The 71,730-nt window shown below is 41.7% G+C and overlaps 4 protein-coding genes and 1 long non-coding RNA gene across 5 annotated transcripts in view; 4 read left to right on the top strand and 1 right to left on the bottom strand.

The window, feature by feature from the left end:
- Positions 1-11,969: 11,969 nt before the first annotated feature.
- HIGD1A (HIG1 hypoxia inducible domain family member 1A) lies at positions 11,970-21,237 on the top strand. The gene is made up of 4 exons (XM_072413004.1): positions 11,970-12,145; positions 18,987-19,094; positions 19,535-19,669; positions 20,617-21,237. The coding sequence occupies exons 2-4, from the start codon at positions 18,992-18,994 to the stop codon at positions 20,664-20,666; spliced, it is 288 nt and encodes a 95-aa protein (XP_072269105.1). The 5' UTR covers positions 11,970-12,145; positions 18,987-18,991; the 3' UTR covers positions 20,667-21,237.
- Positions 21,238-24,486: 3,249 nt separating this feature from the next.
- Positions 24,487-48,083, top strand: CCDC13 (coiled-coil domain containing 13). Its single transcript, XM_072413003.1, has 15 exons — positions 24,487-24,543; positions 25,890-26,110; positions 29,387-29,535; positions 30,575-30,717; positions 32,908-32,997; positions 33,537-33,653; positions 34,608-34,712; positions 34,858-35,016; positions 36,760-36,936; positions 38,762-38,962; positions 41,347-41,483; positions 42,865-42,948; positions 44,144-44,400; positions 45,520-45,622; positions 47,300-48,083. The coding sequence occupies exons 2-15, from the start codon at positions 25,896-25,898 to the stop codon at positions 47,445-47,447; spliced, it is 2,085 nt and encodes a 694-aa protein (XP_072269104.1). The 5' UTR covers positions 24,487-24,543; positions 25,890-25,895; the 3' UTR covers positions 47,448-48,083.
- Positions 42,677-45,126, bottom strand: LOC140331738 (uncharacterized). Its single transcript, XR_011920967.1, has 3 exons — positions 45,065-45,126; positions 43,055-43,172; positions 42,677-42,941 (listed from the first exon to the last, which is right to left on the bottom strand). It is a non-coding gene; the product is annotated as an uncharacterized lncRNA (long non-coding RNA).
- A 4,844-nt stretch (positions 48,084-52,927) lies between the features above and the next one.
- On the top strand, positions 52,928-64,568 carry HHATL (hedgehog acyltransferase like). Its single transcript, XM_072413002.1, has 12 exons — positions 52,928-53,106; positions 55,638-55,773; positions 57,298-57,365; positions 57,449-57,562; positions 57,747-57,941; positions 59,730-59,939; positions 60,032-60,203; positions 60,440-60,584; positions 61,769-61,804; positions 63,151-63,352; positions 63,608-63,749; positions 64,302-64,568. Exons 2-12 carry the CDS (start codon positions 55,668-55,670, stop codon positions 64,421-64,423), a joined length of 1,512 nt encoding a protein of 503 aa, XP_072269103.1. The 5' UTR covers positions 52,928-53,106; positions 55,638-55,667; the 3' UTR covers positions 64,424-64,568.
- Positions 64,569-71,634: 7,066 nt separating this feature from the next.
- KLHL40 (kelch like family member 40) overlaps positions 71,635-71,730 on the top strand; it is a 12,041-nt gene continuing 11,945 nt past the window's right edge. Inside the window, exon 1 of the mRNA XM_072413000.1 lies at positions 71,635-71,730. This exon is cut by the window's right edge and continues 1,168 nt beyond it. The gene's annotated coding sequence lies outside the window, so the exon portion shown is untranslated.

Below are 71,730 nucleotides of genomic sequence, written 5' to 3'. Positions count from 1 at the left end.
GAGAGGGTGGTTAGGGGTACATTTATGTATGAGATCAGAAATTTAGTCGGGGCATCCAATGTATGAGCTTCAGAGTTCATGGTAAATGTTACCAGTAATGAAAATAATGGGTAGTGTCACACTTACTTCATCCTCACTAAAGCACAGCCGCTCCTCTCCTGCGCATGAACAGTTCTGACTCTGGGTGTGCCTGCTCTTCCAAGTTTATCAGTTTTGCCCATCCTGTCGCCCAATCAAGAAATACCCTTTTAATCATCCCTTGATATTTAGCTGGCACAGACACAGCATTCAGCATTCAGCATTCTTACAATGTGTCTCCATTAGTGCCCAGCATTTCCTCTACTTCTTCTGTTTAATTCAGTGCTTTCCCTGTCCAGCTCCTGTTTAAACCCCTTGTTGCCCAGTCTGGTGTTTCCCTGCCTGTTCCCTGTGCTGTTCCAGTGTTCCTCTCTGTCTGTGGTTATCCCCATGTCACCTGTGCCTCCTGTTGCTTCCAGTGTTCCCTGTGTTCCCTGTGTCCGTAGTGGCCTCTTTGTCACTAGTGTCTATTTCCTGGATCCCTGGTATTTGACCCCTGGATTCAGACCTGACCTCTCTAGCTTGCTGCCTGTCTTGACCCCGGCCTTCCTTGTCAATTCTTTTGCTTAGTAATTTAGTACCGTGTATCCTCCTGCCCACCTTGGTGTCCCCGAGGACTGCAACCTGGCAGTAAGCAGCAGTGCAACATTCTCACCACTAGAGGCTCTGGAGAAGACCTGGTTGCTGCTTAGACTCTGTGCTTCTGTGCAGGCTGTAGCGCCCCCCTAGTGGTCCCATCTCCCCAAGTGTGACAGGTAGACCCACAATTTTGAGATGCTACCAATACAGGAATAGAATTATACCTTAATACAATAAAATCAGATCACCCCAGCACACCAAAAAATATTTGGAAAGGTTCGGAATCAGCCAGCAAGCATCCTGTTTAATCTTCCCTCTGAGAAAATCCTCAAATGCATCTGACATTTATTTATTAATTGTCATCAATGGAATGCATCCACTGTAACACCCTAAATAATTCAGAGTTCCAGCGGCACTTCCTCCTACTCCATTGTGAAGTCCCTGATCCACTCTCCATGAAAGCTGTGTAATATTAGTTGAGACATTTTCAAGGAAAGAAACAGAGCTTTGAAATGCAATTGAATTTTGTAATTAGTTTCATCATGTGACAATGTATACTTACCATAATGTTTGCATTAACAAATATGTGTATGACACTGACTGTTATGCAGCTTGTAGTGAACTTTATAACCTTTTCCTCCTCAGTTGTCCCTTTTTGGGTGGGCATATGCACCTCTTTAAAATGTATTACCTAACTATTACAAAGTCATATTATACTAAACCTCCAACTCTGAATACCTTCATGTGTAATTTTAAAGGAAACCAATCTGTTTTATGGTCCCAAAGTTGTGCACATGGTGGATCAGGTGGATCATCTTGTATTGTCTAGTAGTATAATTAATGAAATATTTTTTATTAATATATTGTGATCTGTGGGAATTAGTAAAAAAAAAGCAGGTTGTTTTTCATAAATCAAAAGGAAAATATGGAAAGTAAAAGTCAAAGCGAAAGTATCTGCATACATAGAGGGGGAACTGCAAAGTCACTCAGTCAATTTATCATAGTTGCCAATACCCTGATGGAGCAACCCCTTTAATTACAGCTATTGTTAATGCACCAAATTCTTTATCTTCCTCTTTTTCTCCTCTGAATCCCAGCAAAGCTCTGCAAATTGGCTATAAGGTGTCACCGAAATTATTTGATCACAGGTACTTGGTGCAGGGGGGTGAGGTTGATCAGGCTCATGCACAGCCATTTCTCCTTTCAGATATTGAAGAAGATAGTACCAACCCGTATCATGGCCAGTGGTGTATATATAGAGGGGGACTCAAGGTAGCAATTGCAACTGGACCTCTTCTTTATAGGGCCCACAGGGAAAGTTCTATCCTGACACTGATGCAGTTATAGTCAGAGTAGCTCCTGCAGTGCACTATTTAGGTATCGGGTGGTGCTGTAGTCACACGGTAAGGTCTCTAACTTTCTAGGTGGACTGGGAACCAGCTGGTGTGGTCAACCAAATGGAAAGTGGCCCCGGTGAAGAGCAACTATACATGTTTAGTACGACAGCAAAGAGCCCCAAAGTTTGCTACAAATGAAAAGACATAGTGCCCTTACCTGCAGTGGTAAACCAGGCAGCAAAATGCTGTAGGCCTGGGAATGGCAAAATGCACCACCATTGCATGTGGCTGCAATCCATTTCTAGCAAAAGCAACTGTACAGCCAAAAGCAACTTGTCTGTCTCTTGAACCATGCTGAGATCTGATTCAGTTGCATGCAAAAAAATGGTTCAGGCTGGTCCCAAGAAGACCTAGTTTGGACCTGTGGACACCGTGGCTTACTGTAAGTCTGTAATGTCCTGTTCTTATCACATCCATGGGGGTACTGATAGTCTACTGTAGGACTATAGGACCCAGCATACCCGTCTAGTAATCACATGGGGTCAGTTGTGGGGGTTTAATGTCCTCTAGTCTGCTGCAAGAATTTAAGGCTTAAAATACCTATCAGTCTGTGTTGGAACAAGGGTCATCAACCTGACAATTACAGCTAGGACCTCTGCTACAGAGGGTCAGAAGGGTATTAGGGGGTCTCTTTGTGACCACAGTGCTGCCTAGGAAAAATCATTGCTAGGCTTTACTGGTAGGGCTGTGTCTTTTTGAAACCTTTAAACTGAGTCCCCTAGGCCTGTATGTACACCATGACCACAGAGAGGGATGAAGGTTCAGCCACACAACAGTCAGGGGGTATCTGAAGGATAAGAATAAGTGTTGGTGGTGCACAAGCAGCTGGAGATACCTGCAAAATGGAGGTAGCAGACCATGCATAGGTGTCATGGTAAGTCTTTTTCTGCTGCCCATGCATGCATACTACAGCCCTATTGACTTCTATGGGCCCGTATAAGTTAATGAGTCTGTACTGCACAGACCTGGACAACAGAAAAACATTTACAGCAAGGAAGTTAAATCAAACACTGACCAGTGGCCCCTCGGATCTTGGTAAGTATGGCTCTAAGGAGTGGCAAGTTGCGATAGGATAATGTAGGGGGAGAAGGATAAGTGCACAAGGTGGAAATGTTCAAATATCATTTAGCAAACTGTTAAATAAACTCACACAATGGGGCTGATTTACCAAAGGACCTGGGAGATGTTCACCTACCAAGGTGTATTATGACCTTGCAATGGATAACTGAACTATGCGGTGATAGTTCACCCAGTATAGTATACCCAGTCACATGCAAGGACAGAATTTCTTTGCACATGATTAGATGATTGAAGTCAGCAGGGCATCATATAAAACAAAGTGAAATATCCCTTGCAAGGTCACTTTGCAGCCAAAATTCCTTTATTTATTATCCCCATTAAGTCCATCCAGTCCCGGCACATTTTACCCCAAATATTTCAATGCTCCCTCACACACAAAGTGAGACCTTCACGTTTCCTCGTCAGCCAGGTGTGGTGTGAATGGTTTTTAGATGACAAAGCCTGCAGCTCTCTATGTACAGAATGTGAGCGTAAAAGATGCAAAGTCATGATGAGTCGGCAGTACTACGGCATCTGTGTAAATAGCACGTAGTCCAGAAAAGGGGGCCCTGCTATTTTGGGAAGTCACATGACTGAGACAATGACAGCCAGATCTGCTTCTAGTCTGCATTCCAGGCTTACCCATTAAACACAGGAACATTCTGTGCATGGAAAAATGCTGTCTGTATTGCAGCAACAACAAAAATTGGAAGGCGAGCGCTGCATGGGCAATATTCAAAAATTAAAAGGAATGGTGCTTATGGACATACAAATCCATTTGGGTGATGCATGACTTTAATTAAGGTGTGCGAATCCAAACCTTTTTTTGGATTAACCCAGGACAGGTATAAAACAGTAATGTGCAAATTTTGTGCAGATCTGTTGTCTGAGCACTGGCAGGGAAGAAGCCGGGTACACAGAAACATTGGACATATTTCTATTTATGGGTGGGAAGCATCCAAAGTTTTTTTTTTTTTTATTGGGAAGAGGGAATCCAAAGTTTTGCTGGGAAGGCACAGATCTAGTTGTGCTTCTTGTATGCAATGTGCATAGACAACCAACAGACAAATGTTACAATAATACCAGAACTGTCAAATATTGCAACATGGAAGACAAACTGGTAAATTGTTGGAGCAATTATTACAGATAATGCAATGATATAAAAATAAAAGGCTCTATGCAAATTCCTACACACTTTTTTGACATTTAAAAAAAAATGCCCATTGTTAAAAAATAGATAATGTTTGCTACCTGATGTAAATAAAGAGGCATCAAAATTTCACTGACCACCATATTTTATCACTGGCATGTTAAGGGTTACTCTTCGTGTTGGCATGTTCAGGGTTACTCCAATTTTAAATAAAAGTAAGCATTCATACTTCACTTTATTTTAACAAGTAAGCATTCATAAAAATCAATTCACAATTTATTCAACATACTATAAAAATAATGTCATATATCATTATTACGGTCATTTTGGGAAGCCAATTATTCTAACTGCAAGCTTTTGGAATGTGGGAGGAAATCAGAGTACCCGGAGGAAACCCACGCACACACATAGGGAGAACCTGTAAACTCCATGCAGATAGTGTTCAGGCTGAGATTCAACCTGGGACCTCGGAACCACTGTGCTGCCATTTCACTACAATATACTGTATTTACGCTTCTGGAGTATTCACCTAGACTTTAATGATGTGAATATAAGTTTGTAGTTGTGAATGTGCACAATGTATGACATTACGCACGCTCATACGTTCACTCGCAAGACAGCCAGTGCATTTTTTTTTTTATTATATTATAATATACAATTACAGCCAATTGCAGTGCATTAAACTAATTATTAATTTGTAGGAGATTCACTCATAATCATCAATAATTAAATGATTTTTGGAATTTTATTACAATGCATATTGTTCTCCAAGTCAAATACCTTCTTTTTATCTTTTGAATAGATAAAGGAAAGGTTGCAATGCCCGGCATCTTACCTGTAGCTGACTACACCTTTACGTCTTGGAGAATAAAAATGAAGAATCCACTTGCAACGGCTTCATTCACATTTTTTAGAATAAAACAGTTTTATAAAATAAAATGTATCACTTTATAACCTCTTTATTTCTATTGCACATAATTCATTTTTATTTTTTTTATTATTATTTCAATTTATTTTTAATTAATTTTCTTTTGTTTAGTGTTGTATGAAAAAAACATAGAAAATATCTAGCAGCAGTAAGTCACATTCGACAGAACTTGTTTTTGTAATGCCGACGTTGTTTCGCAGCTTTCCAAGCTTCTTGAAAGACTATGAAACATCATCAGGAACCAGCGCAGATGAATATGACTATAATACATGATATAACACTACTAGATATATAATGACTCGGATTAATGAGAACATCCACACATGGGAAAAATGTTTTAAAAAGCTTTGTTTTTTACTTTTTAACTTTTGATTTGTATCAGAAACATCAAAGTTTCACGGGAACTGAAATGGCTAAATTCACGCAATGATTACTTCCAGTTCTGGCATGTTTCACCCTATTTAGGACAATGGACCATCAAATACAAAACATTACATGTCCTTGTCTGTGTCCCATCAATAGAGTACAGGGTATAGGGTGTCATATCCTGCAGCTACATGTATAGAATGTTTGTGGAAGATGCAGAGTCATTGGGATTCAGCAATATTGCAGAATCTGTGTAAACATCACGTACGCCTGGCTTAGACCTATACTGTAAAACTGTGTAAAGGTTTTTATTGCATTTTGTTTTTTATGTGGCATAGTTATAAAAAAAAGGCCTAAAGATTTAACATTTTCATGCAGGATTTTCTTTATGCAAATTTTGCCCAAAAGAGGGGCTGCAAGCAATACCCCAGATTCTCAGGGGTTGGAGGGGGGATAACCCCCTGAAATCCAGGGTAGTGCTTTCATAAAAGATTACTCAATATCTAAATCCTGTCCAAAGCACCCCATGCGGCTGATATTCTCATAGTAGTGGGATGGGGTATTGCAGCCACTCTTTCTAGGATAATACCAGGCCATGTGTCTTGCGTGGATTAATATTCTCTACATGGGGAGGGGAAGGCATTAAAGAAAAAATAATAATAAAAACAGGTTAAAAAACAAAGGTTCAGTGCTTTCCATAAACTGATATTTCCATGGGAATCCTTTGTATTTTTTGCACATAAGTCAATAGGTAAATATGAGGAGTGATTCCCCCGAGTTATAAATAGGATCAATAATAGTACAGGACGGCAGTTGAAGAACACATGTTGGGTGATATTTTTGCACGGGCAGAAATTGCCTTTCTTAAGCCTATTTTGCTTGTAAAAGGGTCAAAACCATTACTTAAAAAAGGGTGCAAATCATTGGGGTGTGGAGTTGGGGGAAAATATTGACTTTGGCCACACTGGTCAGTAAAAGATTTGTAAATAGCCCCCCAAGTGTTTCATGAGTGTTAATTATTCACCTTTTTCTTGTTTCCTTATAGCCCTTTGTGCTTTATTTTTATTATCAAAAATATTCAGATTAGCCAGCCAGGCGGCACTGGGGTTTAGGTCACAACTCCTGACCTTCTCATATTCCAACAACAGCAGCAATCAAGCATGGCGTCAGGAGCTGAAATAAAGTAATGTTTGATGTCTGCTCACCTTTCAGTGATGTCATATTCCTCCAAGGTGCAATATACATTTACAGCATAGTCATTAGGATTCAAGTCATGGCAGATCTATAAAAAGTTATACCCAAGAAGGCCCCTCAGCATTATTAGCAATAATCATCTGTATCTATAGGGCTGCATTCATCATTACTGACCCATAGAGATCAATGGTCAGCCAATAGGAGGGGGGATATGGAATGGGGGGTGAGTAGTGAGGGTTTAGGAGACAGAAGAAGACAAGTAAGAAAGTTTGAAAAAATGGGTTTTAACGGGTTGAGCAGAAAGTAGAAGCAAGCTGAATAGGACAAGGAAGACCATTCCGGAATGTTGGGGCAGCTCTAGAAAAGTCTTGAATCTGTGCGTGTGATGGGGTTATGAGTAAGGAAGCCATTAGTAGGTCATTGGAGGAGCAAAGAGAGCGGCTGGGGGTACCAATACTTTGAGACTTAGCATGCATGTTCCACTTAAACTTTCTCCCTCTGCTGTCAAAATGTTAAGTGAGGTTTACATTGGAGGGATGCCGGCACCCTAACCCTGGATTGGCTAAATTCATATATTCAAATCAAATGTCTTACCAGTGCAATTCCACTGCCCATAGTTTACAAGTTTTTACTCCCATTTTTATATGGTGCAATAAAAGGTACTGGGTAAGCCATAGACAATTATTGCATGCTAAAGCAGTGGGTGGCATGGGATATCCAGACATATTTCTCTATCATGTCTCATCCCACCTGGCCAGGGATATAGACCAATGTCATCACATATACTACAAACAATAGTAATGTAATTCCTTATTTCTTATGGCACACCATATCCCACGTGAACTTGAGTCGTGCTATACAGTCAGATCTATGCGGTGTATTTGAAATAAATACCTGTCTGTCCAAATCTCTCACCAGGACCTATTCAGGGAAAAGTTTCCTACAGTCCCTGAAAGTATTTAAATCAATTGGTCTGATTTATTAAAGCTCCTCAAGGCTGGAAAGGATTCACTTTCATCAGTAAAGCTAGGTGATCCAGCAAACCTGGAATGGATTTCTTCAAATCATTTAATATTTTCTAGCAAATATTTTGAATCCTGGGCCAGATCCATTTCAGGTTTGTTGGATCATCCAGCTTCACTGATGAAAGTTTATCCTCTCCAGCCTTGGAGAGATTTAATAAATCAGGGCCAATGAGTCACATGGTCTCTCCCCGAACTTTTTCTTTTCCTCAGTGTCCCTACACCCCAATCCCAGTCTTTGCTATGTCTTTGGTCACGTTCCTACATTCCTCTTCCACTTTTCTCACTCTCTCCCTCTGTTTCTTGCTGATTCTCTATTTCCCAATTGGCTTTTAAAATTGAAAAACTGTACATAAAAACAGGTGACATCTTGTTTCCATTCTGTATGATCAAATGCCCCAAGCAACAGGATTGGCCCGGACCACACCTAGTGCTTCTGCCAGTTATAGGTTGTGAGGTTATGTGACACCTTTCTGGTTATTGGATAAATACCCCGGGGTGCAGGCACTGGGCTCTAAGGGTTTTATTTTTTTCTTGTTGTATGTCCTGGTGCCATTGTCTACATCCTTTCCTTATCTTAAAAATTAAGAATGCATTAAAAAAAATCTTCTTCACCCAAAAGTATAAAAAAACAAAAAGTTCAGCCATAGATACACATTAACATTGTATTATTTAGCTTTGGAAATGCCTTTTTTTTGTCTGTGAGGAACCTCTAGATCAGACTTTCACAACTTTTTTTTTACCATGGAGGAGCCCTTGAAATAAGTTTCAGGTCTTCAGGGACCCCCTTCTATAATCCCTATATCCACAGCTCACAGTATATTAGTGTGGTGGTCAGTGGGAAGAATTCCTCTTACATTGCTGGCCATTGGGAAGAATGTCACCCTTACAGATAGCCAAAATGGTCATTGTTGTCACCTAAACTGACCTGAGTGATACAAATTGTTTAAGGAACCCAGCAACCCTGGTTTGGGAAACCCCAGCTATATACCCCCATACCCAAACACCAGGAGTTCCCAAATTTCCCTTCTTCTCCAGATGATCATTGGTAATTGCCCCAGATTTTTCTTACGCCATAAAATAGGTGACCCTGCTCAGTGCATAGAGAGACCCAGCAAACAATCTTGCCCATATTGCTGACCCCATTGTTCTGCAGAATAATCATGCAAGGTGTCGGATCCTCTGCAAATCACTTCCTGTCTGTGCTCTGGATAACTTCCATCTACTACACTAAAACTTTCCATGCCAAGAATTATGAGTCAGCAGAATCACCTGTGTATGTAGAATAAAGGTGAATACAGTCACAGATAATCCTCTCTTAATATAGATCTGATAATGAAGAGATTAGGGATATGCAGACAATTTTCACAAAGTTGGCTTTGTTGGCTCAATTTTCAAGAGTGTAAAACTTTTGTAAAAATTAGGCCAATTTTCACAACTTTTGCAGGTAGTATTGCACCACATGCTGGGTCTTAGGGGACCGGTGGGAAATTCTAGTTGGGAAAACTATGCCATCATTTTAGATTGTGAAGCCTCTAAACATGTCACCAAACATGCTTGGGGAGATGGGGTTGGGTGGGTTGGGTTAGTGCTATGTCCAAGGTATCTGTAATAAACTGAAAAGGTTGGCGACTGTATATTTGTATGACATAGCAAATTTTCCAGCTGTTTAGTCTATGGTACAAAAAGAGTGCCAGATCCCTAAAAACAAATATTCAAGAAAGGAACTAGATTATTTTGGACTTTAGGGGCACATGGATAATTGTAAGGCTAAAGTAAGCTTTATTTTTGATAAAACATGTATTGATAGTTATTCTTTTGGGATTCAGTAATAAGATCACCTCCTCACATGCATGGCTCCAAGACTTTTCTAGAGCTGCCCCCACCCTCTGGAATGGTCTCCTCGTCCTATTCGGGTTGCTCCTACTTTCTGCTCATTTAAAAGAGAACTCAAAACCCAATGCTTCAACCTCACCTACCCGTCTTCTGTCTCCTAAACCCTCACTACTTCCCACCACTTCATATCCCCCCTCTTATTGTGTGATACTTCCGCACCTCTTGGATTGTAAGCTCTTCGGGGCAGGGTCCTCTCCCCCTCCTGTGTCACTGTCATTTGCAACTCCTATTTATTGTACAGTGCTGCGTAATATGTTGACACAATATAAATAGTGTTTATTAATGATAATATAATAATAATGTATTGTAATGTAGGTCTCATTTGTGTCCTGAAGAAGTGGACATATAGCTTCCGCGAAACGCGTCGATGTTAATTGAGTCGAAGTATGAACTTTGTATGTCACTGTTTTTTGAGCAATTTGTTTCTAATGAATCATATATATGTATGGTTTTCATTTTTATGTATTGTTGATTATGTAATAATATATATATTTTTTATGTTTTGTAAACTAAATTGTACATTTATCCCAAGTGTGTGCCTCAAAAGTCCCAATTAATCTTTTTGCTTTCTTGATTGTATTTGTAGTTATGTTTCTTGGACTTTTTGCAAAAATACATTTAACATTGTCCATACTACATACAGCCGGTGAGTTGGCCGTTTTCATCAAAGGCTTTCCAAACCGGTATTTATCCTAATAACAGACTCCTTTTAACTTTGAGATATTTGACCTCCTGAAAGGTCTTTCCGCGAGTAGTCCACGCTATGTCCCCAGGTCTGGTATTTTTAGCCCTCAGGCATGCTGTGACACTGCTGGGTTAGGTTCAGTGGAGTCTAAATTTGTATGAAGACTGTATGTCCTGTTTGGGTTTGGCTTGCCCTGCATCTTCCAGCCTAGCAACTGATACCATGACCACAATGGAGACATCGTAGTATTCCTCTAGGACTCAGAAATTCTTACCTTTCTTTGCTATACAAAGAATAAATCTGTAAAAAGTACACAATGGCTTCTATACATAAATCAGGGAAACTGTCATTCTCCCAACCATTCCTTAGTGAGAATATTTCAGGTCCATGTGTTTCAATTGGGCAGCATGATGGCTCAGTGGTTAGCAATCCAGCCTTTGCAGTGTTGGATCCCAGGTTCAAATCTCAGCCAGGACCCTAACTGCCCAGCTCAAGAGGCAGGTGCAGGAAAGAGGTGTGCATGTCAGGGTGCCCATATGTGCTATAATACAAGTGCAAAACCCCAGCCATGTATGCAAGTGTATTAGGAACCCCCCAGGCTGCCCAACCTAGGGGTACAGACCCTGGCCCTTTCTCTCTAATTCCTTAGCCAATCCAGGCAGCAGGTGGAGATGGCAACCCAACAACCTCCCATGCTCCTGGCTTTCATCCAGAGTCTTTTAGCCACTGGCACCCATCTTTGCTATTAGTTGGCAAATGTTTTCAGTCCTGGACTAGATCCATTCCAGGTTTGCTGGATCACTCAGGTTCAGCCATGATAGTTTTCCTTCTTCAGCCTCAACCCCCAACCCCGGCTAACCCTAGCACAAAGCACTTCCCTGGGAGTAAAGTTTTACCCCCCCACCCCAACAAATGAGATCAGAGCCTGGTTTAGTTTAGCCGGAGTCCTATTATTGGAGGTAATTTCCCTTCCCCCAAGGTATTTTGGGTTGGAGAGCGGGTAAGGGGTGGGCATCCACTACATTTTGAGTTTAGGTTGGGTTTGCTGGGGAAGGGCTAACATTTTTGTGGTTTCTGTAGAAATTTGGGAAATTATTTCTCACTTCTTGTGTCACAGCGTCAGGAAATATGCAAATTATTTAAAAGGAGGGGACTTAAAGGCAAAAATAAAACATTTTCTATCCAATAAACTTATGGTCAGGGATAGAGAGGCACTGGGGATGTCACTAGGCCAGGCTTAAAGGGATATGCAGGGCCACAACCATGATTCCTCTGTGTCTGCCAAGTAACACACACTAAACAATTGTGCACATAAAGGGGCGGAGCTTATATTTATTTACGCCCCGTCACACGTAACTACGGGTGACGTCACATTTTTCCGTCACGAACATTCTATATTTGGGACGGCGCCACACGTTTCATTCTGACAGGTTTCTAACTCCGCCCACTTTTACGGCTCCAATCAGAGAATGCTGGTTTCCTGGTGACGTTTTAGCCCTGGGCATCATGGTAAATGTAGTCCTAAAGCTGTAGCGCCTCTAGCGTCCTTGCTGTCAGTGAACGAATCCGGGGAACCCTCTCCCGTGATTCTCGCCGGGCGGGTGGGGAAATCCAGGAACTGTGCGCGCTCCCGTCATGCTCCTGTCCCAGCAAGGTCACTATGGGCGCCGTGTGACGCGAAGCCCCGCCCAGTGACGTCACTTGCCGGCTGAAAGACTTTTTAGGAGCCCGGGCTGTGACTGAGTCAGAGAGAGAAGAGACGGGAACCGGCTGTCACGTGAGCAGAGAGAGGTGAGCGGCGTGCCGAGCCTTATTAATGCCTTTTATTACATTTATAATGTGCTTAATATCCCTCTAGGCCTAATTCCACTACTGTCCCCTTAGCCCTGACTGTGGTTCCTCCAAGCCTCGAATCCGGTGCTCACTTTGCTCCCCCCCCCCATTCCACCAAGCTTGTGCCCCACTTCCTGCCCTCCCCCAATTCCACTAAGCTTGTTCCCCACTGCCCCCCCCATTCCACCAAAAAATTTGTTTTTTGCCCCACTACCAAGCCTTGGCTTCCACTTCTGTCACCTGTGTGGGTCTGCTAACAGAAAATCATTTTATTATTATATTGTTATAAAGCTATGATTTGTCCTGTGCTGCTGCCTGTATATGTTATATATTATAACCCCTGCCTGGTATTATTGCCCCCTCTGTGTCCTAGCCTGGGCCTGCTCAGACATATTGGTGTTTGAATGGGCCTGACATGGAGGTCTGCAGATATATTGACCCCGGCATCACATTCCCCAACTATTTATTCCTATTCAGCTGCAGAGGGGATGATGGGAGTTGTGTTTAGCAAGAGATTGCTGTGAGATTCCTGGAAATGCCATGTTGTATTTCCTCTTCCTCTTCCTGGAATCATAGCAGCCATGTGTTCTGATTCTAATTTAAACTCAATCAGAAATTGCGGTCCGTAACCGTCATAGATCGGTGACCTGGATGTGGTTACATTGTTGCAGTTTGATCTCTATGGAAAAGGAGACTGAGGAAATGCTTCTGCTGCTGGCAGCAGACTGATCTCAGGCCAGGCATTGTCACTGGAGAACAATGATAGTTATTAGGATTCATTATTACAATCCCATTGCTGTATATTGCAACCGGCCATTGGTGTCTATATAGAGGTTTAAAGAGCACCTGTCCTGGGATGACTTACCTGATTGGCTTACTATTGTTTCTGTAGAACATTGCTCTGGGGTCATCCTGAAAGAATTCTGCTCGCTCGGCTCTGTGTTGTGTGGTGCAGCCCCTGTACTGAATAGTCTGATAATTTACCTAGTCCTCTCGATCACCCTGCTTAGGCGTGTCCCAGTGCACGGATTACACATTACCCGGAACCGTCAGCCAATTTCATCACAGTTACGTGATTGGCACAGTTTTATGTTGTCACCTGCTTTGCTGCGTCAGTCTGTACATGGGGGGGGGGGGGTGTGATGTCATTCACAAGGTTACAATCTTGCAGCAATTTAAAGTTTATTTTAACCCTTTTTTGATGTCAGGAGAACAATTCTCCCCACTGGGTGATTTCCTCTATTTCTGGTCTGGTGGCAACTCGTCATTTTGGATTTTCCCTTGCTGGTGACATCATGACGGAGGGTAAATCTCGCTGAGAGATTGAAACTAGACAGATCATTGAATCCCTCACTGCTCTATCCAAATATGTATAAAAAAAATTTATTCATATCTACAATTTGATTGGTTGACAAGCAGTCATTTGATCAATACAGTTCTGCCATGGTTGAGTCCCTTCTTTCTGCAACGGTGAATACCTGTTCCCACCCAGAAGTGGAGAAGCAGTCGGCACAGTTGAGGGTGAATGGGGACTGGTGAGGCTAAATATCTCCCACGCTCGTTACCTGTGCCCACCCGGAAGTGGAGGAGTGGCACAGGTGAGGGCGAATATCTCACACTCAGGGTTTAGTCGCCAATCAGGTTGCAGTGTAAGAACAAACTGAAAGAAGTAACTGTAGTTGGCTGACTAATATTAAACTCCTCAACCTGCTGCTTCTTCTTTCACTTTTCAGTCACAGGATGGGGGTGGGAAGGGCACTTGTATCAAAAAATAAATTGCAACCGATAGAAGTCAAGTCCTTCAACCTCTGCCAGTCATACCAGAGCTGTGTAAAGCTCAGGACTGGCTGGGCAAATACAGATTGGTTAGCAGATGAAAAGACTTTTATATGAATCTCTGATCACCGCAACATTTGTGCTTCCCCCTGCTCTGTGAACAAGTAATGCACATCCATTATCACCCATATTCACATAATATTCATCCAGGTTCTATATATGATGTGATGACGTGCCCTTGCAGGTCATATCTAAGAATAGAATAAGACAAGTGTGAAAGGTCACACAAGAAGCTCTGTGCAAAGCTCAGGCAAATCCTAAAAGAGGGCATAATAAAAAAAAATTGGGGGGCCGTATATGTCTGTCATTTGCAACCCCTATTTAATGTACAGCGCTGAATAATGTGTTGGCGCTATATAAATCCTAATAGACATTTAGTATTTATCTCTAAAGCCCAGCAATCACTTTCATTCTTCACCCTCCATCTATCTGCAGTAATTCTGGGATTTTTGGGCTGCAGCAGGAGATTCCAACACTGAAGCCTTTATTAAAATGTAATAGGAATGGGGTGATGGGGAAGAATGAGATCTGCATAGTGCAGGGTTCGGGGCCTAAACAATAGACGTTTGCCCGGCTTGTATATCCTGAATATTTGTGTCCAGCCCTGGATGTTGTATGGCGTGACCCTGTGTAACCTTGTGTCCCCAGTGCAGAACAGGGAATGGTTCATCTCCAGTGCAGATTGATACTTTGTATTCAGCAACCAGGAAACAATATAGAAACCGACAATAGCTGAGAAGTGCCTATTGGGGTCCGTGTTCTAATAGCAGTGTGATGTTCAGGAATTTGTCTATTAAAGTGTCCATAAACCCTACGCTTTCTTGAGATTCTTCCAAATACATTTGTGTGATTGTGGTAATATGCGGTGACCCTTCTGGTTACTAACACTTCTTTCCAGATGACTATTCTTCCCTGTGTATTGTGCGTATGCTCCTCTTTCACCTATGTGTATTGTGCGTATGCTCCTCTTTCACCTATGTGTATTGTGCCTATGCTCATCTTTCACCTCTGAACAGCTGGACTCGCACACGGCTCATACAAACTCCCTACAGAGCTGATTGGAAACTGAGGACATGTGACTTTAGTGTGAAAGAGTTCAGTAACCCAACTTGGCATTTTGATGCCGAAGTCACCTTGCTTCCATTGTTTATCCAAGTGCAAGTGATCACTTGTGCGGTGATGACCAAACGGATTTGCACACCTGCAATAATTGTTGTTGGAAACGAACGAATAACGACCGATCGTCCAATAATCGTTAACAAAAAAGTGCATAATGATGCAGATGAACAAGGAATGTCGCTGGAAATGAACGACCGCCCCACGGATCTGATTGGGTGACGATCGTTCGCTTTCTATTATGTGTACAGTTTAGTGATTGTGGATTGTTCTGCAGTACACGTTCTCCTGTAAATGTCACTTCCTGCATTGTTCAAACGATCGTATCTAGTGTGTGTACATTATTGGTGGATTATATTTGAACGATGGTATTGTCACAGCATGTTCAGAATCGTGCACTATACAATCGTTCAAAATAATTTGTGAATAATCGTTGATTGGTCGTTAATCGTTTGTTTTCTAACGATAAAATATTGCACATGTGTACCTAGCCAAAGCTGCAGCCCCAGTTGTTCATTTTGCTAAATATCACATTTCGGTTTCCTTTATGATGTCACGTCTGCATTACAACTAAGCGGTTCTGTTTTTGCTCACTTGTGACACTGGGCTGCACCTTCCTTTGTCTTATGTGTAATTGAAGTTGATTCTGATAAGAAAGGAGATTTTATGACATTATAAACCAGCAGCTCCAGTCATCCTAAACTTTCTTGTTGTGCAATTCTTGTCTAACTAGTATTTGTGGGACACGGGTTACTCTAATGGCCGTGTAATTATGGTGCTAAGACTGGGATCTTCCACTTCTGTGTCCTGCTAGTTTATAGGACACTTCTGCAAGGTCATGTACGGACAATCCCCACTGTCCTGGATATGTTGTTCTCCCCAGCCCCCTTTTAGCCGGGCGCACTGGTTACTGTTTACTTTTTGGTTACTGTTTGGTTGGGTCACAATGCAGAGGCTACCACCTTCCTACATTTTTTTTCCCACCCAGCTTAAAACAATTTCTAGGTTGAGCACTGTGTTATGATTGCTTCTTGATGCATGGCTGGAGTCCCTATAGGATTCAGCTATTAGCAGGCTGTCTCCAAAATCCATAATGATGGAGGACTGTAGCAGCTTCATACCTTCAGAGGGCCAAGGTAAGTCCAGCTTCAGGCCCCAGAGATGCCACCTGGCCCTCTATAGTGATACAGGTAGTCCCCAGGTTACATATGAGATAGGGACTAATAGTTTAAGTTGAATTTGTATGTAAGTCTGAACAGGTATAATATTTAAATGCAATTAGGACAGATGTTTGTCTGAACATAATATTAGGCAGCATGGTGTCAGTTACGGTATAAAATCCTCCCTGTGAGTTAATCACAAACAAAGCAAAAAAAAAATCTTTATGGATCCTAGACATTGATTAACCTCTGGAGCAAGCTGTGCTTTAATATGCAAAAAAAGAAACAACTGCAGAGTTTGTCTTGGTCATGAAAGAGCTACAAGATGTTACAGATCAGCTCAGCTCAAAAGATTTCTCCTGCAAGTCATGCAAACTGCCGCCCTCCAAGCCTCTGTCCTGCACACGAGGGAGCAGGGAAGCCCTGGTCGTATCTAGCAGCCGTCCATGAGTTGGATTTCCTAAACCCGGGGAATGCGTGTAGTTATACTGTTATCCACTGCGTATTTATTGGCTAAGTAGAAGCAGAACTAAACCTGTCCCTGTACGGTCACACGCGCTGCCATCTTTTTCCTTCTCATTCTGATCCTTGGCCATCCTGAAGTGATGAAGAGAGGGATCAGGCAGGATACAATGCTTCTTGCAGAAGCGACATCTCATACTTTTTTGCATTATTTTAAATTGGGCCAGTAGAAACTCTTTGCTGTACTCCCCCTGCGCACCACCTGGCACTTCAGTGACCACCCGGCTGTTGGGAGGTTACTATAAAAGTTGGGTCACAATACGGAGATGCCTACCTGCCTACAGCTTCTTCCCACCCAGCTTAAAATATCTGAGGAGAATACTGCTTGGCTTTATTATAAACATTCCTAAATTGTGTACTGCAGTTTTCAAGTACCAAAGAGGCTTTTTTTAATCTTTTGTGCCCCACTGGGTGGTTTTACTCACTTGGTCATCTCAACAACTATCACCAGAACTAAAAGGACATTCTGAGTTGTCATAAGAACAGGGAAAGAGGGGAAATCCCTGCATGGTATTACTGTAAATAATTTGTTACATGCACCTTACTGGCAATTCTGACTATGGAGATCGGTGGTGAATGGTTTGGAACAGCCAGGTCATTGTAGATATTTTAGGCTGTGCACAGGTTGGAAAGAGAAAAAGAAACCATGTGATCCCTTTCACCAAGTCATACATTTGATATCTGTGTCAGTACTGCTTGTACTTTTGTGTGACATGTGATTGGAAAAGTCTGCAGAGTCCATGCAGTGATGCTGAGCCAGCCGGGTGTCCCATGTCAATGCACATGTCTAAGCTGCTACTTGTTTTCTTTTTTTTCTATGTGCACATGTCTAGCCACTTCCTCTGCTAACCTGCTTCCAATTACCAGGAATATTGCATCATACATGAACTCATCGACACTGCGCTACTGATATATTGCTTACAGCACAGCAGCCCTTTAACAGATAGAATTACACCTCCAATTATACATTGGTAGACTGTACAGAAAGAATATCATCAGAAGGAAAATGTCCCTCAAACTCCAAAAATGTATCCTTCAATGTGGAGCTTCGTGCATATAAGAATAGTCCAATGTGAAGTAGCGGCAAACATAAGATGTTTAAATCTGCCCTGCGGGTTTTCATGCAGTCTTGCACAGTTGTACCGGCTCCTGAAATTGATTACTTTGACTTCACTGCACATTGTGAGCTTCTTGCAGACCACATTAGAAGCTGCAGCAAGTCCATCATTTCCATGCTGTAGGATATCTATCCCATTGCTTTCATTCATAAGATTTCAGTTTTTATGGTGGCAGCTCTGCATGTTCTCGTACCCATGTTTGTCTGCCTAGGGGTGTCCGCTTTTGTAAAATGACGCCAACCTTTGAAGGCGTAATGACCTCTGCAAAACTCCTTCCAAGAGCCAGCCCAGTGCTTGCATTAGGGCTCTTGTGAGAAGATAGAATGCTGTGATGTACTGTGCCATGCGGGGTCCTTCCACCAGCCATGCACTGCCTAGCCCCCTATTAAACACAAGCACCTAAATCTTTTAAATAACTCTCCTATAAACAAGCTGTGGCCCTTTGTTTTCTGTGATGGGTAAACTTGATGAACCTCCAGAGATTCCTGGAAGTCCATGCTGTGTAGGTCATTCAGATCTCTATGCTGAATATGATTACCTCTATCCTACTGCTAAAATCTGTAACCTTTTCCAGACCCATCTCTGCTCGGTAGTCCTGAAGTGTCAAGAAATTGAATATTAGAACATTATTATTTACTGTTTGAAGTAAAGAAAAATTGTAAATCTGCAGCTGTTATACATACAAGTCTCTTTAGATTTTGTGACGTGTTTAGTGGTGTTAAATCCACCTTCTATTTTGTAACTGTGTGGTTGCTTTATCACATGTTACTGATGCAGAATATATTCATGTTTAAACACACATTATGCAGGCATGGTTCACTACTTTCACCCTCTGGAAACTCGCCCTCAAATGCCATGTAGCCGGTATGAGTGCATGTAGACAGGAAGTGGCTGCAAATGGGCTGATCTGCAGCACTGAAATGCAACAAAAGTAAAAAAAAAAAAAAAAATTAATAAGCAGTATTTTTTTGCAAGAACAATGTCTGTTGTACACACAGTGCTTCAACACTTTACAAATTTCTCACAATGATGTTTTGATCTTTATAGATAAAATGGCCTCAAGCACCGGAGATGTTCTGCCAACCTACGAGGTGGGAGATTCCCAAACATCAAAGTTTATTAGAAAGTCCAAGGAGTCTCCATTTGTCCCAATCGGTGAGTTATCCTGAACAATCCCTCTCGCCCTGATGATAACTGTCTACTGATGGCAATACCAAGAATGCTACTTTAGCAGCCAATCCTTGGAATCACTTGGTGTGGTTTCCAATGTACTGTATGGTAATGGAAAATATTCTAATAATTGCTGGCTGCGCTCACACCAGGTTGACTGTTTAAAGAGCAAGCATTACATTATCAAGGTTTGTTCAATATGTCAATCAATTATTGATTGGGAGCTGGCTAAAAAAAGATATAAGGTGTTTATAAGTTAACACTTGTGATGTGAAAAATAAGGGCTGCCATTTCTGATACATCCTAAAAATGCTACTTGCTTGACTGTAAAGCTATTTACAGGGCTGATGTGTCATTTTGTGCAGTTACAAAAACATGTTGTGCACACACAGTGTTGGTATAATTGATGACTTTTTGTGTTTTAGGTATGGCTGGGTTTGCTGCAGTTGTAGCCTACGGACTGTATAGGCTGAGATCCAGAGGAGACACCAAAATGTCCGTTCACCTTATACACATGCGTGTAGGTGCTCAGGGATTTGTTGTGGGCGCAATGACATGTGGTAAGTACCGTCCATTTCTCCATCTCTATTTGAGTACATGTTTAGCATAGAGATATTGGTTAGTGTTTACACAAATGCTTAAGGCTACTTATATGTCAGGTGATTGTCGTCTCAATAATCGCCTCAGGGCTGATATAGGATGAGAATCTAGCGCGTGTACAGCGCTTGTTGTCCATCCTGGCGGATCCACAGATTACAAACAATCGTAATGAAAGTGAAGGGGAGAGAGCACAGTGGGGGTGCCGCTCACTCTTTCCCCTCTCCATGGAGCAGAAGGGTGCTTTATGTACAGTGATTGTTCATGCATTGTGCAATCTTTTGTCATTGGAAAGGATTGTGAAAGATCTTTCCAATGACCGTTATTGCATGCGTGTGCCCAGCCTAAATATACCTCCTATAACTGTCCCTGATTTGGAGGGACTGTCTTTTTTTTTTTTTTTTTTTTTTTTTTATATTTGGATCCAATTTACTTTATCCCTTGTTCGCCTTAGTCAATTTGCAGTCACCCCTACAAATGATTCCCCTTTTCTGTCCAATTATGACAATGGTCCTGTGTACAAAGCTAGCCTCAAAGAGTGACCAGGCAAAGAGGAACCTGAGTGGCTTGCACAAAGATCCGACCTCAACCCCACTGAACACCTTTGGGAGGAATACAGAGTCTGTTCTTCTCACTCCACATCAGTACCCGATCTCACAAACTGGAAAAAATTACCACAGACACCCGCCAAGATCTTTTAAAAAGCCTTCCTGTAATAGTAGTGGCTGAAAATAAGAATCTCCATAATATGTGCTAAGGTTTGAAATGGAACATCCAACAAGCTGCTAAAAGTGTTATTGTCATGTTCTACAGACTTTTTACCATCAAGTATTTGTGTGCTCAGGGACCCTCTTGATTGTAAACTTCCCTGAGCAGAGGAATTTATTTTCTTACCTTTCTGTCTTTGCAGGTGTTCTGTACTCTATGTACAAGGAGTATCTGGCCAAGCCCCAGGAATGAACAACCAGCAGCAATTCCCCGGCACAGAGTGATGATATGGACCTCACATTGGGGTGGCATTTTATTTAGTTGCATACGGCACCTTTCTGCATGAAGAACCTGCAATACGTTGCAGACAACTCTGGCAGTTTAAGGGTTTTAGCTCCTTTTTTCAAAAGACTTTAATCCACATCTGTAACATGTGAGCATGTTCAAAATCTATTTATTTTTCCTATTTTATAATGTAAAACCTAAAAAAGGTTTATTATGGTTGGTGCTGGTATGAGGTTTTAATTCTCCAGCCCTTGGGCAGCCACATCTGGATGGTAACCCATTACGAGACACTTTTTAGTTTTACATGTATCCCTTTTTACATACGAACATTGACATTAGAGGCCTGGAAGTCTGACAAAGTTGCTGCCACCTCATTAGGCACAATGTGATCTCCGCCTAACCCTGTGGAATCCACGGAATTCAGTGATACAGAAAACCAATACAGACATTGCTCTGTAGGGACACCATATTTTGTTTTGTTACATTCCTCTTCTGTGTTTTTATTTTTGTTGACAATAAATCCGACATCTCAATCCCACTCATTGGTTTGTGGTTTATAACATTTGCAGCTCTGTACAAGTGGAGAACTTCAGTATAGTCTGAATGAAAAGACAAAGTTTGATTCCAGCTCAAAACTCCCAGAAGAGCTTACAATCTAAGAGCTAGGGGAAGTATCACACAATAGGAGGGGGATATGGAATGGTGGTAAGTAGTTTTTTAAGGGTTTTAAGAGCGATAAGAAGACGGGTAGGTGAGGTTGAAGTCGTTGGGTTTCAGAGCCCTTTTAAATGAGCAGAAAGTAGGAATAAGCCGAATAGGACGAGGAAGACCATTCCAGAGAGTCGGGGCAGCTCTAGAAAAGTCTTGGAGCTGTGCATGTGATGAGGTTATGCTTGAGGAAGTCATTAGTTCATACTGCTAATTGTATTAAATATTGATTAAGTGTCCTTGGTTCTTCAAGATAACAGAAGAATTTATTTCCCCTTTTTAAATTTGCTCTTAGGGCCTTACATCACCCCCAAGTATCAATGCTGACCACTGCTCTGTAATGTAGAGATGGGGAAAAGAGGCAGTTTTATAATAGCAAGAATTTGATCAGAAAAAAAAAAATTTAAATTCGAAAGAATCTGATATCAAGGTACCTCCCTAATAAACTACCAAAAGATTTATAAAATGAATGCTCACAAAGCCATTTTCATTGGCTTTGTGATCCTTCTGTGCACGTTACTAGACCATGACAATCCATTATCCATTTTCTTTCGAGAGGGGATCGAATACATTGCTCAATACATGAAATATGTAACCAAGGTCCATTGCCATGCTTTAGTATAGTTTGGATAACAGGACAGAGAAATAATTGATTCTGGGCTAACATTATGGTCAGTCTACAATTATCCCCTTCAGCATTATCTCCAGAATTGTTCTTAGCTGGATGGGAAGGAATTGAAGGATTGTAAAAGATCCTTTAAAAAAAAAGACATTTATTGGACGTGTGTATGCATCCTTCGCCTCAACAAAGCAAGGACTGGTAAGGTTACATGGTTTACAGATTTTGCAAAAAGCCATGTTGCATGATATGTTTTGATAACATGTACAACTATGTATTATATAAAAATCATTCCAGGTGCCAGTAAATGCAGTGCTCAACCCAGAAATTTTTTTAAGCCGGTTAGGAAGAAATTGTAGGTGGGTGGCAGCCCCTTTATTGTGACCAAACTCTTTAGTAACCACCCAAAAACGGCCAGGTGGGTGCTGAAAAGTGCTGGGTGGTGTGCCCAGCTAAAAGGGCCTGGGGAGAACCCTGAAATGCATATTGTTTGAATAAGCTGGTGACAATCCTGTATTCAGTCTATAAACCAATAACTGAACGAGTGACATTAAAATGCTTTTTGGCTATGCAGTTTGTAATGTTGAAATGTAATGTTTCATTAAAGTAATCTATCCCAAATACCAACAATAATGGAAAGTGGTGCAGAATATTCTGTATCAGTTTCTCAGCTTTGAACATATAAGGGACAATTGGCTCCAAAGGTTCATATTGTAAAAATGCACACTGATAAACTGGATGAATCAGTTACAGTGCTACATTCATTAATTCCAAAGTGCAGAGAATGTCTGTGAATAGATAAGTAGCAGAAAACAATAAAACAGTGTCGTTGGAAATGATTAGTTGGCTGCAGAGAAACTGGAATGTCCTGGCTTCAACCCGATTGACCATATTTGGGATGAATTGGAGCTCTGATAGTAAACCAGGCCTTCTCTTCCAACATCAGTACATTTCCATGGGCTCACATTCACACAGTCATATGGAAAGATGCTAACATAAACCCCAGCTTAATATTAATGGTGATGGTGGGAGGGGTGGGAACAACTGTATATCAGTGGTTTTGGATTGGGATGTCCAACAATATCCAATGTCAGCTGTCGGCTCTGCTCCCGATTGCTCTTGCACCCATTTACTAGTTGTATGTGTTCCTGGATAGAGTTTCTCTATCCAAGAACACAGGAGTCCTGTGTTCCTGGATAGAGAAACTATCCAGGAACACATACTACAGGGTGGCAACAGCAATCAAGGGAGCAGAGCAGCTCAGCTCCTCTGATTGCTGTTGCAGTCCTGTACTATGTGTTCCTGGATGAAGTTTCTCCATCCAGGAACACAGTGTCAGTCTTGCTGGCTGCTCATGAATGAATGCAGTGTAGGAAAAATCCTCTGATTTTTCCCACAGCTGCGTTCATTCATAAACGCAAGCTGCATGACTCACTTTAGTGAGAGTAGTATCACGGCTGTATTTTCCAATGCAGACGCGATAATCCTCCTCTCAGTGAGAGATCCCCAGGCCCTACAGGTTAGAATGAGGGCTTGCCCTCATTCTGGCCTGTAGTGCCCAGGGATCACTGACAGAAAGGATTCCCACGGCTGTATTTATGAATGGAGCCGTGATAATCCCCCTATTTCACAAACTCATTTGGAATCTTGAGGAAATTTTCGCAACAATGCCGGAGGCATTCTCGCTCATTCCTACTGAGGATGTATTTTATATATCCTGGGTTTAAAAGGCATGACGTTTCCATTTTGTGCAGCGTTGTCAGCAGTGATCAGGAATGGAAGGATGAGTTCTTCTCCCATGTTGGTTCTTTGGCTCCTCCACTCCATCAGAGAACCCGGGGCCATACAAAATTCTTTCAGGGTGTCCGTATCGGGAGGACATCACCGAAGGTCCATTCACCTACATTGTCCTCAGTAGCATGTGAACCTGGAAGCACTGGACTCTGAGGACTTCCAGGTTCAGGCTGGGTACACAGCTGAAACAGTATCTGATTGGCCAGGGGTGACCATAGGGGGTCCTGATGTTTCTATAAAGACAACCTGTCACGTGCCTAATGCAATCTCATCATGTGATACAAAGCAAATTTTAATTGTTATTTTAAAATGTGAATTTTAGCATTAGAGGATGATAAGTAAATGATTATTTAGTGCAGGGGAGAAGTCCTGAGGACCAAGGAGCAATGACAAGGAAGGACAAAGAGGCCCTTATAGTGGACAATGTAATGACAGAAAAGAAACTTCTGTAAGATGAGCTAGAACTAACACCAGTATGGATCAGAACCGAGCTGTTATGTTTTTTGTACATTGAGACACTTACACAACCTTGGAGCTGATTAGAACATGAGCATATACACCACCACGTGATACCAACATGCGCAACACAAATTTGCGCGCTCACGACGTAACTGAGCCGAACTGGTAGCGTCATGACGTCCCCGGGGCGTCGTCTCCATGGTGCTGGTTGCCTTGGTGACGCGTGCTGCCGTGAGACCTGGTACCGTAGGAGACTGAGAATTGGTAAGTGACCGAGCCCTGGTGGTGCTGTCACGTGCCGGGGGGACTACCGGGCTCAGCGGAGCAGGGGGGTCCGGGGACGTCTAGAGACAATTCTGTATAATAATAATAATGACACCGGAGGGGCATGGGATGTCTGGGCCCAGCCTGGTGCACCTCATAATACTCATAAGTGGGAGTGTTTACAGTGGGATAATAGGCCTAGATAGGAGTCTGAGGAAAATTATATTATTATTTTCATTTTAACTATTATTATTATTATATCATTAAACATTCAGCATTTATTTATGACAGCAACCATTCTGCGGAAAATATTGCACAGCCAAACTGCTTCAGTGAAGAATTGGAATCAATGCCTGAAGTTTCATTTAAAACCAACACTTCCATAAGCACAAATCCCCCGAATCCCCCATTTCACAGAATGGTTCCTCCCGCTGACCAATAGTGACAATGTTGACAGGTTGAACCATTGCAGGCAATTGGGGGGGGGGCAGAAGACCAACATTCCTGAAGGTTTCCCAGAAGACTTCGATATAGATTCTCATTAAAGCAGGACTAAACCCTAACATATAAAATAACCGCAACCAGGTTGGTATTTTATTACAGAAGGGATAGGTTACGTCCATTCTGCAATAAAAAAAGGCTTACTTACCTGATCGCTTTTTTTCCCCATATAAAGCTTTATTAAACAAAAAAACAAGTGTAAATTTTGTACAACTGTAGCACATATCGATATATATATAAAGATCATAACAACATCCTTACAAATGTTGTTTCACATAACAGTTACAAAAAATATATTTTTTAAACATAATTATAATACTACAAAAAAAGAAAAAAAACATTGCAATACAATTATATTACAGTTATCATAGAAACCCTATACTTCTATACAACAGATATCGTATGTTTAGTGTACAAAATGTTCTGTTGACTAAGTGACCACAATTTTTTAAATGTTCCTTGTGGGCGTCACCATGTTTACTTCTTCTGTGATTGCTGATCTTTGGCTGTTTTGATTGATCAGGCCAGAATGAAGCAACCTCAACCGGTGTGCAGGAGTTCTTGGAGTCCTGGCACACCTAGGGGATGCTGGGAATGAATGAACTCCTGTGTGCAATGTCCCACGCATCCTATTTTGAAATGAAGATAGCAGTTAGGCAGTAAGGATGCAGAAAGAAAATCACTGCAATAAAAAAAAAACAATTTTTCAAAGCCGAACTATAGTTCATTGGTGTTCATTTGCTTGGGCAGTGCTATTCTTAGTAAATTTAACCAGACTGCATTGTAGTAGCACATAGCGAGGGAGGGTTCACCCGAGCTTTAACAAAAGTCATTTTGTCTTCCAGTACACCATGGAATCAGACGACACAATAAATGAAAATCTGCGCCAGCAATTCAAGGCTCTCCAGGAGCAGCAACAGAAACGTCTCCATAGACTGATGGAGAGGAAGAAAGAGAAGCAGAGCGAGCAGGAGCAGAAGCAGAAGAAATCTGACACATTTGGTGTACAGGACCAGCTAGATCTGTTCAAACTGGCCCGAGAGTCCTCCAGTGATTTGGGGAAAAGGTGATCACATCTGAGGATTTCCTGCTTGTAATATGACAAATGTTACGAATAATGTCCTAGGGAATAAATAGGGATGACTGATGACCAGCTTGTCAGCTGCCTAGGAGATTGTCTGTGTAAACCCTACAATTGTACAAATGGGGTAAATATAGGAACCCATATCAGTTTTTTCTTTTTGCTTTCTGCTGGTCGGATTCACTCTCTGGTTGTCCTGGTGAATATTGTCAAAGCAGAAATCCAGAATTTTACACTTATTACCAAAACAGGAGAAGGGAAATCTTACAATGTAAACGTCTGTTTGTATAACAACTCTGTAATCATCTGCTCACGATGCAGACATGCGGTGCATTACCTTGTTGTCTTCTGTGTGCCTGATTAGCTTTGCTTGCAAGCGCTTACACATCCCGAGGAGCTGGGGTTTGGGTAAAGACTTGCAGCCATGGCTATCCAAGGATAAAGAATGCGTGCCACTGCATGATCATTACCACATGCCTTCAGTGGTGCGAGTAGACACTAAAAGGGGAATCTATCTCACTACCTGTTGTGTCTGGAAGATAGAAGTGAGCAGAATCACTCTGACTATGGCTGAAAAAAACACAACAGGTTGCAGTGTCTCCCCGGCCCTTTTTAGCTAGGTGCACCACCCCGCATGTGACCACCTGGCTGTTTTTGGATGGTTACTTACCAGTTGGGTCATAATACATATTTAAAGCTAAATGCTGTGACTAGAAAAGCAGAACATTAATTAGTTTATTTCTTACTATTGGTAGGTTCTTTGTTAGCACATGTGTACTGCAGCACAGCTGACGGGCTGCTTGTGCTGCTTCTTTCCTTCTTAGTTTTCCCTCTGCTGTACAACCATTGTAAGAGACTCATGGTTCTCCCCGGCCCCTTTTAGGTCGGTGCACCACCCGGCATTTTTCAGTAATCACTGGCTGTTTTTGGGTGGTTACTGAACAGTTGGGTCACATTACAGAGGCCACCATCTGCCAACAGCTTCTTTCCACCCGAATTTTTGGGAGAATACTGAGGTTGTAATAGTTGTTTTTTTTTTTTTCTACTGAAAAGTAAAAAAGTTTTCACATTGTCTTTACATGTGACAATTGTAGCGTCTGCATTTATTTTTCTGTGGGGTTCTAGCACCATCTTGTGGATGCTTGGTAAAACTGTCATCAACATTCCTTCCTAGGGGGTTTCGTGTTCTAAAAAATAAAATCTAAACTATACACTGACTGATCCAAACAGGGACTGATTTACTAAAGAAATCTTGGCTGCTCATGTTGTTTTATGAATTGTATCCCTTGCATGGGACATTTCATTTACCTTAGTAAATTAGGTTATGCTGACTTCACCCATCCAATCGCGTGTAAGAAAATACCCTGTTTTTTTATCTTCCTTTTACGGCATTAAGTATTTGTAAATTAAACTATCACCACATTCACCATGCTATATGAATCTTCTTGCACAATGATAATTCAACTTGATAGATGAACAATCTAATTTCCTTTAGTAAATCAATCCATATTATTCAAATACAAGAGGTATGTGTATTCTTCCTTAAATCATGGTGTTCTTTATGTGTTTCCTGTGTGAAGTATTCCAACATAAAACAACTCCTGCCCTTTTTTCTGTTGAGGAGTTTTCTATAAAACCACTATATTTCTATAAAACCACTTCTGCTGGCTCTCCTTGTGCAGGTTCTCTGGTTTTGTATTTGCCCCCTCTCTGTAGGATTTTGCTGGAAGCCTTTAGTGGATGGACCTTCTGGTTCTGACCCTCAGATCTGCTCTATGTTAAACACAATCTCTTTACAAATTTATATTTTTGTTGGCAAAAGTGTTTATTGCAAAAAACATTTGTAAGTCTTTTATGTAATTGAGGAAAAAATTAAAATTATATTTTTGTGCCCAGAGTTGTGACTAGAGGTGATGAATGAGGAGACTTGTCCTCATTTAACCTCTAGTGCCCGGGGATCTCACACTGACAGGAGTCGCACAGCTGTGCTCATGAATGAATGCAGCTGTGGGAATCATTCTGTCATAGGATGAGTCCCACGGCTGAATTCATTCATGAGTACAGCCGTGGGACTCCTGTGTTTTTGGATAGAGAATCTCTATCCAAGAACAGATACTACAGTTCCTCTAGGGCTGCAAGAGCAATCAGGAGAGGAGCTGTCAGCATAGCAGAGCTCTGCTCCCCTGATTGCTCCTACAGTTCTACACAGTCCCGAAAATACCCAAATTTTCCCCCTATTGACTTATTACAATATCAGCCTATTCGATCGAATAGTGAGTTATTCGACCAACACTAAAACAAGTTTATGAAATGTACATTTTTTAATGCAAGTACCCGATTGTGACTTGGTATCAGCCTCAGTATTTTCCCTAGAATTTATTTAAGCTTGGTGGGAAGAATCTGTAGGCTGGTGGCAGCCACTGTATTGTGATCCAACTCATTAGTAACCACCCAAAAACAGCCGGGTGGTTACTACAAATTTCCAGATGGTGCACCTGGCTTATTGGGGCCTGGGCAGAACACCAAGTCGCTTACAGTCCCTGTACAGAGGGAAAACTAAGAAGGAGAGAAGAAGCACAAGGTGCCAGCCAGCTGTGCTGCAGTATACATGTACTAACAAAGAACATACTAATAGGAAGTGATAAACTCATTAGTCTGCTGCTTCTTCAGTCAGAGTTTATCTTTAAATATCCTCAGTGTATTAGGCTTTTCAACTTCATCGTAATATTTTGTAGAGGAAAAACACATCAGCAAGTTATCAAACACAGAGGAAAAATGAGTGACAGTGAAGGGTTCCAAAATCTGAACAGCACCCTACAGCAAAGATGCCATCACTTAGGCTGGGTACACACGCTCAATAATTGTCCTTGGAAAGGGTCTTTCACAATCTTTTCCAACAACAAAGCCTGAATGATGCATGAATGAGTGATGTACATACAGCGCCGCTCTGCTCTAAGAAGGGGGGAAAATGATGGAATGGCACCCTGCTACACTCTCTCTTTACTTTCATTACGATTGTTCGTTGTCTGTGGATCCGCCAACGAAACATCCAATGAGCCAGATTCTCATCCGATATAAGCCCAAAATCAATTATCGGATGAGAATCACCTGACGTGTGTACGTAGCCTTAGTTCTTGCACCCTCGCATCTTTTCAGATTATTTCTCATTTTCTCTTTGCTTTTTGGTCTGGAGTTTCCTTTTCTTATTGCATCTTTTACTATTGCTTGTAATTTATCCGCTGGGTTCTTCCCTTGGGTCAGGCTCCTGGAGGATGAGAATGAGCAGTTGCAGGGACAGCTACGAGAACTGCAAGATGAAAACGGACGATTGCACAAACTTCTGAAAGAGAAAGAATTTGAGATTCGACACCTCAGGAGGAAAGTAGAAGATGACAAGGTGGCCCTGGCTGGTAATCACCAACAATATAAAATTTAAATGAATAATAGTCTATAAAAATACATCCTAATTATAATTGCCTACATGTAAATTGTCTGCAGATAAATACATATGTTAGCACAGTTTAGAAAGCAGTAACTGTGATTTAAAGCCGAACTATACTCATCTCTGTTCCATTGATGTGACTCCCGCAAACTCCTCTGCAGGCATTTTCCAAGTTTGGGATCTTCAACCATCTTGATTGGCTAGGCTGAGGTGATTTAACTTCTGCGTCAGCACAAATGAGTACATTCTTGGCAGATGTTCAGATTGGAAGAGTTGCAGTGTAAAAAGTTTGTTAGTCGGGAGGCAAAAATCTTTTATTGCAGAGGTGACACAATGGGTCTGATTTATTAAAGCTTTCAAAGACTAGAGAAGATAGACTATTGCTGGAGAGCCTGGGTGATGCAGGAAACCTGGAATGGATTTAAAAAAACTGATTTAAACTAGCAAATGTTTTCAATCCTGGATCCAGATCTATTCCAAGTTTGCTGGATCGCCCAGGTCCTCCCATGGTAGTCTATCTTTTTTTAAGGGCTTTAATAAATCAGGCTCTTCTTCAACAGAAAAAAAAAATCCCTGTCCCCAAGTGTTATATTTTTGCTTTAACCCCCATGAGCATTTGACTCTGGTATTGTATCGCGCATAGCAGTCTTATGTCAACAGGGGGACAGAAGTACAACTAAATGAGGTAAACAATGCACAGAAAATTCATGTAGGCTACACACTTTGAAACAGAGCAGTGTTACTTAGTGCTTTGCATTGCCATTGTAAGGTGTTTAGAGTGTCAACACTAGCAACACTGCACACAAATGTACGTGATGTGTACTGTAGTAACGCTTGCATTTTTTTATTGCAGCAGCACACTACTGGGAACAGGGCTTTGCAGACTTTTAAGGAGATAAAACACAAAAATGTGCATTTATTGCAGAGATACTTTGTTAATTTCTATTAGTGTAATATACAGTGTGATGTAATGTACCATAAATAATCCTTTTGTGCCCCTCCCCCAGGGACAACAGGGATAGCAGGAGATGTTGCAGCAACTAAAATTGTGGAATTGTCGAAAAAGAATAGGGAGCTGAGCGCTGAGCTGGAGAGTGAAAAAAGCAAAGTAAAACAGCTGAACAGCAGAGTGAAGGAACTGGAAAGAGAGGTAACAGCATGAATCTCTGCCAATAGAAAAAAAAACATTATTTCACTTATACATTTATTTATGAAAAGCGCTCATATTGGAAGTTAAAGAACAAAACTATTTAAATAGACAGTGTTTTATTGCACAAAAAACATACTGGGGGCTCTATTTATCAAACAGGGAACAGTGTTCGACCTAGGATTTTTTAAAACTGCGTGGGAAGAAATTGTAGACAGGTGAGAGCCCCATTATTGTGACCCAACTCTTCATTAACCACAAAGATGGTTACTGAAAAGTGCTGGGTGTTGCGCCCATCTAAATGGGGCTGAAGGAATCTGACATTCTGGTGGGAATCAATTACTCCTATTGAAACATTGATTCCTAGAAGGGAATGTCCTGGGTTTCTTCTGCAATAAAATATTAATATTTGTCAGTGATCTTCTCTGCAAAGTACACAGAGCTGAATATGTGCAACTCATTCTACAATTCTAGCATATGCTAGGATAAAATAAATACTACACACGCTCAGTTCAATAATCCCAGCACAACCAGTCAGGAAGGCAATAGAGGAGAGATTTCCTCACTTACTGTTTGGTAATATGTGGTCAGTTTGGCAGGAAATGAGGGGTAAATCTTTCTAATGGAAGGTTCCTTCAATTTAGGGGTTCTAACAATCAAACAGCCTTTCCTGGACCATCATGTTAGAAAAGCTCATTGCACACACTACCATGGAGGAGTCCTGCGTTCATATTGTGAGGAAAAGTCAGCTCATCCTAATTCCAGGATCCATTGAGCCTGATTTGTTAAAGCTCTCCAAGGCTGGAGAGGATACACTTTCATCAGTGAACCTGGATGATCCAAAAAACCTGGAATAGATCTAGTCCAGGATTAAAAACATTTGCTAACAAATAGCAATCGACTTTAAGAAATCCATTCTAGGTTTGCTGGCTCACCCAAGTTCACCATTGAAAATGTATCCTCTCCAAGCTTGGAGAGCTTTAATAAATTAGGCCCAATGACAGAATGTTCAGCCAAGGAACCTAATCAGCACATCCTTATTGGTGTGCTAAAATGTTCACCTTTATTAGGACTTCCCAGCAAAACTTTGTAGTAGCCAATAATGCCAATATTGTGTCAGTAAAGTAAATTTGAACCCTATAAGAATATTACCCTTTAAGGTCCAAAAGTTTTAACACATGACCAAGGATGCACTGATTAATTTTGTTGGATGAACCCTGTATTACAAAGTCCTAACATTTCATACAAATATTAAGGAAAAGTTAATGAAACATATGTTTAGAAACTAATGGGCACATGTGCCTCTGCGTGCAGAACACTCACTGGCATCTTGCTATTCTGTATACATCCTGTGAGCCCAGCCTTTTGTTCCCTAGGTGGTGCAAAGGCTGGGTTCACAGTACTCCAGGACTGAGTGGCATTCAGTCGTTATTACATAATGATGTAATTGCTGTTGAAAACAGGAGTGGAAGCTGTAGTGATGTCCTTGGACCAGACAGAATGACCGCTGGAAAAAGGCATGTAGAGGGTTTTTTTTAAACCCACACCAGGGGGAGGAGGTTGCTTAGAGCAGTGGTCCCCAACCTTTCTGACAACAGTACCAGGTAACATAGATTAATTTTGCCATGTCCCGGTATATGTACAACTTACACTATTCTCAGTAGCTCCCCCTCGGGTCAGCACAATAGCTGATAATAGCAGAGTAGTGTAAGAGAGCTGGTGTGCTGTCAGGTGGCAGAGTTGCTGGGAATGGCAGAGAAGTGTAAGCCTTACGTACATTGTTCTGCCATTCTCAGCAGCTCCTGTGTAAGCAGTGTGAGGAAAGCCGCCGCTCTCCCCCTGGTTGCGCTCTTTCTGTCACACTGCTACTAGTTTTAGAGCAGTGTAAGGAGAGCTACTGCTGCCAGCAGTCCGCTTTCTGTCATTTGTGGCCCCCAACTCGCCAGCCATGGACCAGCGCTGATCTTCGCCCCAGGGGTTAGGGACCGCTGTCTTAAAGGACTAGGGAGACAGAGGCACAGTTCATAAGCAGCAACAAGTTATGGTTGGAGCTGGGTTTAAAAATGAATTTTCTAAATTATACAATCTCCATGGTCATATATAACATACATACATGGCTAATCCCAGGCACTTGACGACACTGTCACATCAATTATAATTGATTTGTTTCAGTAATATTGATTTATTTTACAGCTACATACAACAATGACAAAGCTTCCACAACTACCTGAGAAGGACTCCAGAAATGGGCTAAATGTCATCCGGTCCATGGAGGTAACTCCGGTAAGCTGTTCCTGAGATCTAACCGTGACACAGGAGGAACAGAACATATACACAATGGAATCTATAATGCAAAAAAAGCACTGCACACTTATAAAGCAAGCAATAAAAGTGAATGAAGGAAATAAAAAGTTGGCCATTGGACCCATTAAAGTCATATGTTTGGCCTCCATTCCAATCACAGAGTCTTTTTCTCAGCTCTGTGACGTATCTTGAACTCCTGTATTCTGTGAATGGATTGTAAAATTCTGACCACAGTTTGGAGTGATATTGTGGCATATAGAAGAGAGTAGATAGAAGCAGAAAATAGCCCAAAAGACAAACATTATTGGAATGTCAAAATGTTAAATGCAATAATTAAGACCTGTTAACAATTACCCAACACACTGGAGGGATACATTACCTCTGTAACCTTATTACCTTTATAACCTAATTGTTTTTTATTCACATCACCGCATAGCAGAATGAGCTTGTGTGTGTCTAGCTGTAACAAGTGTCCATGTGAAATACCATCTGTCAGAACATTCTCAATTTTTCCTCAGGCAGAAAGTTCGGAGATAAAAGCGTTACAAGAGAAGCTGGCTGCTGCTAATCTAAAGCTCACTGAATATCGCAACCAAATCCAGTCTACAAAACAAGAGCTGAAAATAGCTCACAAGGTAAATGACAATGTAACACCATTATGTGGTGTAATCAATGTAACATACTAATAAATTTATTAATAATTCAGCAAAAACCTACATTTTTAGTTAGTTACGGGCCTGGGCTTCCACAAAGTGTTTTGTCAAGTCTATGTTGATTGTTTTTGGATTATCATTGTAGCCTTGCATCCTAAACAATTTAAATCCACCCTCCAGTCTTTCTATCAGACTCAGAAACACAAGAACTGGTGGTGGAGCGGGATGCAAAACTATAGTGGTGGGCATGGAAATGTTATGCACATTTCACCCACTCCTCCAAACTGACATCTACCCAAGATGGCCTTATATTATTATAATCAATTACTTATATGGTACAAGACTTCTGACGTTCATTATATTATTAGGAATCTTCTGTGGTGCTGATTCCACGTCCTGAATCTTACTTGGTTCCCAGGATGATTTGATTATCTTACTTGATATCTAGAGTGGTATAATTTGTATTACCAGATAAAAAGGCTTATGTTCCAGGCCCCATCTGATGTCCTAACCATTCTGCTGAGCCTTATCTGGTATCCAGATCACTGTACTAAACTTTGTTACTCACACCAGTGTGATGAGCTTTGTCTGGTGCCCAAGTATATGTGCTAAGCTATACTTGGTGCCCGGGCCAGCTTGCTGATCTTTATTTAACACCCAAAGCAATATGCAAAGTTGTGTCTAGTGGCCAGGGTAATGTAATAAGTCTTATACAGTACCTAAGCCAGTGTACTGAGCATTATTTGGTGCCCGGAATAATGTACTGTACTTTATCTTTATCAAGATATATATGTTAAGCCTTATCTGGTATACAGACAAGTGTGCAGGGCTTTGTTTCTGTACTAAGACTTGTGGTGCAAAGTCTGATATGTAGAATCTCTTTTTTAGCTCACTGTAACATGTCAAACGATTTCTAACATTCAGTGGTATTTTCAGGTTTTGGTCAATGAAGTTGGAGAAGATGTGAATATTCCTCAACTCATTTCTTCATCAGGAAGTTGGCGTGGGCGGGCACAGCAGATTCTAGCTCTGCAGGGCAGGGTGAGTCTAAAAGTTGTGGACTGGAATTTTCTTTTAGCACTAATTGAGTGTAGTTATTGTTCATATGGGGGTGCCATATGAGTTCCCCTACTATATGACCTTTGGTGACATGGAATCACTGTGATATTGTTTTTACTCTGTGCAGGTCCGGGAGTTGGAAATCCAACTGGGCCAGATAAAGAGTCCCATATCAGAGCTTAGTCTGGAGGAAGAGATGTTGGGTACATCCAGGAGGGTGCCGGCTCAAGAGAAGAACTTGTTTCGCCTGAGATCACTAGAAAAAGAGAGGAAAGAGACACTTGAGGTAAAATATAACCAGCATATACTTCAATTGGAATTATTGTCTGACATAACATACAATAAGAACCTCCCATGTCCTTACTGCACCTACAGTAGGTACCTTCCTGTCATTGTCCCAAAGTAATGCCAACTGTGTAAAATCCTATTCAACAGAAAAGCTAAAAAAAAGTTTTATGCTGTCTTTATGAGGGCATTAGGTGTCTAAGACCTTTTCTCCACACTTCAGTTATAAAGATTAAACACAGGCTGTGTTTGTTGTTCCTGTTTTACTTCCAGAGCTGTGGAGTTCTGACATCTATGACATGCTATACCTAACCATGAAAGAATGATCATATGACTTTACAGCCATATATTTCACTTTTACTACTCTTTTACTCTACTACTTTTACCAGTCAAAGTTTAAACTTTAAACTTAAAATTGATAGAGGAAAATAGCACTGCATGTAGGATTTGCTGAACAGGTGGCGGCTCATCACAATTACTTAAACTGGTCTGAAAAGTACTCTGATTATGAGAAATTCTATTTACTATTTTTACCTGTATATTACTCCTTATGGAGACTGGATGTGAAAATGCAGTTGTATGATGAGGAGACAAGCGCTGCCTATACTTCATGCCTGGACACCTGTAACCCTATACTCACAGCTAATAGAACTTACTGCCAGTCTTCATGTTCTGGGAAGCTCCATCCATTGATATTGCTCAAATCTATAACAGTTTCCATCCCACACAGAACACTGTGGTGCTGAATGACAATAATGTCTTTTTATTCTGAGCTTGTCTCTATCAAAGTGTTAGAGGAAAATCTTTTTACTCTACAAGTAAAACACAACAAATGTAGCTCAGGTAACAAGGTTTCCACTCATCTAGCACCTCCTCTATTATTACTCTAGACCAGGAGTGCCAAAAAATCTATTCCAATTGACTATCATTAAGACTTTAGGGGGTTCAGACTATGGCTGTTGTGAATAAACAATGCCCCAGGTATTTATTTACCTAGTGCCTGGAGTAAATGAGAGGATAAAAAATGCCCCGTTGTTGTCAGTGAGAAAATTGTTCACTACACTGGTATCAGTGCGAGCAGTAGTGCATTGTTGTTTGTGTCAGTGGGAGTAATAGTGTCACATGTGTTAGTCATATGTGTGTCACTGAAAGGAATAATGCTCCCTTGGTATCAGGGAGGGGAACAGTACCCCATTGTTGGTGTAAGTGGGAGAAATATTGCCCCATTGGTTCTGGCGAGGAACGTAGTGCCCCATTTTTGGTGTCGGTGATAGGAATATTGCCTCCTTGGTGTCAGCGAGACGGATATTGTGATATTGCTGGTATCAGGGGGAGGAACAGTGCCCCATTGTTTGTGTCAGTAAAAAGGAATAATGTCACATCATTACTGTCAGTGATAGAAATAATGACCCATCACTTTTATCAGTAGGATAAATTGCTCCCCATTGTTGATGTCAGTGGGAGGAATCATTGCCTCAAGTGAGAGGAAGAGTGGCCAGAATTTGGTGTCACTTGGAGCATTAGTGCCCCATCATTGATGCCAGTGGTAGAACAGTGACCCATTGTTGGCACCAGAGGGAGGAATAGTGTTTCGGTATAGGTGTCAGTGAAAGCAGTAGTACCCCATGGTTAGTGTCAATGGAAGTATTAATGCCCCAACATTGAAGATTTCATAGTATAGTCCTGTTAATATATGTTTTATTGCCATATTGTTTTCATGCAGTCTTGTGTCTTATAATCTTAGAAAGTGACAGGGGAACATGATGCTCTGAAGAAGGAACATGAAGATCTGAAAAAGAAGTTTGAGGCTTCCAAAGCCAGAAACAAATCTCTGTCCAATGACTTGAAGACCCTGAAGATGCAGATGACGACGCTGCTGGAAAAAGGGAAGCACGACGATGAGCTCATAGACGCCTTGCTGGTACATCATTTTGTGAATTTTTTTAAGGGAAGGGATTGTGATTTCTGAGAGTTTTCAGCTGTGAATGAAATCATGATGATATACTCAGTTCAATGTTTGTACATTTTTACAGGCTTGTTTTTTGTATATTATGTGTAACAATACAAGTACATGGGTGCAGCCATATTTGTTCATTACATACAGTACTCTAAATACTACTTTCATGCTACTCATAGAGTAATGGTATTAGTCAGCTGATCTAAAAACAGTGCTCAATAGGCCTGAGTTATTAAAGCTTTCCAAGACTGAAGAGGATACACTTTTATCAGTGAAACTGGGTGATCCAGCAAACCTGGAATGGATTTCTTAAAAGTCATTTGCTCTTAGCAAATGTTTTCAGTTCTGGACCAGATCCATACCCAGCTTCACTGAGGAAAGTGTATGTACTTCTCCAGTCTTGGAGAGCTTTAATAAATCAGGCCCATTGTGTTAGCTGCTCTGAACAATAGAAGTATTACATTCTTTATATGCTGGGGTTGGTGGACACATTCACATTTTTTTACCAGCCCACAATTTCTCTTTATTATTTGATGTCACTTTCACATTATTAACAAGCATTTCCTTATTTATTTTGTTATTGTTGAAAATAGAGCTAAAAGGATGTCAAATTAGTGAGGGGTTTGTAAACAAGTTCAACCACTTTTGTGATTTGTACACCAGTCAGCACAGCCGGGAGAGTGAATTATTAATATTCAGTTGCAGCACTGTACAAAGTCCATACATTTAAAGTGTAACTATGGACAAGGTAATAGGTATGGACAGGCGACAAAACTATAATATATGGAGAACTCAACAGAACAAGAACCATGAATTTTTTTTATTTTGCTAAACTTACATTACATTAAAGCGGAACTAAACTCAAAATAAAAAAATCACACTTACCTTTAAACCCGCAAATTCGTCGGGAGGTTTCTTTGTTTGGGTCCCAGTATCGTCTTCAGCCGTACTCTGACATCTTCCCGTTTCTTCTGGGTCCTTCCTACGTCACCCAATCTCGCACTGCGCAGGGTTGACCTTGTGATGTAGATGGGGAAAAAGATTGCCGATTTTACTGTGCATGCGTGAGATAGGCAAATTTTTTTTCTTCCATTAAAGAAAGGGCTCTTTCTGCCGCCACAATCAAGACAGAAAAGGGGAGGTGCTACACACTTTTTTTTTAATAAAAGGTGTTGCGCTAAAAAAACCAAAAACAAATTGTTATTTAAAATAAAAGGGTTGTCTGCCATTTTATGTAAAATAAAAAGTTTGGGTTTAGGTCCACTTTAAGTCCGCCCTCCAGTCCCCCAGGCACACACAGTTGTACAGGCTTCTCTCATTAACCGAAGTCACTTCCTCTGATTTCACTGCACACTGAGAGCTTCTCATAATGTGCATTAGATGCAGCAGCAAATCAGATAAAACTTGCCTGGCTGGTTATCCAACCCACAATAACTATTCATGAATATTATTGACTGAATTACAGTTCTCTTAATCAGGAAGGCTGAAATGTTTTTATTCAATTGCTTCACAAGTAGAATCTTCACTACATCTTTAACAGCTGCAGAGTTAAGTTTTTAATCACACAGGGAGAGCATTGTTTCAGTCATTTGTAAATATGCCCCCCCCCCCTTCCATGTTCATATATAATTACACTATACACTATGAAAAGATTGCATAGGATTGTCAGCAAGCTGATCATTTTACAAATATTGTACATGTAATGAAATGACTATACATTCCCTCAAAAACTTTAGCTGTTCATTAAAAGGATTGTAGCTTTTGATAACACATGGAATTATTTCTTTAGGTGCAGCAGAAGAACATGCAGGAGATCATGACCAACCTGAGCAAGCAGGAACACAAGCACAAAGACTTGCAGCAATCCCTCCTCCTGAACAATGAGAACCAAAAGCAGAACTCACTGGTCACTCAGCTGAAACAAATGGTGACAGAGAGGGAGGCCAAGGTGAAGGAGCTGGAGGAGGAAATCCAGCAACTGACCACCAAGGTAAAACTGTGAACCTTACAGGTCCGCATGAATAAATTCCTGACAATTCATAATATACAGCAACAGATTTGTCATGAAAGCGCCAACTTTCATTATTTAAAAGCTGTTCCTGAACTGCAGTCCGTGACTTTAGTTAAGCTGAAATAAAATTATCAATTTGCTGCATGTAAGAGGAAGCCTTTCCTTAGTCTCCTATCCTTCTCAGTGATCAGACTGCAACATTGGGATTGACTTACTAAAGAAGTTTTAGCTGTCCACATGGTAAAAGCAAAATATCCTCTTGCAAAGGATAATTAACTAAGCTTAGTAAATGAGATGAAGCTTTGCTGACTTCAACTATCCAATAATGTGCAAGGAAAAATCCTGTTTTTTTTATTTTCTTGCAAATGATTTGCTATTCTTCAAAGTGAACTGTCACTATAATCATTAGCTAGGTGAATTGCAAGTAATTATTTGATTTATTAAGTGAACAGCCTAAATTACTTTAGTAAATCCGCCCTAATGAAGCTAATAAAAAAACTTCTCAACATCAGTATATCATTATTGATCAATGTCTTGGCAACTATCTGCCAATAGAAAGACTTTTTGCTATTTACTATAACTACATAGCTCTCCACAGTATAGTAAATATTTGGCAGCAGTTCTGTCTCTGTTAGTTGCTGGTTGTCAGGTGAGGAAATTATCCTAACAACTAGCAACCAAAAGAAGCCATTTTCTAATATTCATTATTACAATTGGCAGAGGTGTGCAAAATGTGGGGAGTGCTCCCTATGGCTATGTCAAGTATTATAATTAGCATAACGTGTCTGCCAACCAACCCTTAATCCTAAACCTCATATGAAATTTAGTCATAGATTCAAAAATATTGCCAATGACACTATTACAGTGCCTATGTACAATGTGCATAGTTACAGCTTCCTCCAAAACAGAATACAGATATGACTTGGATGGTGCGCCACTTACTGGTAAAATTTGGTTTTGTCACAAAACAGAAATATAGTTATCCCTAATGGGAATAGTTGTATTGGTATGCTTAATATGGTTCATGAAACAATACAATCAAAAATTACATAAATATGAAATGAATAACAGGTTACTTTACATGAAAGGAGTATAAAACTGTGCATAAGACTGCATTTGACAGGTAAGTTCAAAATATCCCAAAGTCAAATAAATACCATAGTATAGATAAATAAAAGTCCTTCAGGAGAGGTGATTTAGATGGTCGTCTTCTTTACACTGTGATATTATATAGAGAAGAATACTTAACTTGTTGCGGCACAGAGGAAGATAACCCACATTGCTGCTCAAATATAAGTGAAAGAGGAAAAGGCAGATATGGGAGGATCCCTTTCCACCATCCTATATAGATACCATGTTGTATGCTCAAAGCATTTCTTGAATTGTTCATGGTGCTTTCATGGTGGGATTTAATGCGGATTTAGTTTTCCCATGTCACGAAAAACAATTGTGTCCTCTGATCTTTTGTAGGAATAGTTGTATTTAAGTTAAAGTCACACATGTATTTCAGAGAGAAGTAGGATGAAGTCTCTAGAGACAGTTGTGGGGGTCTATCTGTGATATTACATGGAGGGATCTTGGATCAGTCATCTTTTTAAAAAACATTTAAAGGATCAGTACACCCAGAAGTGATAATAAAGTTCTATAATAAGTGTGGTGGATTTACCAATTGGCCTTCTGGAGACTCTCACTGCCATAGTGCCCGGCTTTGTTTATGCCCACCCTGGGTTTGGGGTGATGCCATCCACAGTAGCTAACACCTCTCCTATTGTTGCTTTCACCATACTAAAAACACTTACTGTTTTCTGCTATGGTATATTCACATCACTGGAGACTTAACTGATGCCTCAGAAATGTGAATATAAGACAGCCTGGTATAATGAACAAAGTGTAAGAGATCATATGTGCTCCCATGTGTGCCCCCGCCTACTCATAACAGGATCCTTTCAGGTGATTGGTGTATGTGAGTATGTGCTTGCAAACCAATCAGAATATGAAATGATACTTGGAGATTGTTACTGAGAAAATACAATCTCCGGGTTCTCTGCTGTAACTACTTCTGTGAAGTTCTGATGATGTCACTTAAGCCTTACAAATTTTTATTTATTTTAAATAAAATCCATTCCTGTTTTATCCTTATTAACACTCAGTTAACCCTAATAAACCCTAACTGACTTTATCTTCGCCCTGCTTTAATAATTCATAAATGATACTAAACAGCAAAAAAAAGAACGATTTTAGGATACCCAATGTCTGTAAAAATGAAATGTTTCCAATTTTGATTGACTTCATAAAAATAATAAAGTGGTTTATGTACCAGTAAAAAGTTTTATAAATTACCTAAATTAGTGTTTTGCGTCCAGAGCTCCCCTAAAAGGTTGTCCAGTATGAAAATTTTAGAAGCAGAAGGGTCACAAGATGATGTCAGGATGGATAGCCAGCGTTCAGTGAGGTCACTTTCCGACAGCAGAGACCACATGAGCTCAGCAGGCTCTGCAAGGTAACTTTTTACTATTACTTTTTTTTTTGTTTCAGCTCACATCACTTGTTTTATTATCTTTTCTGCTTACATTGTGTATGTATCTGAGTATGATCCACTTAATGTAAATACATTGTTTTAATTAATATTTTATACATTATATATTCTGTACATTTATTATTTATAAGAGCAGTTTTACTCGGTCGTTCTATAGAAATGTTGTATTTCTGACCTGGAAAATACCTGTGCCTGTCGCCTTTTATTATAATGGCCACCTGCAGGCAAAATTACTTCGCCCCATCCCTTCATCTCACCAACACCTTACATCCTAAGAAAACCTCAAAAAACAAAATTGGTTTTATTTACCATCACATGACATCAGTGGGTTATTCCTGTGCGCAGGTTGCTTTTAGTCTTTATTAAGAGAGACTGACAGGATGACAAGAGCCCAATTAGGTGACAGGGACAGAACATTGTCACCCTGTAAAATGGAAATGCCGGCATCTTTATGGCAGAATCACCAAGGACTAATTTAATGAAGGCTGAACATTTTAAAAATAATAAAAATTACTTTTAAAGAGACTCCATCACAGATTCATTTTTAACTAATATTTCTAAAACTATGTGTTTATTTAACATACTTTAGGCATTCATTTAAAGCAGAACTAAAGTTTCACTTTTTAAATATGGGGTCAGACATGGCTTTATTGAAATAAGGGACAGGCAATGTCCCTTCGTACCTGCACATCCTGGCTTCACCCTGTGGCTGGTGAAAACTAATGAACTCCGACACCTATGTTATTTCATTTTGGCGAATTAAGGAAGACCATGGCGCCACCACAGGGGAGTATAAAATAGGTTCAGTTCTGCTTTACTTGTAAAAGTCTCACATGTGTGGACATCCAACAACCCTCAGTTGGCTGATGTGATGTCACAGCTCCAGAAGACTCGGAGATGTCACAAAAGTGATATTCTTTTTTATTCCCCTCCACTCCTCCGCTGGCAGCTACATAAATAGGTGAAGGACAGAAAAGCTGGGTGAGTACAGAAGGTAGGGCTATGAAGTAGCAAATGGGAGGGAACTTTGATAGGGAACTGAACCATCATGATTCGGTTACATTGCAGAGAAAGTGCAACATTTCAAGAGAATAAAAAAAAAAAAGTATTTAAAAACTTTTATTGATAAAAAAGCATTTGTTGAATAGTTTGTACCTGACAGAGTTTCCAACCCTTCTCTGATTCATGCTAAACAAAAAAAAGTTTGAGTTTAGAGTTCAGCTTTAAGGTTTATATTTGGTTGTCCCCCTTTTTTAATGACTGTAAACTAGGACAGATTCTGCTGATTCTGCTTGAGACAACTCTGATATTTTTATCACACCTCTTATTGTATCTCTGGAACCAGGACACATTCCAAACTGGGACACGAGCTGGTAGAATCTGTAGCCACTCCACCTCCTGTCATCAATATGGCTTCCTCCCCTGGAAGGTGAGATATGAACACATCAAATCCAGTCAATGCCGTGAATGCTTTGCGCTGTTGTGTTCATGAGATGAGTAAAGTGTATCTAAAATTAAAATGTATTTCAGCTCACCAGTTTCTAGTTTAAGATGACTGCATTGGTTTTCTTCTTTGGAATTGTTTTCCTGGTGATGTTGCCAATCACACAATTTCTTGTCATAGTGATACCACTCACTCATTGTTCTGTATCTCTAGAAGAACAACAATAATAAATAAAATCCTAATAATATGCTGTACAGGAGATAGCTATTTAAAGTATTGAAGGGGAAGGAGGGGTGGCACACATCAGTAGGTCTGCAGTTAGGAGGCCCCTGCGATGCACATACCAATAGCAGCAAAATAAATCTTTCTATTAGGGCTAAATCCCCTACCACACGGACATGCAAAGCTCTAGCAATTTAAGATAATGTCAGAGCTTGGTGTTATTCTCTGCCCCAACCAATTCATACTGGCATAGGAAAATGCAGAAGATAGAAACAAACTGGCAAGCCCCGTCACTTTCAGAAGTCGGACTGACCTAAGATTTGTCTGAGACACATAGGACTGGGAGGCTGCTGCAGGTATGTGCACCTCTAGGTACAGTTCAAACCTGCAGGAGTTTTTCCTCCCCGCCAGTGAGAGAGTGAATAATTATATATTTTTTAAGGACATATACACCTTTTTTTATGATACAATTTTAAATAAATGTATTTTTTATTAAATATTGCATTTGTATTGGACACATACACTATTAAAAAGATGATATTATAGAAAAAAAAATTCAGCCTGAAGGTGGAAGTGTTCTTCTGCAGATTTCATATTTTAATTTTTATCATTGGAGGCTCCAACCTGCATGAGATCTTTATGGTAGACAGACATGATCACATAATTTGGATCTGATTGGTTCCTGGTCAGTCATCAATGAGGCCTGTGCTAGCTGCTGGGGCAGGGCATTTATTACCGTAATGCCGGCATAGTGTATTCTACTGGAATTTGTTAAACAGATTGTGCCAAAGGGGTTAAAGTGGCTTTAAAAAAATAAAATGTGAAAGGAAGCAAAACACGCAAATGAAATAAATACAGGCAATACATACATGTGTGTAATGAACTGTACATAGTGTAATGACATGTAGATGTCAGGTTCGGAATGTAAGTTCTAAGTTTTCTGCCTTTTATGTGACAGCTCAGAGCTTCGGACGCAGAACGCAGAGTACAGAGCGCTGTGCCAGGCCGCCGAGGTGGAAAGGGACCGGCTGATAGAGCTAGTGTCAGTTCTGCAGAGAAGGGTGGAGGAGAGCAATATGAAGGTCCTGGAAGCTGAAAAGAAGCTTCAGGAAGAGAGACGGCGCTCTGTTCATCTAGAGCAGCAGCTGGAGAAGATGAAGATGGAAACCGAGAAGCTTGCCGCCACGCAAAAGATGTCTGCTCGCGGCAAAGCCGGTATGATAGGCCCTGAGATTGGTTATTGGTGGCAAGAGGCCATTATTTCTTTTCTACTTTTCAGTGTTCCCAGAGTAGGACTTTCAAGTACTAAAATCTTCTAAAAAGTAGACAATTGATTTTAGAATCAGTCAGTGGCCCTGATTTATTAAAGTTCTCCAAAGCTGAAGAGGATTCACTTTTATCAGTAAAGCTGAAAAAGCTGATCCAGCAAACCTGGAATGGATTTCTTAAAAAATCAGGTTTGCTGAATCACCTAGATTCACTGATGAAAGTGTAAGTGTGCTGGATAGCTTTGGAGAGCTTTCATAAATCAGGCTTAGTGAATTTATATATTGGCTGTCACTTAAGCTTCTTCTATGAAGTGAAAGAACTAAGTGTATACAAGCCTGACCCTTACACCTTTACAACTTATTGTCCAACCATAAATCTTTCACACTGGCTGCACAGATCCAAGCACTGAAAGCTTGCTTTGCTTTTTCCTAATTTCTAAAGCAGACCTTCCACTAAAATCGGGGGTCCACTTAGATTGTCCCATTCTCCCTCTAGTAGGGGGTGTGGGTCTGGAAAATATAGGCAGGCTTCCCAAAGAATAAGACTGTTCACATAATGCTTAAAGAGACTTAAAGTGGAACTAAAGTAAAAACACAAAAATCACACTTACCTTTAATCCCGAAGATCCATTTATCCATTAGGAGGTTTCTTCATTTGGGTCCCATGTTGTCCCATTATCTGCCTTCGGCCGGGAGCAGGCAAAGCCTCCCGGGATGCGTGATGTAGGTATCCCAGGAGGCCCTGCGCTCCTATTCTGTCTTTCCGGGGTTGTCTTTAAAAAGACTCCATTACTTTCTGGATAGGTAAATATAACACTTTGCTCGCCTGTTATGTGAGCTAGGTATAGTCTCAATGGATGGATTGCCTGGGTTCTCATAGCATTGCTAAATGTTATTGATCTCTCATATCTGCATGTGACCAGCTTTAGGGAATCTGCGGAGTTTTTTATACCTAACAGGTTCACTTTAAGGAACAAACTGAGCTGTGTGTGGCCTCGCTAATTGTGTTTCCATTATAAATGCACTGAAGGCTCCCTGTGAATTACAGCCAATATTCTCTCTACAGGACAGTCGCTCAGCAACTCCCGACTCTTCCTGAATGTCAATGAAATCTCTGACTTATCCTCTAGCGTTCCGCTGGAGATGAAGTTTGAGGAACTCAACACAAAGTAAGTCTTTAGATTCAGTGTTCCTGCAGACCATGATGATTAATGCAATGTAACTATTGTATAATATTTTTTTATATTTATCATGTTAGTACTATTTGTATATATTTTTTCTTAGTTATGTACATATCAAATCATTCCTAAAAACCATTTTAGGAATGGTTTTGGGTCTGGGCTTCTATCACATTTGTCAGGTTGTTCTTAAAGGGACCCTGACACTACAGGGTCAAAATAAATGAATACAATATCTGGTCTTTGCAGTGCTGGGTGCCAGGCTCGAATCTCAGCCAGGACCCTATCTGCATGGAGTTTGCAGGTTCCCTCCATGTTTGCGTGGGTTTCCACCGGTACTCCGGTTTCCCCCCACATCCCAAAAACATGCAGTTAGGTTAATTGGCTTACCCTCAAAAAATGACCTTAGACTGTATAAATGACAGATATCTATGGTAGGGACATTAGATTATGAGCTCCTTTGAGGGACAGCTAGTGACATGACTAGGGACTCTGTAAAGCGCTGCGTGATATGTTGGTGCTATTTAAATACTATGTAATATTAATAAAAATAATAATAAAGCAACAGATAATATACTTTTATGGTACTGTTATGCATTGAAATGCTGCTGTTTCACCTCCCTCTTTGCCCGCTGCATGTGTAACTGATGGGGGTTATCCACTGATAGCAACCAGGTCATGTAGAAGCATATAGGAGGGTGTGTGGGAACTCCTCAGTCATGAAAGCTCACACACCAGGGGTTATCAGGTGACACCTAGACAATCACAGGCAGTGTGGGTAGTGGAATTTCAGCATGAAGGAGGAGAATGAGCCCATACTAGGGCTGAGATGCAGAGTCAGCACCTCTTCTATAATATTAGAGCATTTCACAAGTAGTGATTGCACTGGTGAATGTGTCAGGTTGTGGCCCTCAGATATAGAAGTGCAGGTGACAGTGACCATAGGCAAAGAAAGCAATCCATTTCGGATCAAAGGACAGACCAAAGGTAGGCAGCAAACAATTGTAGAAGTAAAAATCTGGTGCCAGAGAAGAGCCTGAAGTGGAGGACTGGTGAGTGGGGCTGCATGTATTCCAGAGGTTTAATACCTGCTCCCATGCTGCCTGCACTGACCCCTCCAGCTCAGACGTCACTAGAGGAGGTACAAGCTGGCTTTGGGAAAGGAGGAGCAGAATGCACTTTTATTCAATTTGTGGTTTGTCCACGCAGGGAAAAACAACAGGTTCCCTTTAATGTGTGTTCCTTCGGGACCACATATTTACTTTTACTCTCCCTATGGTTCCCTTGCACTGGTTCAGTCTATGGGCATTGCTAGGCAGGCTGTATTTGCATGCAGAGCACACCAGTAACTCCTACATTCAGGGCCTCCATGATTAAAATAACTGAAATCCAATAGATGAAAGGGACAGTCAGGCTGGGGAGGAAGGGGCAGGATGATGTCGGACGTCCTCCAGCCAGGAAATGAGGTGGGCAGATTTAATTAAGCAGGAGGGCAATTTGGAATATGCAAATACTTATCCATTGTCTACGTACTTTCCATCTTGGTCACAGCTCTTAATTCTGCTGCAGAGAAGGTAAAATTGTGCAATGATGAGTTTAGCGAGCTGTGGATGTTGCCACACTGCCTACTGCTGTTGCTCTCGTTTCAATATCACCTCCGTATTTCAGGCTGGAGATAAAAGCAGATGAAAATGAAGCTCTGAAATCAGCTCTTAAGAGCGCCTTGAAAACGAAGGAGGACGACCTGAAACTCTACAATGAGATGATAGTCCAGGTGAAGCAGATCTTCCTACAAGCTTTGCGCCAGCACAAGTAGGTATGCGGCGCCCTCTACTGTCTCCACAGAGAGCTACATCGGGCATATGAGATTTCCGCTTGGTTGGGGCTGGCCACAGGATGATTATGTGGGCATTTAGAAGGTTATTATCATAGAAGAAGCACATTGCTTGTACCTTGATAATTCCAGATACCTTAATCAGTATCATCAGCCCAACAGAAGCCGTCCAACTACATCTCGCTACAAACCACAAAAAACAGTAATTTGATTGGATGAAAAGCGCACCAATGCAAAGATCAAGCTTGCCAGCTGACTTAAAGTGAATGGCACTTTAAAGTAACATCCTCCTGCAGATGGAGAATTCGTCGTCACATACCTGCAGCAAACTCAGCCCATTCTGCTTGTAACTGCCCTTTGTTCACCGAACAGCTGACAGCAGCCCCAGGAGAGAAGACATGTTGTCACAGAATCCTGAAGATCTTGTTTGTAATGTAAAGAAAGAATTATATTATGCCTGAGGTCAGCCTGAGGTGACATTGTGATGACACACAGGACAATATATATATATATATAAAGTAATGAAACGCAGGAGATAAATGTTTTATTTTATTATTATGTTATTATTATTTTCCATTGTGAAAAGTTGTAAAATAAAATGCAAGTTTTCAAAACTCAGATTTGCTTGTCGTTGTTCATAGAGATCATCTCTGTGGTGCAGTTTGGGAATCATTCTACCAATCACAGGCTGGGGGAGGGACAAGACCTGTAGACCTGTAGACTGGGTGGACAGAATACAAATTCTTGACAGGTTAAACATTTTTCTTTTACATTTAGTAGTATGATTGGAGTTCAGAATTAATTCTTGTCCATCATGCAAGTAACAAGACCAATTAAAAAGCTGCTGTTTGACCCCCCCCCCCCCTTTCCGCATTATGCTATTGGCTACTAAGTGTAATTGCCAGCCTTGCTGACCAATAGGGCAAGGTAGTGAATTAGAGAGGCATGGGTGAGGACATTACACTCCATATCGGAGCTTTGAGGGTGTTCTTGGTAAAATAAAAGGAGGGACCTGCTATAAGGACTATATTGTAGTCACAACTGATCTACAATAAAGGGAACCTGTCCTAGCAGAAATCCAGAGGATGTCATTGCTGACCTGAAAATGTTAGCTGCTGGCTCTTTGCAGCATCAATACTCACACTGAACTAGTACATGCTTGCTGTGGGCCCCGCTGATCTTCTTATGTGTTCATATGTGTCAGGGACTTAAATGTAGGGCAGTATGCAACCCTTATATTTCATGATAGTTACCAGTACTACATAAGCTGTGCTCAGAATTAGCAGGAAGAATGCAATGGACTAGAGATCGGGTCACCAGTATTCCCTTCAGTCTCCATGCAGCTGACCTATTTCCCCGTTACTAACTTACCATACCTTGGTCTGCACTGTGTTACTGTGTGGAGGCAGCCAACTTTTAAAGTAGCAGGGCTTTGCTTTTTGTTAGAGCTTCCCCTTTTTAACTGCAGATCTGATGACTGCTAGCGTCATGATGAAAATCCAGCACAGAAATAAAGAGAATGGATGGAGCAAAAGCAGAAAGCAGGGAGATTCTTGCATTGCTGGTCTTCAGGTGCAGTTTCCCCTCCAGCAAGGAAAACAACGATCAGCACAGCAGTAACAACGCCAAACCTCACTCCAAATCTAATAAGACAGTCGTTCCTGATCATTGCAGAAGCTGCAGTGCCTTAGATGATCCCACACTGATGATATACAGCTATGAGGCCACAGAACAGGAGTGCCTGAGCACAGGAAGCCAGCTTTTAGAAGAATAGATTCTGCATGGCCACAATTATCATTTCTAAGTGTTTCCCATGAGATGGCAAATCTTCACATTGTTTCGAATTCTGATCTTTTTTTTTCCACTATTTTGGGCTGAAAAGTGAAAATGGTCACCTAAACAGGACCTGTTTTTGGCATTTAAAAACAAGGGGACACCCTGGGCCGGATCAATTTTGCATTAGGGTAATTTTATTGCTGTAGGAGAATTTTAAATTTGTTCTTTCCTAATCCCCTCATTGGTTAGGGGGCTCCCTTCTGGTTTATTGCTGTGATAGGCTGCCTCAGTGACCAATAGGAAGGGCTGGTAAGTGACAGCAGGTAGGAGAAAAATAAAAACGTTCAAAATTTCGGTTTACTTTACTTTTGTCTCCGGATCTGCCTGCTGTTTTGACACCATGATGACAGAAGGTGACCCCTACTGTGTACATTTGTCAGGATCTGCTCGGTTTGAAGTGCCCATGCTTGCGACAGGGTCACTTTAGATGCCTCGCCATTCCTCAAGGAGGGCAGCAGACAGTAGTGACTTCCAAATTAGCCGTGTAACCGATCCTTTCCACACTCTATATTAAGGTTCCTCTGAGCCAGGAGGGGTGTTCGGTTACTGGGGCCGGGCCCCGGCCTCCACTCGCTGTACCTGCACCTGCTGTCTGCGGAATTAAAAGGCGAACTCTTAATCCGAGCAGAGAAATGTCACCTTCCATGTACAAAACTGACATTTATCTCCACTCCAAACCAGGCTGAGATGTCTGATGTGCAAATATTGTGATTGAAAGTTACCGAGAGCCACTTATGTATAAGCTGGAGGGTATAAGAGACTGCAAAGTCCTAACTATCTGAGTTTGGGTGCACCGGCCCAATGGGGGCACCGCGTACTCCTATTACAAGCTGCAGAATTCAGACCTTATCATATAGGGAGGTGAAATGTGATCTCATACTAGAGGGCGCCGTGGTGCAGGGAGGTGACATGAGAGCATAGAGGGGGCAAATGTTACCTTCAAACACAGAAAAAGAGACAGTGTCTCTGTAAAGCCTGTATCTGGGCTGAACGACTCCACTTACCCCCCCCCCCCCCCCCCTTTACTATAAGGAGTTACACATTGGCGTCTCATTTTCCGTAACATCACCTGACAATGGCTTCCTTGTGTGTTCACATCATAAAAAAGGGAAATTAGGAATGTAAATAAATCTGCCCCGGGGCAATTGGCTGGTTGTGTTTGGCTTTTATGGAAATGATGTAAAGACAATAAAATTTATTAAAGGGGCGCTCATCCTTCAGACTCCTGTCATTATTTTAGAACAGACATAGTATATGGGCAAAGGGTTGTGGCATCTGTGTAAGATTGGTGGGCACCCCATTCCAAAATCATGACCCCCATGGTTATTACCTTGGAGATGGCCCAATACCCCTAGGCCTTTATTATATAAAAGCCTCCAAAACCCCCTCCTCGGCCATTAATATGACCTTGGTCCTGCTTGTGGCTGTACCATCCTTTGCTCCTCTAGAAAGGCTTTCCACCAGGTTATGGAGGGTGTCTGTGGCTAGTTGCCCCCATTGATGAGTCCCTGCAAGAAGAGAATGAGCTGAACTGTTGAGTACCTTAAGGAAGAGGGTGAGCTGAGCTGCTGAGCCCCTGCAAGAAGAAGATGAGCTGAGCTGCTAAGTCCCTGCAGGAAGAGGGTGAGCTGAGCTGCTGAGAGAAGACTTCACCATCAATGAGGATGAATTGATCCACTGTGCCTGCAGCTATAGAGGTCAGCATTGGCAAATTTTAAAGCTGCTTGTTAACCATATATATTTACTTGAATGACCATTGGGGGTTGCACTCTGAAGTCCCCCAACACCTACCTTTCCTGTAACCCTAACAGTAAGTGTCCTTGTCATACTAACCCTTTGTTTCCATCCATCCCTCTCTCCCCAGGTATGTAGAATTGGATCAGAAGCTTTGGTTTTGTACAATTCCTGTGTAATCTGAGGAACTTTCCAGAATGATTTCCCGATAGCACAATGTCCGGTGTGTTCCTGCTGCTTCTCACGCTGGAACACATTGCAATGATTGTGTTGGCTTTTGTCACTTGGAAATACAAGATCCTCGGCAACGCCGGGCACTGACAGTGCGTCACATTGTTCTCGGCGCACAATTCAGCCCCCGTCTATCTGTCTGCTGCCACAGGAGCGATGCCAGGGGGTGAGTGGGCGAAGGAGGGTGACGAATCAGCGAGGCTTCAATAAAGCTGAAAGACACAAATGTTGCAGCATTTCATACAAGCCGTGTAAATATATAAATTGGTATCAGTCCTTGTATGGCAGAGCTCAGAATGAGAGAGGAAGAAACAGCACAAGGAGCCAAATGGTTGTGCTGCAATGCTGATAGGAGGAGAGAGCCACAGAGGAGCTCATCAGTCTGCTGCTTTTACTTCCCTGTCCAATCACAGCTTGCAGAAGGGACAAGACCTATAAGTGTTCATTTCAAGAGATCAAAATCAGTTCTCCTGCCCTCTTGATGGGGGCTGTACTATGTGGCAGAGTTGTAGCAGTCTTGGGAATGGATTCACACAAATTCACAGAGTTTCAAAGGAGTGGTATTCCCTGAGGACACAAATACTGTTTTTCTATTGGCTGTCCTTATCTCATAGCACATATATCCCCTTTCTGATTGGACGTCGCACTATAGTCAGCCAACACTCTTAACATTCACTGAACAAATATAAGAAATCATTTGATGTCTGCAAGCTCCACCCTGCATTGTGATTTTGAGCTCCATCAGTGACTCTGCCTAGGCTGTGATGATGTCATCAGTCTGCTGCAGGCAAGAGGAAGCATTTCCTCAGTCTCTTCTCCCTCATTGATCAGATTGCAACATTGTAACCAGTCACAGGGTGAAAGGCTGCAGCAGAGGCTGACATTTGTGAACACACATGATTGTGAGCTGGCATCTCATTCCAATAACTAGGTGGTGACCCTGGATGATGCCTGAAGAAATTTGGCTCCCTCCATCCATCCTTACGCTGACACACTATTTGTACTATCATGTATGGACATAAAATGACAGACCCACCAAGCACTCCAAGCAACACAAAATGTTCAAAAATATGTTTCCATATTTGTGTCATTTGGTCATGGCCACAACGGGGGTACAGACCCCAGGAACTCCACACAGGGATAGCGGGGGCCCCTCATATTGGACACAAGGGGGTACGAACCCCAGGAACTAAGCACAGGGATAGCGGGGGCTCCTTATATTGGGCACAAGGGGGTACAGACCCAGGAACTCATCACAGGGATAGTGGGGGCTCCTTATAATGGGCACAAGGGGGGTACAGACCCCAGGAACTCCACACAAGGATAGCGGGGGCCCCTTATATTGGGCACAAGGGGGTACAAACCCCAGGAACTAAGCACAGGGATAGCGGGGGCTCCTTATATTGGGCCCAAGGGGGTACAGACCCAGGAACTCAGCACAGGGATAGTGGGGGCTCCTTATAATGGGCACAAGGGGGGTACAGACCCTAGGAATTCAGCACAGGGATGGTGGGAGCCCTAATAATGGGCACAGTGGGTATATGGACCCGGGAAATACCCTGTTTGCATGGGCTGACCCTGTAGTAAGCGCAGATATCCCTGAGCAGTCTGCCTTGCTCTGTGTTGTCACTCCCTCTGTACCTGCTCCTCTCTGTGTATTGCACTGACATCTGCAGTGCCCACTCCCAGCCTCCCAGGCTGCAGCTCCTTCTAAACTTACTTCAGTCCCTCAGAGCGGCCAGGGACTGCGCTGACCCCACACACACATGGATTGCCCACCCTGCTGCATTGCTGCTGGACGGTGACCCCTCATTTCCTCCTGTCCAAGCTGCAACTCAAGGTCAGTGACATAAAGGGGAGAATTCATCATTGTCTGCATTTCATGGGCACTGCAGAGCCTGGTACAGGGGGGCACCAGCTGGGTGCATGGAGTGCCCCATACAACCCCTCACCCTGTACCAGGCTGACATACTAATACCCCCCCCCCCCCAGTCTCTGTACAGAGGAGCTGACACTCTAATGTCCCCCCACAGTCACACACTATTATTATACATTTATATAGCTCTGACATATACTGCAGAGCTGTACAGAGAACATTGAGCCAGTCCCATCAGTCTCTGTACAGAGGAGCTGACACTCTAATGTCCCCCACAGTCACACACTATTGATATACATTTATATAGCTCTGACATATACCGCAGTGCTGTACAAAGTGAGTACATGTGCCGGTCATAACAATAACACATTTACATACAGTGAGGGGGTGCAGAGCATTCCGGTGTTGGGGGATTCGGTGATGGACGGTGTCACATGGTGTAGAAGTGCTGATGAGCGCAGAGCCTGCACCGTACAGTAACGCAGCACTGCAGAGCAGCTGAGCTATTATTGGCACACAATGCAGAATCAGCTGCACCACCCACATTGCTGCCATTGCACGGATCTATAAGTAACCTGAAACATGCTGAGTTCCTGGAGTGTAGATAAGGGCTCCCGCTGATACTTCCCACCCTGTACTGGATCTGTCCTATGGCACCGCACACCAACAGGCACTGCAGTATTCTAGGGGGGAGGGGTCATCATCCCCCTGCCAGAGAGGAACTACAAGGCTCAGTGCTCCATTACAAAGCAATAATAAAACCATTCAAAGGGGAAAAATGGGAGCAGCCATTTTTTACATGCCAATTGCCTGGCTGTCATACTCATCCTCTGGCTTTAAAAGAAACAAACATGATGAGTGATGTCAGAAGTTCTTGTTCTGTGTATTGGATGTAATGTTAGCTGCCCCAGCAGCTCTATATATGTTTATGTAGGGTGGGGAGGGGTGGAGGAGCTGGGCCAGTACAGACAGTAATTAGATACTCCCAGAAGAGGAGGGGCTATGACATGAAAAAGGGGAGGGGCTTTGCTAAGGAATTGGCACTTCCTGGAGTGGTCACAAATTCAGAACCACAATGCAAAGGGAAAATATTGTACTAGATCGTCTATCTTCTCCAGTCTTGGTGAGCTTTAATAAATCAGACTCAATGTATATAAAAGGAGGAAATTCAGGACCGGTTTCACCCTATCCGGAAGTGGCCAATCATCAAAGATAAATCCAACTGCGTGGTGTGTAATATTACAAAGGAACCCTGGGGGACTTCTAATCAACTAAAGGCCGGTTTCACATTAGTGAATGTTGAGGAATCCATCAGGAGGACACTGAACAGCAATGGGGTGTATGGCCGGGTAACAAGGAGAAAACCACTGCTCTCCCCCAAATATATTGCTGGCCATCTAAAGTTTGCTAAACATCCAGGGAACCTGAAGGATGCCGGAAGAATGTTTTGAGGGTGAATAAAGCTAAAAATATAATGAGGAGAAATGAAAAAAAACTGCATTCCAGAACCTCATCCCAACTGTGAAACATGGTGGTGGGGATGTTCAGGGCCTGCTTTGCTTCATCTGAGTCTGATTGATTTGTTATGCTTGATAAAATGAATTCTAACTTATAACAGTGAATTCTAAAGGAAAATGTAAAGTTTGTGAATTGAATCTCGAGAGACGACGGGTTATGCAGCAGGATAACAATTCTTAACACAACAAATCTACCAATGAATAAAGAAGAATAATGTGAATGTTCTGGCCAAGTCAAAGTCCTGACCTTAATCCAATGGAAATGTTGTGGAAAGACATAAAGCGAGGGTTCATGTGAGGAAACAATTACCATCCAATGCATTACGTTTATACAGAATAGAAAACTTCACAAAAATCTTCAGTTTTTGCTGAAAAAATTAATTCTTGATTTTGTTCATTAGAGGGTCACATGACTCAAACAGGGATGTCGTTCTGTTAGCTCCGTGTGCTTATCTATCAGAACAGACAACTGTACTCCCATCATTCAGAGAAATCCTCAGATAACCTGGCTCGGTGTCTCTGTACAGCACTGTGGTATATGTCAGAGCTATATAAATGTATAATAATAGTGTGTGACTGTGGGGGACATTAGAGTGTCAGCTCCTCTGTACAGAGACTGATGGAACTGGCTCAGTGTTCTCTGTACAGCACTGCAGTATATGTCAGAGCTATATAAATATATAATAATAGTGTGTGACTGTGGGGGGACATGTATAATAATAGTGTGTGACTGTGGGGGACATTAGAGTGTCAGCTCCTCTGTACAGAGACTGATAGGACTGGCTCAGTGTTCTCTGTACAGCACTATAGTATATGTCAGAGCTATATAAATGCATAATAATAGTGTGTCACTGTGGGGGGACATTAGAGTGTCAGCTCCTTTTTTCTGTAGCACCATTTAGAATTACAATGATTTTTACACAAGGTACAGTATTATTTCATCTTTGCCTGCAATGACTTTTTTTGCTTTCTGTGCAGACGCATTCGTTGTGCTGAACTTCCATAGACATGGGGATAAAGACGGCATTACCGCACTATGAGCTGGGCTTTTACGCCCTCGTCCTGACCTGCGCCCTGGCCTATTCCATGAATGAGATATTCGAAGCATCTCGAGGTACTTTTTTTCCTTACTAATTATTTATGAGTGAGAAACACTTATATATTCACATACTAAATTATTCAGTGAAAGTGCTTGTTTTATGAATCCATGCAACCTGACATGTACCTAAAACTTACCTAGAGATGTTCTTTAATATACTTGAAGTAGACAGGCGCATTCACAGATACTTTGGTTTAATAGGCTGTCATTATCTATTTGTCCACAAGATGGTGCTGTGTTAATTTTCATTACCAATAGAATAATACGTTCATTGTGAGTGTAAATGAAAACAGCACCACTTAGTGGTTAAATTGAGAATGACACCCACTATTAATCCAATGTAATTCTGCGTTCATCCATGTCTGCTTAATACCTTGCAAGTACATCAGTTAATTTGCCCATCTCAGTTCATTCGGAATGATAAAACAAACACTTTCATTGCACACATTATTATGAAAATTGTTTATAAATGTTTTACTTTGGAATATTTCAAGCAAAAGGTTTTTTTTGTGTTGCATCCATCAGATTGTATTTTTCCTTCTGTGATTCACCCTCTTACACTTTAAAGCAAACTTAACCTTAGTGAATAAAGGGTCCCCCCTCTGAGTGCAGTCCCTTAGGATTATATTCACCTTCTGCCTAGACCTGCCCACCTTTCATCCAATGAGGTTTCTGGCTTCTCCATCTCATCCCTTTGGGTAGCCATACTCATGTTGGCTTCCAAGTGGCTTTTTGGCATACAGCCCATCCATAAGCATGAGGAGGGCCATGGCAGGCATGCAGGGAAAAGGTGCTCTGTTGGAGGACTAATCTCAGGAGTATATGTTATGCGGGGTAGGCTGGTGAAAAACAGGAGTAAATTACAGACCCCCAATCTGTTTCATAAGCCAACACCCTACAATTTAACCATATTTTTGGGGGAAAGGAAAGTTGTGCCCCTATTGAGGGCACAACAGGTATGGTGTCCACCAAAATCATTTATGTTGTTTGTAACAAGTAGGCTCTTTTCCCGACGTGTTTTGCAGATTTGGCTTCCACGGGGGAAGTGGAGATGATTCTGGTGGGCTCCATACCCCTTGTGCCCTCAATAGGGTCAACTGTCTAGGTGATTGTTCTGTCTAATGTAGGCTACTATACCCCCCCTCCTGCAGGGGCATTAACTATTATTTGGTACTGTAACCTTTATTACTTTTCATGTTTTCTCTTCTCTTTCCTTTCCCCCCCAAAATATTGTGGGGTGGGCTACACTGACTAGGGGATTAGAGATATGAGTGCGATGGTACCACATATAGGTTGTATTGGTGTTAGGGATGGGATATAATTGGTAGAGAAGCTGGAACTTCACAATTGTCAACGCGTGGCAGTGCCCAGCCTGGTGCCATACCTGCCAGCCCTGCCCGACTTATGCCAAATTTGTATTGTGTGACATTACAGCGGGTTACTTTGTATCCTTTCCAATCTTCCGGCCATTTATACACTCATGAGTTTCCAAACATTTGTCAATATCACTTTACCAAGCACTCAATTTCTATTCTGTAGATAACATGAATCGGAAATCATTTAAGGAAAACGTGAAGAGCGGCTGGTATTACTTTGGCAGGAAAATGGTAAGTCTTTAATAAAAATAGAATAACAGAATGTCCCAGCGTCATGGTTATTGTTTATTGAATAATGAAATGTTGGTTTTCAGGATGCGGCTGACTTCGAGTGGGTGATGTGGTTCACAACATTCAGGAATTATATCATGTTCGCCCTCTCGGGTCATGTGATCTTCGCCAAAATCTTCTCCCTCCTTATCCCGCAGGTGCGTTCCCAAAGTTGCATTGCGAATGAATAAAACATTGTTTATGGAAATAAGAAATGCAACTAGTACATTGTTTTTGGATAAAAGTGGGTAACAGGGTCTCTTTAAATTCTTTTTAATGGAACCCTTCATTTAAGTTGTTCTTTATTCCTTGTATTGTCCTGACGGGTTTGTCTCCTCACAGCACAGGTCCTGGGTCTACATGCTGTACGGGATTCTGACCGTCCTCGCCATTATGGGTACTAATTACCTGATGCTCATCCTCTCTCACTGCCTCTTCCTCTATACCGTCTCCCTGGTAAAAACCAAATGGTTGTGCTTTGCCGCTGGCCTGTGCAGCCTCGCCACCTTCAAGATGGAACCGTTCAACTCCTGGCAAGTATGTTTTTTGAGTCATCGCAGAGAAAATGATGGAATTAGTAATGGGATTTACATATAGAAATATATCCTAAAAATGTCCAAATCATTTCACTATAGCCATGTACCGGGCTGCAAAAAGCCTTTCACTGCCGGCTCCATGCTGTGCTGTGCAGGATTCATCCACATTATTGGCCCAATGCAGAAATGTTTTATTACAAGGATAGGAATCTATTGTGTAAAGAAGGAAGGGAAGGGGGGAGAAGGTAAAGAATGAAGAACAGGGTAAAGGTAAGAATCAGGGAAGTGGGTAAGGAAGGAAGAATTGGGGAAAGGGAGGAGTGATGGAAAAGGGTAAGAAAGAAAGAATTGAGTTAAAGCTAAAAAGAAGGGGAAAAAGTATTGAACAAAGAATTTGGGATAGGTAGAAAGGAGGGAAAGAGGGTAAGGAAAGAAGACATGGGGATAGGTAGAAAAGAGGGTAAGGAAGGAAAAATTGTGGAAAAGTAGGAATGGAGAGATGTATGTAAAGAATGAAGAAATAGTAAAAGGTAGGAGTGATGGAAAAGGGCAATGAAGGAAGAATTGGAGAAAGGTAGGAAAGAGGGTAATGAAGGAAGAATTAGGGAATGGTGGGAAGGAGGGAAGAGGGTAAGGAACGAAGAACTGGTGAAAGGTAGGAATGAGGGAAGAAGGTAAGGAAGAAAGAATTGGGGGAAAGGTAAAAAGAAGGGGAAAAAGTATTGAAAGAAGAATTGGGGATAGGTAGAAAGGAAGGAAGAGGGTAAGGAAGAAAGAATTGGTGGGAAGGTAAAAAGGAGGGAAAAAGGGAAGGAAGGAAGAATTTGGAAATAGTGGAAGGGAGGGAAGAGGGTAAAGAATGAATAATTGGGGATAGATAGAAAAGAAGGTAAGGAAGGAAAAATTGTGGAAAAGTAGGAATGGAGAGAAGGGTGTGAGGAACGAAAAATTAGTAAAAGGTAGGAATGATGGAAAAGGATAATGAGGGAAGAATTGGGGAAAGGTAGGAAGGAGAGAATAGGGTAAAGAACGAAGAACTTGTTAACAGTGGGAGTGATGGAAAAGGGTAATGAAGGAAGAATTGGGGAAAGGTAGGAAAAAGGGAAGAGGGTAAGGAAGGAAGAATTGGGGAAAGTTGGGAAGCAGGAAAGCGGGTAAGGATTGGAGAATTGGTTAAAGGTATGAGTGATGGAAAAGGGTAATGAAGGAAGAATTGGGGAAAGGTGGGAAGGAGTTGAAAGTAGAAGAAGGTATAGAAAGAAAAATTAATTTTAGGTAGGAAGAAGGGATAATATAAGGGAAAATGGTGATAAGTAGGAAGGAGGGAAGAAATTAGGGAAGAAAGAAATGGATAAAGATAGAAAAGATGACAAGATAAGAAAGAAGCATGAAAAGTGGGAAGAAGGGATTAAGGGAAGAAGGAAAGAATTGGGGAAAGGTGGGAGGAGGGAAGAAGGTAATATAGGAAGAAGGGATGATAGGTAGGTAGCAGAGAAGAAGGTACATTAGGAAGAAAGGGTAATAAGTAAAAAGGAAGAAATATTGAATAGTCGGAAGAAGGGAAGACATTAAGGAAGAAAGAAATTAAGATAGGTAGCAATAAGGGAGGAAGGTAAGGATGGAAGAAGGGTTGATAGGGAATAAAGGGAAGAAAGAAGGATTAGGGTGTGTAAGAATGCCACATTTTGTATCTGTCCATGAACCTTTCCAGCACATGATATAACTTTGATCCCTATTATAGTGATTGGATCTGATTGGCTGATTGCAGTTCTGTGTTCTTTGTCTCCAGAGCGATTTTGTCCCCGGATCTTTCACTCTACAAGACATCCTCTTCTATGGCGGAGCTGGATTTAGCATCATGCGTTGTATGAGCTTTGCTCTGGAGACTTGTGAAAAAAAGGAAGGATTCTACTCGCCCATCGACCTTCTCAAGTACAATTTCTACCTCCCGTTCTTCTTTTTTGGCCCGATAATGACCTTTGACCAGTTTTACCTGCAGGTGGGTCCCAGGGGCCATTTCACCAGACGCCCCCATTTTGGTTATGTTGAATTATGGATGAATGATCTGACGTTGGGTGTCTCTTGTCACAGGTGAACACCAAGACACTGACCCGTAAGGAGAAGGAGATGTGGAACATTCGTATCCAGGCCTTGGTCCATGTGCTGGTCATACTTCTGGTGGATGTTTTCTTCCACTTCCTCTACATTCTCAGCATCCCCTCTGACCTGAAGGTTGTGAAGAAGTTGTCAGACTGGTCACTGGGTAATGTATACCTTCCTGTACCAGTAAACATTACATACATGTAAATGATCTTCCTTCTCTCCGAGCAGCACGTGTCCTGCACCCAAACAGGCTTTAGTACTTACCTACAAACCTCTTATAGAATCCTGTGCATTGCCTGCAGTGCTGTATGCTGTTCCCATGTAGGAAACATTTTATGTATTTATTATTCAATAATTGTCCCTGAGTTTGTAATTTGTGGCATTTCCCCCTGGCAGCGGGCCTGGCGTACTCCAACCTGGTGTATGATTGGGTCAAAGCGGCTGTGATGTTCGGGGTGATAAATACCATCTCCAGACTGGACCACCTAGAGCCACCGCAGCCACCCAAATGTATCACCATGCTTTATGTGTTTGCTGAAACGTAAGTCAATACAATGCTGACATTAGTGTCTTTACATGAAATGTCTGGAGAGTAACTACAGGGGGAGCAGCTGTTTGAGGGCCCAGAATATGAAAAGAGGGCCCACAATATGATATCTCCATTCCTTGCACAATAAAGCTGAATTACAGTTTGCATCAGGGGTCTGCAGCTCTTAGCATCAACATGTAAGACAAAAAACAATACCTAAATAATTGGAGGAAAAAAGGTAAAAGATACCCATGGCTCCCCCAGGCACGCACAGGATCCAAAAATGACCTCCTAAGCTGTATAGTTGCCGCAGGATCCAATATGAATATCATAACCTGTGCCTAGAAGAGAAACATAACTATTGATGGAACTCCAGGAATAATTCTGTACTCATCAGTACAATATCAATACTGAACATTAGGTAGGAAACTTTAAAACAACTAAGAATTCTGAATGTCACATTAGGTTGTGATGAAATCACGTAAATCTGAGATAAAAGAGTCAAATCACAAAATGCAGGTGCAAATGTATTCCTAATAAAAATCAAACTGAGGTTGGTACATAAAAGCCGACTCATTTCGGGGGAACACCAGCCCCTTCATCAGGGCCGTAGAACAAAGTACGTATAGATCATAAATATATATATATAAGCATATTATTAATATTATACCCGGATATATATATCAGGAATCATAGAAGATTGTGGCACTATTATAATACATGATTAAGTGATAAATTAGTGCACCCAGGAGGTAAACAATAGATCCTATTCATTGATGTCTACCATAATATATAACTAGTGTTATCTTTCCCTAAAGAACTAAGAAGCCCCAGAAATGTTTTTTTTTATACAACCATCTACACTTAAACAGCAACCACACTTCAGAATTGGTGTTTTAATATCACATTTATTTCTCTCCATCAGTGGTGCCTAGAGGAGGGGACCAAAAGCCACAGAATGAGAAAGTTTAAATTTTTCCCTCTAGTTGTTATTTCTTTTTAGGTTTGCCGTTGTAACTTCAGGCACAGTTCACCATCATGATGAAGTCTTAACCCCACCACAACCTGACCTTAGCCTTGGGGTTTTTTCATGAAGCTGAATAGTTTTACAGATTTACACCATACATGTTATAAAGCTTCCTTGCTTTTTCTGCTGATTCTAATTTTTGTCTCTATTGTTTCCTCCAATGTTTCAGGCACTTTGACAGAGGAATCAATGACTGGCTGTGCAAGTGAGTGCCATCGGTGTGACCGATATCTCTTTGTCCTCACTGATATTGTGACTTTGGAGCCATTTACAACCCATGAAAATAATTAATTTTGTATTCCCCATTGGCCCTGATTTATTAAAGCTCTCCAAGGCTGGAGAGAATACACTTTCATCAGTGAAGCTGGGTGATCCAGGAAACCTGAAATGGATCTGGTCCAGGATTGAAAACATTTGCTAGCAAATAGCAAATGACTTTGAAGAAATCCTTTCCAGGTTTCCTCGATCACCCAGCTTCACTGATGAAAGTGTATTCTCTCCAGCCTTGGAGAGCTTTAATAAATCAGACCCATTGACTCTGATGTACATGGTCAAAATGGAGAAATATTGTCTAAATTTACCTCCTTGGTATTGAGTACTTCCACAGTGAGATCTCCTGGCCATAATTCCTGGTGCTGTTCCTATTTACCAGGGAATTTGGGGTGTTCCAGATCTTCTTTGCATTTCTCAGATCCTTCAGTTACATTCTCAAAGCTATAGTATATAAAACCTTGCAGGGATGCTGGGAGCCCCTCATAATGGGCACAACAAGTGTACAGGCCTATGAACTCAGTGCTGGAATTGTGGGAACCATTGATAATGGGCACATCAGGTGTGCAGACCCAGGAACTCAATGCTGGCATGGTGGGAACCCCTCATAATGGGCACAACAGGTGTGCAGACCCAGAAACTCAGTGCTGGAATGGTGGGAACCCTTCATAATGGGCACAACAGGTGTTTAGACCCAGAAACTCAGTGCTGGAATGGTGGGAACCCCTCATAATAGCCACAACAGATGTGCAGACCCATGAACCAAGTGCTGGCGTGGTGGGAACCCCTCATAATGGACACAACAGGTGTGCAGACCCAGGAACTTAGTGCTGGCATGGTGGGAACCCCTCATAATAGGCACAACAAGTGTACAGACCCAGAAACTCCGTGCTGGAATGGTGGGAACCCTTCATAATGGGCGCAACAGGTGTGCAGACCCATGAACTAAGTGCTGGCGTGGTGGGAACCCCTCATAATGGACACAACAGGTGTGCAGACCCAGGAACCCAGTGCTGGTGTGGTGGGAACCCCTCATAATGGGCACAACAAGTGTGCAGACCCAGAAACTCAGTGTTTGGATGGTTGGAACCCCTGATAATGGGCACAGCAGGTGTACAGACCCAGAATCATAGCACAGAGTGTACTGGGAGCCAATCAGGGCTATGTTGCTTTGCACATTTATGCACCTACCTGCTGACCCCACCATGGCATTGCTTCTATGGCTACAATGACTTACAATATCATGTTATGATGCCCCCCTCTTCCTTTGCCCATGCTTAGGTACGTGTATGACTTCCTTGGTGAGGGCCATGACAACATCAAGAAGGAGCTGATGGCCACCGTGTCCACCTTCCTGGTGACCACACTGTGGCTGGGCCCCTGTGACATCGTCTATATCTGGTCCGCCTTTAACTGCTTTGGCCTGAACTTTGAACTTTGGGTGCAGAAATTTTTCGAGCTTCCTCTATTCGCCAAACTGGAGGTGAGAGGGGCTTAACGTAATTGGGTTGGGTGGTAATACGGTCATGTGATAAGGGATTTTTACCAGGTGTTGGGTTTCAGCCAAATGGTTATATTATTTTATTGGGGGGCATAAAATCTTAACAGATTCAGTTTTGGTCTCACCTTGTAAGAGTTGCCAGTTTATTCCACCTTCTGCTTTTCTCATCACCTGGTGGGATATATTTATATAAATACAAGAAATCATTCATTGACTGTCTACATTGCTTCCCTCCAGGCCTCCTTACCTGAGTCCATGTCCCGGAGAATCCGTGGGATATTCGGTGCTGCCAATTTCTGGGCCATCATTCTGTACAATATATTAGCTCTGAACAGTCTGGATTTTGCCATTCTGGTAGCCAGGAGAATCATTATTACAGGTACGTACATACAGCGTTAAAGAGTACCAGTCATGTTCAGTCTGAAAGGGCTATATTGGTTCCTATTTAACTTAAAGCCCTTTACCCCTTTCATAACAACCCCAAACTCCATGAGGATCCCCCTCTTCACTTTTTTTTTTGACTAGGTTTTTTTCTTTGATATAATAGTTTGATTATACTTAGCAGCTAACTGTACTATAAAATGTTGCTCTTATAATGACATGCCAGTGATGTTCTGTGCGGAGTACTGTGAGCCCAGGCTGCAGTAATGACACGCCCCCAGGGGGAGGGTCCATGTAATCCTGGGCTTAAAGGAAGTGGGTGGAATTATGCTGGAAGTCATTCAACATTGAGAAAGAGCACCATCAAGTGGCAGGAAGCATTTCCTGCAATAGCTGGTTTATTGGTCACTACAGGCAAGATCTGGGGAGAGGAACCCCAGCAACCAGCAGGGGGCTCATGCATATGATATAGATACAAAATCTATCAAACTAAAAGGGATCAAAGTCAGCTGTTTTCCCATTCTTTGATGAGTTTTGTCCTCTCCTCCAGGTTTTCCAGTCAGCACTCTGTCCATCTGGTTTGTGACATATTGCGGAGTTCAGCTGATTAAGGAACGAGAGAGAGTTCTGGCCATTGATGCCGAGAGAAGCGAGAAACTGAAAGCTGCTTAAATCTGGGGATTCACCAATGGAATCGAAGCAGCTGGATGCCACCCCGCACGGGAACCACGGCCTCCTCCACCTTTAATCTATTCATATGCACAATACAAATCAACCCGACAAATGTGTAGATTTAATAAATATTTTCTTTAAGGATTGGCCCTGTACCTTGATTTTCATTAGGATCCACACATAATAAAGAGAACACTGGCCCTTTAAGGGAAACATTTCAATTGCAGCACATTCAGTTTAAAGGTGCAGTGTGGAGCGCTGCATGGTGGAGGCGGAAATCCTATGTTAAATAAAAGCCTAATTTTAGGCTGGGTGCCCCCCTTCATTTCTAGCCCCTCCTTAATGGACCCCCCAATATATATATATATATATATATATATATATATATATATATATATATAATAATTCATTAATTTTTAGACTTTTGAATACGGTATAAACACATGCAATCTTTGTATATGAGTATTATGATTTTATAATTCCCATTGGATTTTTAAGTATAAGAGGAGCCATGTCTCTGACTGAATCTCCCATAATGATCTATCTGATCATAGAAGGGAGGAGTCACATCTCTGTAAGAGGAGGAGTTACTGCCTCAACCCATTCCCTTGTGTGCGCAATTTTCAGATTGAGCTACTGAGCTCTGTAAACAACAGGATTTTTACAACAGAAAGTGAAGAAAGTTTGCAAAACATAAAAAGACTTGAATTTCTGACTTCTGGTTGGATAGATGAATATTTAAGGTACATATGCAAAATGTAATATTTACCTGACTGCAAAAAGTAGGAAATATTTTTAAATAAAAAAAAGTATGAAATGCTACATTTCTTTGAACAGAAGTCCCTGCCCCAGAGAAGCTCACAGTCTAATATTATACATATATATATTTTACATAATAGGGCTGGCTGGGTTGGTATGATTGAAGATAATGTCCGGTTCACACAATATAACGCAGTGAATGTCATCTCCTACAGTAATCCAATAACATCACATTCACTGCAAAATAACTGATGTTGTGAATGTTGGTAGTGCAGGTCAGTAAATGTGACACCTTACAATTTTTTTACAAATTTAATGGTACCATTGATCAATTCCCCGCCTGAGAATTTCAGTCCCTTCAGCTATGTCACTCACCTGGCACAAACATGCAGATATAAAGCTCTAACATTATTCTGTATAACTCATTTTTTTTTTTTTTATAAATGAAACCCAGTCACTAAAATTTTATAGAGGCTTTAACATGTTATTGTCACAAGGAATGCGAGCGAGAATATTAAGTTTGGTCTCGCGGCGAATCGGCCTTTCTTGCTTACCGAAAATGTAATCGAGAACAGCCTTCTGATTCCCCGAGAGGACGAGCTCTTGCCGAACAGGAGCATTTCCAGGGCTGCATCATTTTGCCCTGGAAATCCTCTGCGATCCCCGGGCACTAGAGGTTAATTAACCTCTAGTGCCAGGGGGATGACACAATCTTCTCAATGATTGCATCCACGGCTGCAATCATTGATGAGCTCAGTTTGCATTCCCCGGGGCACTGTAGGTTAATTAACTTCTAGTGCTCCGGGGATCGCACACTCTTCTCAATGAATGCAGCCACAGCTGCAATTATTGAGAAGATGGCCAGGACAGGTGGACCTCCTGACATTGTAATATAAGTATCTCTTACAAATGATACATTTGTATCTGTAACAACTGTATCAATTGTAGGAGATTTACTTACAAAGAGTGGCTTCAATCACTGAGAGGAGTGTGTGATCCCCGGGGCACTAGAGGTAAAATAACCTCTAGTGCCCCGGGGATCGTAGTGGCCACCTAGGTGTAGCAGACATGGACTATTTATTTCACCATCCGGAAGCTAGGAATGGAGGCAGGAAGTGATTGTAGAGGGGAAAAAAAAAACTCACATCATGGTAATTGTGATACACTGTGCATAAAGAAAACCAACTGTCACCAAGTAGGGGCTCCTTATCACCCCTATTGTAAATCAGAGTGTTAAACCACAACCAGGTGCACTGCAAACTGCTGCAGCGCTGCCAGGAGCTAATCTTACTGCTCAGACAAAATCAATCTTTTTTTGGGGAAATCACACCGCCATATGCACTCTATTCATATGAAATGGGTCTGAAATGGCCTAAGAGTTGGCCCTAAGGGTGGCACAGTGACAATAGTTAGCACCCTTACCTTTGCAGTGCTGGGTTCAAGGTTCAAATTTCAGCCAGGACTTTATCCACATAGAGTTTGCAGGTTTGCATGGGTTTCCTCCGGGTACTCCGGTTTCCTCCGACTATCCAAAAACATGTAGTTAGGTGGCTTTCCCACAAATTGCCCTTAGATTGTGGTAATGACATATGACTATGGTAGGGACATTAGATTGTGAGCTCTTTTTAGGGATAGTTAGTGATATGACTATGGACTTTGTACATCACTGCATAATATGTTGGCGCTATATAAATACAATTTAATGATAAGAATTTGGTTATTGTTGCAGAATTTTTCCACCTGGGGGACGCAATTCCTTTTGCCACCAGTAGATGGCGCTCAGAAAGTACAGGTTGGATTCTTGCAGCCAGCGTCACCCATTTGTTATCTCCATCAGTCAGATCAGAATTTGGATACATTGTAACTCTGTGATAATAAATCACATGGATATTGTTTGTAATACAGCCAGGAAAAAAAATGATTGGCTTACAAAAACTAAATCTGATTGACAAAAATAAATAGAATGATCAAAAAATTATTGTAAATAGAAGAGTTTTATGAAGTTATTGTATTAGAATTTAAAGTCAGGTTGAAAAAATAAATAAATAAATGGCCAAAAATAAATAAGACAAGTCGCCGGTCTGTAAAGTCATCATTAGAAAACTGTCACCTGAAACAATAGAAAAGAATGACAGCATTGGGAATGTTCAGCTGTGAAATGATTGATGAATGTGGAAAGTGAAAGTTCTATTAGAAGCCAACAGATAAAAAAAAGAAAAACATTCCTGAGATTCTATCGTTCTGCGTTTGATTGGTCAGATGGGTACAGATACCGCTTTAGCTCCTCCCCCTAAGATATACAGTCACATGGTGCTGACTGCCGACACTCCTCGCTGCCATTGGTCAATGGAGGGAAGAGCAGAGGGAAGAGCGGTTCTCAGGCAGCCAATGGGCAGCGCCAATCATTATGAACATTCTTAATGAAGAAGAAAATGAAGATGTGGCAGTGGGTACCACCCTGCGTCTTCCCATCCTCATTCGTTCCCTATGGTAGATTGTAAGCTCTTCGGGTCAAGGTCCTGTTTATTAATAATATGGGTGGCCACAGATACGTTACTGCCAATGGCATCCTAACTACAGGTATGGTTTCTGGGCTTAAGGACGCAATAACCCCACCACAACCTCTCTACCTGGGTGAATCTGGCTCAAATCTTAACTCCAAAACATCACAAATCATCTGATTTATCACAAGCAATGTCCTGGAATCGGATTTGGTATCAACATCTTTTAGCAACAAAGCCTGGACTAGGGAGAGTGAAGCAGCACCAGGAGCCAATCAGTTGCTGCAGTTAACACGCTGATAGAAGGGGAGAGCAGAGTAACAGGAACATGAGCTTGTAAATCTGTTTTTTATTCTTTTTTCTGTCCAATCACAGGCTGGGGGAGGGACAAGACCTGAAAGTGTTAAGGGACTGAAGCAGGTATAAAAACAGGTCCCTTGCTAGGTAAGAATCTCAGGACCGGATGGACAGAAACACAGCACAAGCAGGTAAAACAGCGCCCCCACATGGAATTCATTTGTATATTTCACTGCTTGCCCAGGGTTCAGTTTAAAACACAAGTACATGATTAAAAAGTGTGCAGCTAGGTGACACCGCTTTTTTTCCTTTGCACTTATACAATCCAGCGTGGTCACTGCCCCACCCCCACCCCTGACCTGGGTATTGAACAGTGAAGGACGCTGACGGGCAGCAACCCATGCAACCAGGATGAAAAGAGGGGGAACACCCATGGCGCCCCCTACAGACACAGCTAAGGAATGAGTACAGCCACCCACAGATGGGAAGTTTTTGGCATTTACTTTTTTGGGTTTAGATACAATTTAAATATTGATTCCCAAAAAGAATAAAGAATGGAGGGTCTCAAAAAGTTTCCATTGGGGCAGAATTCCACTATAAGTATTGCCAGGAGTTTTAGTATTTTGCCCCCACATTTGCCCTGTGCCCATCGGTCAATGCCGTATAGGGCCACCCGATTATTTGAAGCTGTGTGTGGGTCCCGGTGACCCCGGGTTCCAGTAATCCTGACGTGGTTCAGCTAATGCCGTATTGTGTGGGCCATATTGAAGGGCCATCTGGGGATCTGCTGTCCTATTTAGCGCTCCCCATTCTGCTGGCCTGACGGAGATGCTAAGTATAGCGGGCAGCTGTACATGCCATGGGCCTGAGGAAGACTCAAATATAGAACGGCCATCACTGGGAGCCGTGTGCCGGGACAGTAAAGACAGCAGAGATTAGATGAGCCTGGACAATTGCTCCAAGTGTCTGCAGACGTTTAATGACAGACTCATGACCGGGCCATTTGGGGGAGGAATGAACGGCATTCTAATGCCACCCCAATGGCCCTGAATGGGCATTTATAGGGATAAATTAATGGGGGAAGTTGGAAAACTTTTAAAACTTTCAGAAAACTTTCTGCAAATGCCATACAATCTCCAAATGCCATACAAAAATACAAATTATTTAAAAATAATGCCCACCCCAATGGCCCTGAATGGGCATTTATAGGGATAAATTAATGGGGGAAGTTGGGAAACTTTTAAAACTTTCAGAAAACTTTCTGCAAATGCCATACAATCTCCAAATGCCATACAAAAATACAAATTATTTAAAAATAAAGCGAATCCCATCCGATAATTGCCCCCCCCCCCCCCACAGAGTTTTTGACCAGAATGTAAAAGGCCCCACTGAAGCACAGAATCTCTGAACAACATGGCAGATTTACCTACCAAAGGATCCCCTTGGCACTTTGATATCCGCTCTCTCCACTGCATGAAACTTCTGGAGTTTTTCCCAATTTCCCCATCCGGGTTAAAAATCACAGCTCAATGAACAAATTGTACGGATGGGCCGGGGCTTTAGTAAAAAATAAACATCCAGCTGTCAGCACTTCTCATTAAATGGAGTCCAGTTCCATTTTAAAGGACATGGAGTGCTGATCAGTGCATTTAGCACTCATGGTAAAAAGGCCAAAATCCCCAAATCCCCCCCCCCCCCAAAAAAAAATCCTTGGACCTGTGACCTACTTCAGCAGCATTTGCAGGTTGCAGGCCTCAACCCTTTTTACACCCCATGCATGCTGAAGCTCTAAAGGTGGCCATTTATTCTGAATACCCCTCGGTGACAATACAGGGGAAGCTGATACAGTTGGAGAGATAAAGAACTGGACTTCAAAATACAATACAATATTCGACTGTACATAAAAAAACTGAAATAATTTCTATTTATTGTATCCAAATAGCTTAAATATAATATAGGAGGTGCTACACCCCCTGCAGGATCAGAACTAAAGCTCTCCAATCAGCAAAAGTTATTCTAGTAGCATCAAAACAAAAGGTGTGCAAAATCTTAAAGTTGGTTTTCTTTTAAAAACAACCACATCAGACTAGAGAGGTCTGTCCCCATGCCAGCATGCTGCAGAGTGGGACCCTTGCTATGCATGGAAGCAGTGGTCTCTCTGCAGAATTCCAGCACATCCTCTGCTAAGTCAGACTTATAGACCTCCAATTGGCAAAGCCCAATCTCCCTGATAACTGGAAAGCTTTAGTTGGGATCAACAGGGAGTATGTCAGGTCTCTGTTTCCATTCACATATCAAGGGTCCCATTCTGCAGCATGCTGGCTGGGCCAGGATTTTCTATGTAGGTTGTGTAGCTCACCTTTTCACACCTTTTTGATGTACCTCGAAGCTAAGGAGTTGACCGAAAGGTCAGGTGAGCCACTGTATCCTATCCTTCATCCTAATGAAGCCACAATATGTAGGCTGGATCACCATTGCATCTGATCATATTATTTTCTTTGGACGCTTGTTTAGTTCATCGTTCCATGCTCCAGGAATCCAAGGGGGTCCAAATCCAAATATTGTTTTATAATATATAGTTTTAGCGTTTATTGGTTATCATTGCCCTTATAAGGAAATAGTATAAGTACAAATAAGGGCAATGATGTCACAACTGCAGGATTCACCCGTAATGTCATGTGACTCATTCCAAGATTGTTTCCTTATTAAGGGAACTTCCAATTAAGAATTCATCCATAATGCAAGTGAACTGGTAATGGGTTCAGAAGTCTCCATGTTATCAAATGTGGGTCAGTCCTATAATAAATGCATCCTCTCTTCAAATCAAGTCTGAACTCAAATACAACTCAATGTAGACATAATTATTCTTTGCAAATTGGAAGTAGCACAGAGTTTTATCAACCAGGGTTCCTCCAGAGGTTGCTGGGGGTTCCTTGAGCAATGAGCAGTTTGCACCTCTCAGGTCAGTATAAGTGACACCAATGATCTTTTTGGCTATCTGTAAGGCTGACATTCTTCCCAATGGCATGCAATGTAAGAGGCATTCTTCCCACTGACCACCACACTAATATACTGTGAGCTGTGTATAGAAGAGTTCCCTAAAGACCTGAAAGTTATTTCAAGGGTTTCCCCCATGTTAAAGGGTCGAGAAACACTGAAGTAGTTTGTCTGGCACCCAAAGCTCCAGACTATAGGGAAAATTAAAGGGAGAAATAACTTGGAATCATCAGCCAGCAAGGCCAATGATATTCCTAATATTTCTATTTTAATATAATTAAGGAGGACATTGTGGTGAATCACTTTGCTCCACTTTCCAGGCACATGGAACATTCAGGATCCTGATGGATCATTCCATAGGAAGGTGAGAATAGCAAAACGTTTCAGCCTTTGAGTCATGAATAAGGATCAGATCCCTTGAATAATTTCAATGCGAAAATGTGTCAGAGCCCTTCTTGGTATCAGGGAGCCGGGTGAGGGTGCACAGTGATGAGTCACGCTTGGATGGAGTTTGTCTGGTGTTCCCTGCTCATGAAGGCAGCTGTCCCCTCGAGTTGTCCAATGTGTCACGTCAAGTAGTGATCACATTACCGTCACAATCCCACCGCTTTGTAATGTTGTTGCTATATATATAGACAGGCAGCTGATGAGCATAGTCAGCTGGAATAGCAAGACCTTGCAAAAGCTGGTTAGAGTGTTGGGTTAGAGGGAAGAAATTGCCTTTGGAGAATCATTCACATTAGAGGAAAGACC

This window comes from Pyxicephalus adspersus, chromosome 5 (genome assembly GCF_032062135.1).
Source record: "Pyxicephalus adspersus chromosome 5, UCB_Pads_2.0, whole genome shotgun sequence".
Classification (NCBI taxonomy): Eukaryota; Metazoa; Chordata; class Amphibia; order Anura; family Pyxicephalidae; genus Pyxicephalus; species Pyxicephalus adspersus.
The sequence above is the reverse complement of the archived record's forward strand: the minus strand, read 5'-3'. Positions and strand labels throughout refer to the sequence as shown.

Excerpts from the sequence above, each read along its gene's own strand:
- HIGD1A (XM_072413004.1), top strand. The coding sequence starts at position 18,992 with ATGGCCTCAAGCACCGGAGATGTTCTGCCAACCTACGAGGTGGGAGAT. Across the intron at positions 19,095-19,534 it reads GTCTCCATTTGTCCCAATCG|GTATGGCTGGGTTTGCTGCA; the intron begins GTGAGTTATCCT and ends TTTGTGTTTTAG. Across the intron at positions 19,670-20,616 it reads TGTGGGCGCAATGACATGTG|GTGTTCTGTACTCTATGTAC; the intron begins GTAAGTACCGTC and ends CTGTCTTTGCAG.
- CCDC13 (XM_072413003.1), top strand. The coding sequence starts at position 25,896 with ATGGAATCAGACGACACAATAAATGAAAATCTGCGCCAGCAATTCAAG. Across the intron at positions 30,718-32,907 it reads TGAAGGAACTGGAAAGAGAG|CTACATACAACAATGACAAA; the intron begins GTAACAGCATGA and ends TTTATTTTACAG. Across the intron at positions 45,623-47,299 it reads TTTGAGGAACTCAACACAAA|GCTGGAGATAAAAGCAGATG; the intron begins GTAAGTCTTTAG and ends TCCGTATTTCAG.
- HHATL (XM_072413002.1), top strand. The coding sequence starts at position 55,668 with ATGGGGATAAAGACGGCATTACCGCACTATGAGCTGGGCTTTTACGCC. Across the intron at positions 60,585-61,768 it reads CTTTATGTGTTTGCTGAAAC|GCACTTTGACAGAGGAATCA; the intron begins GTAAGTCAATAC and ends CCAATGTTTCAG. Across the intron at positions 63,353-63,607 it reads CTCTATTCGCCAAACTGGAG|GCCTCCTTACCTGAGTCCAT; the intron begins GTGAGAGGGGCT and ends GCTTCCCTCCAG.